This window comes from Styela clava, chromosome 8, assembly GCF_964204865.1.
Source record: "Styela clava chromosome 8, kaStyClav1.hap1.2, whole genome shotgun sequence".
Classification (NCBI taxonomy): domain Eukaryota; kingdom Metazoa; phylum Chordata; class Ascidiacea; order Stolidobranchia; family Styelidae; genus Styela; species Styela clava.
This window is the reverse complement of record NC_135257.1, coordinates 11,706,239-11,757,449: the sequence shown is the minus strand read 5'-3', so window position 1 is coordinate 11,757,449 and position 51,211 is coordinate 11,706,239. Positions and strand designations below refer to the sequence as shown.

General features: G+C 36.0%; 5 protein-coding genes across 5 annotated transcripts; 3 read left to right on the top strand and 2 right to left on the bottom strand.

Moving 5' to 3' along the window:
* Positions 1-6,827: 6,827 nt before the first annotated feature.
* LOC120346639 (trypsin beta-like) lies at positions 6,828-9,058 on the top strand. The gene is made up of 6 exons (XM_039416406.2): positions 6,828-6,944; positions 7,072-7,219; positions 7,405-7,546; positions 7,676-7,787; positions 8,430-8,575; positions 8,820-9,058. The coding sequence occupies exons 1-6, from the start codon at positions 6,908-6,910 to the stop codon at positions 8,964-8,966; spliced, it is 732 nt and encodes a 243-aa protein (XP_039272340.1). The 5' UTR covers positions 6,828-6,907; the 3' UTR covers positions 8,967-9,058.
* A 9,571-nt stretch (positions 9,059-18,629) lies between these two features.
* On the bottom strand, positions 18,630-21,068 carry LOC120345738 (trypsin beta-like). The gene is made up of 6 exons (XM_039415281.2): positions 21,032-21,068; positions 20,758-20,905; positions 20,432-20,573; positions 20,220-20,331; positions 19,017-19,162; positions 18,630-18,776 (listed from the first exon to the last, which is right to left on the bottom strand). The coding sequence occupies exons 1-6, from the start codon at positions 21,066-21,068 to the stop codon at positions 18,630-18,632; spliced, it is 732 nt and encodes a 243-aa protein (XP_039271215.2).
* Positions 21,069-32,874: 11,806 nt separating this feature from the next.
* LOC120346301 (trypsin beta-like) lies at positions 32,875-35,269 on the top strand. Its single transcript, XM_039416009.2, has 6 exons — positions 32,875-33,427; positions 33,635-33,782; positions 33,936-34,077; positions 34,504-34,615; positions 34,688-34,833; positions 35,049-35,269. Exons 1-6 carry the CDS (start codon positions 33,391-33,393, stop codon positions 35,190-35,192), a joined length of 729 nt encoding a protein of 242 aa, XP_039271943.2. The 5' UTR covers positions 32,875-33,390; the 3' UTR covers positions 35,193-35,269.
* A 2,301-nt stretch (positions 35,270-37,570) lies between these two features.
* LOC120346416 (trypsin beta-like) lies at positions 37,571-39,473 on the top strand. Its single transcript, XM_039416144.2, has 6 exons — positions 37,571-37,626; positions 37,800-37,947; positions 38,101-38,242; positions 38,665-38,776; positions 38,901-39,046; positions 39,263-39,473. The coding sequence occupies exons 1-6, from the start codon at positions 37,590-37,592 to the stop codon at positions 39,404-39,406; spliced, it is 729 nt and encodes a 242-aa protein (XP_039272078.2). The 5' UTR covers positions 37,571-37,589; the 3' UTR covers positions 39,407-39,473.
* A 3,497-nt stretch (positions 39,474-42,970) lies between these two features.
* On the bottom strand, positions 42,971-50,955 carry LOC120346696 (octopamine receptor beta-2R-like). Its single transcript, XM_039416502.2, has 8 exons — positions 50,439-50,955; positions 48,075-48,247; positions 45,746-45,893; positions 45,499-45,641; positions 45,111-45,223; positions 44,617-44,765; positions 43,940-44,045; positions 42,971-43,662 (listed from the first exon to the last, which is right to left on the bottom strand). Exons 1-8 carry the CDS (start codon positions 50,887-50,889, stop codon positions 43,545-43,547), a joined length of 1,401 nt encoding a protein of 466 aa, XP_039272436.1. The 5' UTR covers positions 50,890-50,955; the 3' UTR covers positions 42,971-43,544.
* Between the last annotated feature and the right edge of the window lie 256 nt (positions 50,956-51,211).

Below are 51,211 nucleotides of genomic sequence, written 5' to 3'. Positions count from 1 at the left end.
TACTATATGCACTAGTCCTGAAAACTAAACATTCCAAAATCGAATGTAATTCTCAGTATCTACAATGTATAATCCCCAAAATAGCTAATCAGTTTCAATTACATTATTATTTATATTTTAAAATATATATTTCATCAATATAACACGTTCTGCACACCCACCGAAATAAGACTAAGATTAATAAATATAAGGAATAAAACAACAATGCACCCAATATAAAAGCCAACCAAGGTGAATTGGACTCGGACAGTGAATATCACAAGTGCGCGTCTTCCTATACTGTAGTATAAATTCAAACAAGAGAGCTGTGCTCAAATATATGGACACGTTAACCAGAGCGAAGCAGTATTTACCTTTGACGCCACCGGTACCCACAAAAAATTCCGAGTTTCGCGTAGAAATAATTTAAAGAATCAAACCGGACAGCCAGTGTTCCCATTGATAAAATAATACAGCGAAATTGTAGACGAAATATCAGATTTCATGCGAAATTTAGAAATAAATAAAAGTAATAGCTTTCTGGCAAAAACATCAATCTTTACTCACTGAAAATTTCAAAGCAATTGGTCCAGAGCAATTGGTATTCGAAGAGAAAAGCGATATTTTGAAAATGATGGAGACAAATAATAACAATAACAACACAAGAGAGCTATGCTCAAATATATGGACACGTAGCGCCACCCAGTGGGAATAATTTTCATGACGTCATAGCAAAAAAAAGTAATAGCCTTCTGAAGAAAAATTTTATCTTCAACAACTGAAAATTTCAAATCAATTGGTCCAGTATTCGAAGAGAAACGTGTCAAAGAACAAGGACACTAAGAACAACAATAAGAACAACAACAACATAATATTGAAACGATCGCTATGTACACTACGTGTCCAATAATATTAAAACGATCGTTATGTCCACTAAACGTGTTCAATTAATACGCGCTAAGCTAGAATCCGAGATGCAAAACTCGAAAATACTTCGCCGAGGTTATTTTGCCTTTGTGGCGTCACAATAGTCCTGCGGTAACAATGATAATTCATTATGACGAAACAATTGCACAAATGTGCATGTCATACTAAATCTCCATTTTTATGGGTTTCGGAATTCTTAAAATAAAATCTGAAAAAATAAAATACCTATTTTATATAAAACTCAAAATCGTCAAAAATGACTTACGCAATTCGGTTATTAGCGTGACGATATGCCAATTGCATAAATCAGGGGGGGGGGGGGGGGGGGGGAGGGTGGGGGGAATGAATTTAATAACATACCGAAAATTGTTTTGAACCAGTTTTAGGCAGCGCCTATTATGTGTCCTAAAACAAAAAGAATACATTACCATACATGCGCAAAATACGATATACACATTAGAGTACTGATGCCACTTTTTTCCGCCGATACCAATCCGATACCAACGAAAAACGCCGATATCGATACGCCAATATTTCAAAAAGCAGATATTGCCGATACCGTTACTATGTAATTGTTACACTGGTCCACAATTTTTTACTTTTCGAATGTTGTTTAGATTTTTGCAACTGATATGGGGTATTTTGGCACTGCTGAATTCGAAAATAACATCCGTTTCTCTCCATCAGGTCAAGTTTGCGCGGTTCAAAAAAACAGCCCAATTCACAAATTTAATTACATTTTTGTGTCATTATGACGTCATTTTGTCAGCACACATGCTAAAATAAGAAAAAAATTCTTTATTCAACATTATATATTGATTACGAGATGGAAACATCGATTAATAAAAACTGAATGATGGACATTGAGAAAGAAAAGTAATGGAAAATGTAAAAAAAATTTGAAAAGAGTTTTGTATTTCCAATCGGAGAGATAAATTCAAGCCAGATGGACTCGACATCTAATACTTCAGAAAAAGTAAATTACGTCATCTTTCAAACGATATAAGAGTGGCCGTCTGGAGCGAAACGCAACGCAAAATACTCAAGATAAAAAGGGTTAATTTTTTTGGCGGGCTGTTTTGAGCGAGCGCAATCTTTGTTTGTTTATTTCTGTGCGGGTAATGATCACAAGCTTGTTTACGCGCCGAAAACGATTGTGAACTCTCTCAAATTACTTTCCTTAAGTAATAACAGATTCATTGTATATTTCTTAGCTTTCAAATACTTACAGATATAAAACTCGTGGAATTTAAAATATGCTGATGAAAAGTGACGCGCAACCGGGATCACAAACGCTCGGACAAGCATATATCATGCTTGAAAATGACGCAAAAATGTCTAATTGCTTTTGTTTTGACATACGTCCACGATCAGACGTATACATAAAGAATATTAACTCTTACTGACCAATCATATTAGAGCCATATTTATATTACACATAAGTTACATACGCTAATTTAAGGTTTAAAGCCTGGCACATGTAAGTGAAGCAGTCACCATAACGTGTCGTGTCGAGAGCCTTAGTAAACTGCTTTATCAAGCCGAGCTTAATGAGCAATGGATGGAAGGGTATTCAACCAGAGGGTTATTGAAGACGCTCCTTTCTTTGCAGTGCACCAGTTCCTTCTACCGTGATGTGGCACTCTAAGCTTGAACAAAAGCTGCACAATGTCGGATCGGCACAGTAAACCAAATCCTTTTCTTCCGAGAAAGAATGAAGGTATTCTTTATGCCTGTTGCAGAAGAAGCTGATGTAAGTACTGTCAGAAAGGAGATGTTTTTCCTTCAATCTGGAAGCCAACAGTTTGGCAGAGTCTTTTGGCAATCTGAGGTCGCGAACTAGATAATTCAACTCCTTTTGGGAAAATTGATGTGGAGCATCATCTTCGAAATTCATTTCCCCTTCTTCATATCCTTTGAAACTGAAGGTATCTTCATCGCTAATGGGCGTCTTCTAAACTAAACCAAGCCATCTCATTCACTCGCAAAAAAAATAACAGGTAAAGATATTCATCAATTAACTTACACAGAAGATAGAATAAACAAAGAAGGCAAAATTATCAATGAACACGTTGCCATGATTAAAAAACAAACAAGATTGCAAGATTCTGCACGAAACGAATTGTAAAAATAAACAAAAATAAATCAATGACTAAAGATCAAACACTTTTAAAAGTTAACCCGGTCCATAAGCAAAAATAAAAAGGTATTCCACAGAGCATTTTACCCCTACCAATTTCTTCTAAAATGCTCTAACATGCGTAAATGTGAACAAAATCGTAAAAAACGACATGTGGCCATATCTCAAAAACTTAACCCGATTGCTGAAAACTAAGGTGATTACTGCTTTCAGCACGCCATATTCACCCTAAATCAACTGAAAAAACGCAGACCGCAAATTTGTTGTTGACCAGTGTTATCACGGGAGTGCATGATAGACGGGTTAAAACAATAATCTGTGAGCATTATTCATAGTGCACATTATTTCAAATTGAAAAAGAAATATTCCAGACAATGAAAAAATTGATGTTTGTGATCCAGATGTATTAATTGATTCAGATGTATTGTGCACCGGCGCTAGTAATCGTGTTGTTCAATTAGAAAACTCATAGGGTTTGGCTACTATGCGCGGTGAAATAAATAAATGTTTACTTATCCTATTAAACTGATACATTGAGTTGCGTGCGCAGGATTTCGTACCAATATAATGTCGGTGTCCGCCATCTTGGTGCACATACTTCTGGAGTACCAAAATTTGACTGCAAAAATAGCCAAATCAGTTAAGTTAGTTTGACTGATAAATAGCGAAAAACAGTTCAGAATCCTGTTCCCGTTTCTACTCGCGGGGATGGGACGGGCATGACTTACAGTTAATGAGGCCAACATCGCGAACACGATCCCTCCAAGCAAAAAATAATTTCAACATTTATATTCTAAGTCATCCGTCCATCGCTATTTGAAGATCGCGGTCAAGAGCAGGTTGGCCATCCATGGTATGAATGAATAGCACCATACCTGAAGGTTGTGAGTCATAGTTTTAAAACCGGGTATGAATCACTTACAGTTAACCAAATAAGAATTTACCCGAATAATAATTTACAGTCGATATCTCTCTTCAAATGAATCTATACTTGCTTAGCATGTATTTTTAGCAGGGGTGTAGCCAGGAATTTTCAAAGGGGGGGGTTCTGAAATTTAGGTGTGTACGAAATGTCGCACAACCTGAAAATAGTATGGGTGCCAGGTCAGGATTCAGGTTGTGCGTCATCTTGGTGCGAATACTTTCGGAGCGCCGAAATTTGTAATTGCCAAGTTTGACAGCAACAGGTGGTCCGGCAGGAGGCCGCAAAACGCGAGTTTCTAAGAGAACTGATGTTATAAAAATTGCTATGTGTGATACAGAATGTTTCTAGAAATCGAAACTGAATGGATGTTTCCCCGAGCATCGACATCCTTGTTTACTTCGGGACATTGGCCAATCAGCAAGATGCAAAGAGTGACGTGGTTCGCATCCGCTCAGACACTTTTCTCGCTCAGACTGATTTTCAGGCGTCGTCGTAAACATTACCTCGTTTTCGCGTTTTTGAAATCTATTCGTTAATTTTTAGTTTTGTTTCGGATATTTAAATGTAAATCAAATACTTCAATGATCACTTTGTCTTCTTAGAAGTTTCAGTTTAATTGCAGTAATAAAAAATTAGTGTAGAAATAGCTGCAATAGACTAGGCTAAAATTCTTCACCGGTACTTTTACAAAACAGATTGTTGAATGCTATGAATCAGAATAATGGTTTGAAGAAAAAAATCCCATTTTACAGGCGCCAACTCGCAAAACCACTCTTTAAATACGCACCGAAAATTTTGCGATGGTGAAGTATAGGAGGAAATTTACGGGGGTCAATGGTCGGGGAAAGGTCCATAAATCACCTTATTCAGTCACAATCACATCGCTTCTACTTGACGGCATCCGGAGCCATAAAGTTTTATGCGCTTATTCGGCGCGTGGCAAGTCGCGCCTATTAGTCGTCGTTTTTAACACATTCCAAAAGGGGGGGTTCGACGCTGAATAAAAACTCTAGCGTACGCTTTTAAAATGCCAAGGATTTAGTTTCAGAGGCTTATTATGGTTCACGATTATAATATTTTTGAAAAATGACAGTACAAAATGGAATGAGTAGAAGAGGCAGAATCGGGTTGATGAATTATCAAACAACACTAAAAACACAAAACTGACCATTGTCTAACTCAGCGTTTCCCAACTTTTTTTGGTAGCAGACTATTTTCTCACCCGCGAAAACCTTTGCGGACTCAAGTTGCGTTTATTGAAACCGTACTCTGTGTGAAGGAGCAATAAAACCAAATACAACAGAATTGTGACAAATTTCAAAATCGGGAATTCGCCGCAATTACGTGTTTGTTAAAAGAACCGACTTTTTAGTGTTTAATTGGCTTTTCTGTCGCACAATATTCAAGTCAATGTCTTTCTATATTAATTTAATTGTGTTCTTGGTAACTCGCGGTTGCGTCGACTTACGTACGACAAAATGAAAGCATTTCTTCTTCAAAATGTCAATCGGCAATCTGCAAACTTAATAATATGAGAATATATATAGTTTTGTTACATATTTTTGCAATCTTGCGAAATTGTTATCGTGGTTAGAAAAATCTCACTATATGCTATAAATTTCCAGAAAGTACAACTTGATTTAGTACTATCAAAAATATATTTAAAGTATATTAAATGAAAAATGAATATTCATCACCTTGCTTTATTATTAATTTAATTGTGATCATTTTAATCTGCGCTTGTGTTGGCGAAATAAAAGCAATACTACTCAGAAATATCATGACAATCCGTAGACACAAAAATGCGTGGTAAAGGGCCAGAATATATTTTGTTTTGATTCCTATTTTTGTGAATTTGACAAATCTGAGTTGTTCGTACAACACTTACCAGTACTGTACGGCGTATCAATGTTGAGGCAGTAAAGCAAACAATTCTAAGGAAGTATATCCTGGTACGTATACTACGGTAGCACCCGAAATTTTGCGTTTTGCAATGTTTAAAAAAGCGTTTTTAATCGGTCGTGGACCATCATAAAACAAAACTTATGGTGTTCTCCGTTTTATTTTTAGTGTTTTGTATTGCCGCTTTTGAATTTAGAAAATTCGGGTGCCACCATCTATCGACGCGTGTGCCGGAAATCCGTGAGTGAGTTGTAAAATCCAATCGTTTGATTAAGCGACGCGCACAAGTGCAAGTGACCTGTCGCGTCACCTGTTACCAAATTTTCGAATATTAAATTGTTATTCTAATAGTTGAATATTCGAATATATGCCCAGCCCTACTCAGTAACCAGTAATTGTTGACTCGATTAATGTTATGTGAATAAACTTGCTTTTTATGTTTTATGTAAATTCCAACGTGAATCGTAAATTGGCTGATAGTTAAGTTCCGCAAAAACGTTTGCGGCCCGCAGTGAATTTCTGGCTCGTTGCGGACTCATTCAAACGCTCCGCGGACTCATTTGAGACCGCGGACTCGGGTTGGGAAACATTGGTCTATCTAACTCAACGACAGTATTTTGTTTTCAAAATACGTGACTCCGTGGTGCATTTGATTTGATCACATTAACCGTACGATCAAATTTCAGAATCAACACTGAACCTTGCATATTCTGTCGAACATATCTTCAACTTAGAGGAGGTAATACAGTATACTGTCCACACGTGATTAGATGCCGTCCTACACCTAAGCGAAGTAGCAACCCATACATCGTTTGTAAAATTGAAAGTCATGAGAATTCGACAGATTTTAGTTCACTTACGTCACGAACACGGTAATGGAAAGATAACTCACTGTAAATAGTCATCATAGAGACAAAAATACATCAATGTTTACTTTGCAGGCGTGTCTTTAGTAGCATTCCCAAAAGTATAAAGAGGAGCTCTTCGTAATCTAAATCATCAGTTTATTGGAATCGTCGAACGAATCAATAAGAATGAAACTTTTACTCATCGCAGTTCTCTGTCTTTGTGGTAAGTAATTTCTTGCGTAATATATACGGCAAATCTGAAAAGTTTCTATTCGCATAGTTCTAAATGAAATGTATATTAGTTAATATTTTCTGTCAAAGCCAATTTTTAGTAATTTACGTTTGTTCAGGTGTTAATGCCGACAAGATTATTGGTGGTACTGCTGCCTCTAATGGCCAGTTCCCGTCCATAGTCTTCCAGGAAAAAAGTGGCTCATTCTTCTGTGGCGGAACAATCATTTCAGCTAACCGAGTCCTCTCTGCTGCTCACTGCGAACAGTAAGAATTTTAATATACATCATTTCGTATAAAAATAAAGCTAAATGTAATGTCTCTCACATAAATACATTTCATATAAAAATGACAAATTAGAAATCGAAACATCATCGTGTCATTCATAGAGTTATGTATCCGAACATTGGTATTGGCAGCGATGACAAATTAATGATATTTACTTTTCATAGGAATCTCATTGGATTAACTGTAACTGCTGGGACTGTAACTCGTAGTAGTGGTGGAGTTACCATCTCCGTTAGCGGAAAAGTGGTTCATCCTCAATACAACTCCAACACAATCCAAAATGACATCATGATTTTGCAGCTTGCAGTGAGTTTTTGCCTACTACATGTTACGCCATAAAGATGCACTAATAATGTACCAAGTCCGCTGATGCAACAAAAATATCATTAGAATATATTCACATAAACGCGATATTAAATTGATTTTTTGTTTTAGTCATCATTCAGCTTTAGTTCGACTATTGCCTCAGCACCTTTACAATTATCTGCACCTTCCGCTGGCACTGGCATAACTGTCGCTGGATGGGGAGACACCAACTCTGGCATCAGTGAGTTTTCAATTTTCAGACATCGACTAGCATTGGTTATAAACACAAATGAAAACGTTGATTCATCATTTTAATGCGTCGTGTTGCCGTTTTATCGCAGCAAAGTCTATAGCTTTACTAAAAAGCTTCATTTTCATTATATCATATATTCACGAGTCAAATCATGCACAGGGCTGTGGATTCGAAAAATCCCATATGACTTCACTAAGCCATTCAAAATCCGATTCTGGCTTTAACCCATGAAATCGGCCGACAAAATTTTAATGTTACAAACATTATTCTAATTCTGTCGAGAATTCAATCTCCAAATTTTGACTTCTGAAATTTCCGATTCCTACTCCAGATAACCATGGGCTAAAAGGATCCCAAAGAGAATACGACTCAACTTCCAACTCCAACACTTTCAAAACATAAGACTTCACAGTTTTGATTTTAGTGTACAAACATCAGTGATACAGCATTGGGTAACATCCAATACATACAAATACTTTAAAATTAATATTTCAGGTTGAATATTTTGTTCAATTACAATGCACTTCACGCTTTCACTTTAAAGCTCGGACCTTAAATTTTCCAAAATATCAAATAATTCTATTCATCAAAATAATTCTAAAAATAATTTCAATATATATTACTTTCAAGTTCAAAATCTTCCAAACAACTTGCAATCTGTGAATGTGGAGGTCATTTCTACAAATGACTGCAATGCCAGACTTTCATACAACGGTGACATTTTAGCTGGAATGATCTGCATGGGAAATATGGCTGGTGGAGAAGACTCTTGCCAGGTATGTTTTGTTAATTATGAAATTCGGAAAGTCTATTCTTAAAAGCTGATGTTCGATTTGAGCACCACTAGGAGCGAAACAATTCCATGCACTTAGTTACTTATTTTATATTTGGCAAAACTAAATATATTTCAATATTAAATTATAATTAGAAAATATTGAAATGTCATAGTCTTTATTGAATACGCACCCGAGGGCATAAAACTAATATGAACTCTCCATCTACTTATTCTATTTTGTGCAGGGTGACTCTGGTGGACCTGCCTACATTCAAGGTTCCACAACTATTGCCGGAATCACTTCATGGGGCTATGGATGCGCTCAGGTCAATCAACCAGGTGTCTACACTGATGTAGCATACTACAGATCCTGGATCACCAGCAACATGTAATTGAGGACAGGACACGCCTGGACTGGATTATTCTTAATTGCTTGAATTTTATCAAATTTAATTCTAATAAATGGTTGAAATAAAAAATAATACTTTACTCAACTATGTTCGTCCAATAGATGTGTGCATCGCGGATATTATAGCTAATAGAGTCACAAGTGATCATTAGCGCATTATCTGTGATAGTAGGTTTATGATTCTGATAGATAGCAAAACGTCATTTAAAAAAAAAAACAATGGTTTCGCCGAAAAATGGCATTTGAATTTTGTTTACTAATGGGCACCAATACAAGTAGTAAATCATGTATTCCCGATTGCGGTGGGTCAGGTTGGTCCCCCGGTGGGTGGGTGAGTCCAGTCCTTTGGGTCCTAGCTTTCAGGGTGACGCGGTTTGAAATGACCGCGAGAGAAAAAATTCGTTTGCTTATCCTTTTAATCTTTGAAACCGCTAAAGCAGCGTTTCCCAACTCGAGTCCGCGGTCTCGAATGAGTCCGCGGAGCGTTTGAATGAGTCCGCAACTAGCCAGAAATTCACTGCGGGCGCAAACGTTTTTGCGAAACTTAACCATCAGCCGCGATTTACGTTAGAATTTACATGAAAAGCAAGTTTATTCATATGACATTAATCGAGCCAATAATTTCTGGATACTGAATGAGTAGGGCTCTGCATATATTCGAATATTCAATTGTTAGAATAGCAATTTATTATTCGAAAATTTGGTAACAGGTGACGCGACAGGTCACTTGCACTTGTGCGCGTCGCTTAATCAAACGATTGGATTTAGTCGTTGTTGCTCGAGGAATAATTTTTCTGGTAGGTGTCAATGGCAACCTAAATTTTCTAAATTGGAAAGCGGCAATGCAAAATACTGAAAATAAAACTGAAAACACCATAAGTTTTTCAAAAACGCTTTTTTAGACATGTTGCAAATGCAAAATTTCGGGTGCTACCGTAGTATTCGTAGTATTATAGTAACAAAACAGCCGTTTTTACGATTATATTTTTCACGTGACAGAATTTATTTTGCGGCACGTTTAGACTAAATTATATCATAACCGAACAAGTATATAATTTACAATTACTCGTTGAATGAGCCTGTAAATTAATTATAATTAAGCATTCAATGGCAACAAAACGCAGAAAAGTTGAACGCTAAGTGCAATTGGTTCAATATTTAAATTGTCAGTCTTCGGGCGCTGCTTAAAATTTAACTTCTGATCTGTGTGAAAAAACGTGATTCATTGGCCATACGTCCGGCTTTTAACTTTCCGAAAATATGCGCGGCCAACCAATGACTTGCAATCTTTATAGTTGGCCTGCGAGCGACAAAATGTTGCCGACTTCTGGCTTTACTGTTGTACGAACAGCTCATATTTGTCGAATCCACGAAAATACGAATCAAAACAAAATATAATCGGACACTTTACCACGCATTTTTGGGTCCACGGATTGCCATGATATTTTCTGAATAGTATTGCTTTTATTTCGTCAACACAACCGCAGATTGAGATGATCACAATTAAATTAATATTAAAGCAAGGCAATGATTATTTTTTTTTTGATTTACTAATATACTAATTGTATTTTTAATAAATACCAAATCAAGTTGTACTTTCTAGAAATTTATAACAGAAATTTAACTTCTGATCTGTGTGAAAAAATGTGATTCATTGGCCATACGCCCGGCTTTCAACTTTCTAAAAATATGCGCGGCCCACCAATGACTTGCAACCTTTAATTTTGGCCTGCGAGCGACAAAATGTTGCCGACTCCTGGCTTTACTGTTGTACGAACAGCTCATATTTGTCGAATTCACAAAAATATGAATCAAAACAAAATATATAATCGGACACTTTACCACGCATTTTTGGGTCCACGGATTGCCATGATATTTTCTGAATAGTATTGCTTTTATTTCGTCAACACAACCGCAGATTGAGATGATCACAATTAAATTAATATTAAAGCAAGGCAATGATTATTTTTTTTTGATTTACTAATATACTAATTGTATTTTTAAGTACCAAATCAAGACAACCGCAGATTAAAATGATCACAATTAAATTAATTTTTAAGCAAGGCGATGAATATTTTTTAATTTTATTTACTAATATACTAATTATATTTTTAATAAGAACTAAATCAAGTTGTACAACGGCGATAACAAATTCGCAAGATCGCAAATAATTTATATCAAAACTATATATAACCGGGCAATATATTCTCACATTATTATGTTCGCAGATTGCCGTGGCATTTAAAAGAAGTAATGCTTGCTTTGATCTTGTCATAAGTCAACGCAACCGCGACTCTGCGAGTGACCATGAACACAATTAAATTAAAATAAGAACACATTTTAAATTCTTGTCGTTGTCAAGGATTGAATATTGTGCGACAGAAAAGGCCATTTATACACTAAAGAAGTCGGCCCTTTTAACAAAGGCGTGATTGCGTAGCATTTCCGATTTTGAAATTCGGTAAAATTCTGTTGTGTTTAGTTTTATTACTTCTTCACACAGAGTACGGTTGCAATAAACTCACGTTGAGTCCGCAAAGGTTTTCGCCAGTGAGAAAGTAGTCCGCGACCAAAAAAGGTTGGGAAACGCTGCGCTAAAGAGAAGATTTGCGATTGTTTGTACTTTGGCGTCACCGGTAATTAATTGGATAGCTGATAGAGCTTGTAATCATTTGGCGTACGAAAGATTTTTGATTGTTTGTCTAATAAGGATTAGTGCAAGCGAAACGATTTAGATTGTTTTTTATCAGAAGTAATTTGTCGTCAAATTAACCGTAATTTTTTTGATGTCTGTTATGAGCAAACGAATTGCTTACTCGCCATGGAAGAAAAATTGCAAGTATTTGCGCTGCGCATTTGGGTTTTGAAGACATAACTCGACAATCAAATCAATGGACATGTTATCATTTGAGTTCGAGGTACGATTTTACATTTTTGCCTTGTAAAATAGATATATACTTTTAAAAAAGAAATAAAAAAATCGTGAGTGGGACTTCTGCATTTTATGATAGTATTTTATTAACTGATCATAAACAAATTTTTACGGTCATAACTTGCCAAATGTAAAGGATATTCAATGGTCGGCAATGAGAGAATAAAATTATTTAATCGTTCCTACCACATGATCGCTGGAAATCAATGATTTTTAGCCATTAGACATTAGGAATCGGTGTATTAGATTACTCTAATTTTTTGATAGTCAATTATGACTGTTGTTTATCTGTATGAGAATCATCGTTTATATTTCAGCTTTTTGGTGTCTATATAGAACCAATACATTACTTTTTGATATTGGGGTATGAAATTTCTTGTGATGTTCTTCCAGTGCACATGGTCGTATATTTGAGCTTTCGCATGTATTTTCGGAGAGAAAGATTACTGATTTTTAAGAAGTTGTTTATTCGGTATTTACAGAATGTTTGATAGTATGTTTATTATTGTTGCGGAATAGTGCGTCTTTATAATCGGAATGAAGGTATTTTGCCGTTTTAATTTCATCTTAATGGGTACGAGTTATATTGTCGGATTTGTTTTTTTAGGGTTAATAATCGTATGTTTACATTTTGATATATTTGCACAGAGATAATAGGAATTAGTGGATTTTTGATGTTTCTTACCGTGGTGTTTACATAGAGGTATTTTATCGTGTATGGTAAACATGTTGTTGCGTCTAATTCCAATGCGCTCAAAAATAACTTTATAAAGTTTACCTGTATGGAGGTATTTCATCGTGTATGTTTAACGTTGTTGCGTAAAGCAGTGGTAGGCAACCTTTTTCAAGTGACGGACCGGTAAAGCTTGACCAAACTTCTGGCGGACCACCTTTTACATACGAACTAAGCCTATGCAATAAATTACACGCATTAGAAAATTTATGCTGACAATATACTAAAAACGACGGTGATGCTATTTAATGCGATATCTGTATTTGTTTGATGACCAATAACTGTTCCCATATTTGAGATATGGTCGACATTGACACACGTAACGTGTTTCTTACTTTCAGCCTATTTCGATATTTCGTTTTTGTAGTTATCAATATTGAAAACCAGGCCTCACATTAAGATCCCGGGAAAGTTAACAAAGCCTGTATCGTTTTGTTGGGGAAATCTTAGTCGGACTGATGAGAGACATTCTTATACGGGCGTAGAGAAAACAATTGACCCAGCATTATTGCGACATACCGACCTGGCAATTGTTTATGAAATCAGACATGTTGCTCAATAGTGTTAAGCAGTGGTCGGCAAACTTCATGCGGGCAAAATAAAAACATTTCCGGTAGCGCGCGGGCCGCAATATTTCCGCCTTCGAACAATCGCTACCATAAATAAACTTCAAAATATGGCGCATTCGCATCGCTACCCTTCTATTGCTGTGTTGAAAGCCTGTCCCAATGAGATGTATATGTATCTGGCGTTTTTTTTTATCATGCAACAATACATTGTTTTTATGTACTTATTATCAATGTGAAAGATCATGTTTTTATGGCAACTCGTCGTCCAAATGATGATCTGACAAGCGAGTACGAAATTTAATCCAAGTGTTATGCATTTTAGTACACGTTTTGCACTGTCGCACAGATCAGCTGTGGCGCAGTCCCAGGTCTCGGGGTCGAATTTTCGACGACTCGTTTCGTAACGAGTTTAACATTGAAACCCTCAACAACTGCGATGCTGACTGGGCATATCGAGCGAACCGGTTTTGGAATGCGCAAGAAAGAAAAATATTTTTCCGTTCAAGCACTTTGGAATGCTCGACTCGCGTCGCTCCGTTTTCCAGACATTTTCAAATTTTAAAAATAATAATTGACTCGAACGACATACAACTGACGCTACTTGTTACATAAATAGCTCCGTACAGCAGCACTTGTCACCACATAAATCCGTGTAAAGACAATAATAAATTTGGGATTAATTTTGGTTTCAGTTATTAAATGTCGGGTCGTTCAAGGGCCGCAACAGATTAGCTTGCGGAACGCATTTTTTCGACCCCTGGTGTTGTGTTTGTCTGGTTTACTGTTGGGTGCTGTTTTTTAGTCGTAGGGTCTGTGGTTAGACTGTAGAAGCTTTATAAGGGCATTATCCGTTTTCGTGTCACCTCTCCGCGGACCGGCAGTAACTTTTCCGCGGACCGGCGATGGGCCGCGGCCCGGTGGTTGCCGACAACTGGCGTAAAGTATACTGCACAAGGTTTTTGATAAATTTTCTAATTTTGCAAATTTCTTTTTGCAAGCTGTGTGTTGAATTTTACATCGTTACTGGTGCGCAACCGTAGTTTTTCTGTAATTCCAATGCGCTTAAAAATACGTTTACAAAATTCACCAAGCGATTTTTTGTTACTCTGTTATAGGCAGGGTTACCCTCCACCTTGAGCCAAAAATAAGCACAGGTATGAAAAGGTTATTTTGGGGGGTACCCAACAACGGCGGGACCGCAGAATAAAAATGAGAAAGGAATCATACACCTTCTCATACCCTTCTAGTCTTTTTCCCACTAATTTTTATCCACTCGAGTTATTTTTATTGGAAGTCGCTTCGAACAAGGTTGCATGCATCCCCGTAATCACGAAAAGCACAAAATCATAGGGGCGGAGGCCTCACAGGGCACGGATCACAAGTCGAGAATACGCACCCAAACTCTAGAGCCAAAGAATTTGATAACCAAAAAAAAATGTTTCACTTCGTTTTGGTCGGGGGCACCAACGGATATTGAAAAGGGCTGATTTCCGAGTTCTGACAGCATTTTTGTCTGAGCATATGTTGCAAGAACTCCTGTGACAATTGCTGTATGCGGCTGTAGGCGGAACTCGTTGTTTAAATTATGGATTGTCCCTAAAAAGCAAGCAACCAGCAGAAACTATTGTAACCGAGTCACAGTTTGTCTGGAAATACCGCAAACCTTACCGTTAACAGAAACGGTCGGCGATGGAAGTAAGTGAGACTGCGACATTAGGTCACGGTGGAACGTGGATGAGTGATATTTCATAATAATACCACAGCAAAGCGTGGATGCACATTACGTATAATAATAAACATGGTCCCTCGTTACCACGGAAGCTTTGTACTCAAAACACCCATTTTTCTAAGACAAAATAAGCACGCAACTCAAAAATAAGCAATTTTCTTAGAAATAAGCACATTGTTACTTTATAAGACGAGGGTTAGAAAATAAGCACAAATCTTAGAAATAAGCACATTGTTACTTTATAAGACGAGGGCTAGAAAATAAGCACAAATCTTAGAAATAAGCACATTGTTACTTTATAAGACGAGGGCTAGAAAATAAGCACAAATCTTAGAAATAAGCACATTGTTACTTTATAAGACGAGGGCTAGAAAATAAGCACAAATCTTAGAAATAAGCACATTGTTACTTTATAAGACGAGGGCTAGAAAATAAGCACAAATCTTAGAAATAAGCACATTGTTACTTTATAAGACGAGGGCTAGAAAATAAGCACAAATCTTAGAAATAAGCACATTGTTACTTTATAAGACGAGGGCTAGAAAATAAGCACAAATCTTAGAAATAAGCACATTGCTACTTTATAAGACGAGGGCTAGAAAATAAGCACAAATCTTAGAAATAAGCACATTGTTACTTTATAAGACGAGGGCTAGAAAATAAACACAAATCTTAGAAATAAGCACGATATGGCAACCCTGGTTATAGGGTTGCCTGTGAAATAGCCTGTGATTAAAGTGTGTATGTTAAAAACACTAATTTTTATTTTTGTGATATAGATCATAACAAAATTTACCATTTTTTTTGATACAATAAGTAGATAGAATTATTTGTTTGTTATGTTTCATGGTGTTTATACATTGAATGATTCATCAGCATTCAGTAAAATCTGGGTTGGACTTATTTACTTGGTATGTGTTTCATCGCATCGGTACATTATTGTGAAATTTTACTAATCATTAAACATTGGGGTTAAGAGTATTCCACACTAGAGATGTACCGATACCACTTTTGTCGCCGATACCGATCCGATACCAGCCAAAAACGCCGATACCGATACCGATACGCCGATACTACAAAAAGGCCGATATTACCGATATTCCGATACCGATACTATGTAATTATTACTTAATTAGGTGTGCTGTGTAGGGCAGACGGGTTAAAACAATGGTCTTTGAGCGTTGTTCATAGTACACATTATTTCAGATCGAAAAAAAAGATATATCACATAATATGAAATTAATGTTTGGTGTTTGCTTCAACTGATTAAGATACATTATACAGTAACGCTAGTAATCTCGGTGTTCAATTAGAAAACTCATTATGCCCGGATGTCCCATTTAAACTTAATATGAATATCGCGACCTTCGAATATCGTTATTCGTGTTTAAAAGAATATCGAATATCACCCACACATTCTAGCGCCGCCGTCCTACGTTCAGATTAAAAGCATTTTACAAATATTTTATTTCGTGGCTAATCGTAATCGTCGACGCAATAAGTCAAAGCCAAAATGAAAGAATATCAATCAGCACCGACAAAAAGAAGGCCTACCTATAACCGTCGAGGATGTTTTTTTACTTTACTATTTTATAATATAAAATATTTTACAATTGCTATCATATATTTTGAATTTCGGAATTTAGTTTATCGATGTCGACGGACTAAATGACACTCGTACTTGACGACAAACAGTCAGAACTTATACCCGTGCCAAAAGTCCATGTGCCGTTGATAAGGACCCCAATTCCACTGTATGATTTGAAACTGGGCGCCTAGTTGCTTTTTGTTATGTGCTGTGTTGATATATTTCTTCATAATTACTATGTAATATTAAAAATGTCAATACTAAAATTTGACAGCGAAAATAGCAAAATTAGTTGAGCTAGTTTGGCTGATGAATAGCTAAAAACACGTGAATCCTATTCTCTCGCGGGGGTGGGGACATGTATGGCTCATAGCTCACGATCTCTCCAGACAAAAAATAAATTAAAAAGTAGTATTCCAACTTATCTTTTAAAATATTCTGGACCATATCAAAAAGATAAATATATCGGAAATTATGGCCTTGATTTAACCGATACCGATACATGGCCGATACCGAAAAAATGACCGATATTGCCGATACCGATACCCGATACCGATACATCGGTACATCTCTATAATCCACACAATGCGATTGGCGCTAACATATAAACGAAATCAGTTACGTTGTGTTGGTTTACAGCGGAAATTGGAAAGGGTAGAGTAGAACAGTAGAATAAGTTATTATAACAACGATCAACTTAAAATTTTTGCAGTGATTAATTTATGTTTTAAAATGTCCTGATGAAATTTTATAATATTTCTCTTTTACTGAGGTGGGGTGATTTTTTTTGCCCGGAAACGTTCATTCAACACGAGAATTTTGGTTAGTTGTATCCTGCAAAGATGGATGCTCATCATGGTTTTAGTATTATGTTGAAGACATTTAATTTCTTTTTAATTTGATTTAATTTGAATGTAAAAATCTTAAATTCATATTTTTACTCCCGTAAAGCAAAACTTGGTTCCTCATACAGCGTTCCCTCTTTTTGTGGTTTAATAATTGTATACCATGTTCGCCAGTGTAATAATTACATAGTATCCGAATCGGCAATATCTGCTTTTAAAAATATCGGTATCGACGTTTTTTGTTGGTATCGGACCTGTATCGGCAGCAAAAGTGGTTTCAGTACATGTCTCATGTGTATATCGTATCTTGCGCATGTACGGTATGCGCATGTACTGTATTCTTTCTGTTTTAGGGCACATAACAGACTCTGCATAAAATTGGTTCCAGGCAATTTTTCGGGTTATGTTATTAAATTCACTCAACATCGACTACTCGAGACGAGATGTGGCGATCGAACGGTCGACCGCGATCGACGTGTTGGCCATTCCTGATTCATGCAATTGGCATATTCAAACGACCTAAAATTGCTCGTGTCACGCTATATAACCTCTCCAAAGGTCATTGCTCCGCGTCGACATTGCTAAGGGTATGTGAGATTCAATAAACTAGACACTAATAGGGCCAATCGTTGGCGCATCGTGAGACACAGATTGGAAAGCTAAAAGCTTCGTTTTGCGATTTTCATAAAACAATTTTCGATTCGTCTGAGTAGCGCTAGCTTTTGTCACCGGTAGACTTCTCAATGACAAATATTATTTTCAAGTAATATGGACCATATAATCCGGGATATATTTATCTACTATCTGGGCTCATTCATATTTGAAGACATTGCTGTAAACGTAGTTAGAATTCAGAAAGAAAAAAATGTAGGTATTTTGCCGATTTTGTGGCACTGAATATTAAGACATTCCCACTGGGGCAAAAAGATTAGATTGCGTGGTATTTATCACTAGTGTATTGTATTGCTACCCATTTGTAAACAAAATTCTTATGCAATTTTTCGGCAAAAATTTTTTTTTTTTCAAAATGACGTTTCGCTATCTATCAGAATGATAAACCTACTATCACAGATAATGCGCTAATGATCACTTGTGACTCTATTAGCTATATTATCCGCGATGCACACATCTATTGGACGAACATATAGTTGAGTAAAGTATAATTTCATATTTCAACCATTTATTAGAATTAAATTTGATAAAATTCAAGCAATTAAGAATAATCCAGTCCAGGCGTGTCCTGTCCTCAATTACATGTTGCTGGTGATCCAGGATATGTAGTATGCTACATCAGTGTAGACACCTGGTTGATTGGCCTGAGCGCATCCATAGCCCCATGAAGTGATTCCGGCAATGGTTGCGGAACCTTGAATGTAGGCGGGTCCACCAGAGTCACCCTGCACAAAATAAATTAATTAGATGGAGGGTTCTTATTAGTTTTATGCCCTCGGGTGCGTATTCAATGACTATGACATTTCAATATTTTCTAATAATAATGTGATATTGAAATATATTTAGTTTTGCCAAATATAGAATAAGTAACTAAGAGCATGGAAATGTTTCGCTCCTAGTGGTGCTCATATCGAACATCACTTTTAAGAAAAGACTTTCCGAATTTCATGATTAACAAAATATACCTGGCAAGAGTCTTCTCCACCAGCCATATTTCCCATGCAGATCATTCCAGCTAAAATGTCACCGTTGTATGAAGTTCTGGCATTGCATTCACTTGTAGAAATGACCGCCACATTCACATATTGCAGGTCGTTTGGAAGATTTTGAACTTGAAAGTAATATTGAAAATATTTTTAGAATTGTTTTGATGAATAGCATTATTTGATATTTTTGAAAAGTTAAGGTCCGAGCTTTAAAGTGAAAGCGTGAAGTGCATTGTAATTGAACAAAATATTCAACCTGAAATATTAATTTTGAAGTATTTGTATGTATTGGATGTTACCCAATGCTGTATCACTGATGTTTGTACACCAAACTCAAAACTGTGAAGTCCTATGTTTTGAAAGTGTTGGAGTTGGAAGTTGAGTCGTATCCTCTTTGGAATCCTTTTAGCCCAGCGGTTCTCAACCTTTAACTGGCCGCGTACCACTTTTGTTCTTTTTACTCTGGCCGCGTACCACCGACAAAACCCTTTTTGTGGTGGAGAACAATGGCACAAGAAACGGGCTATGGTAGTATTTTATGTGGTGCTACATCCATTTCGGATCGTTGTGCAAAGTTTCAAGGTATTAACTTTATGTAGTAACAACGTATTAATTGGGTGCAAAATCACGAGAGATCTTGCGTTGACTGCCGTAAGGGCTGTCCATCGTCTCTTTCCGTTTTAGGTGGGCAGTAGCGGGCGAGTGCGATCTCAAGACAAGACCTGCTAGCGCCATAAACCCGTTGTCGCCAACTGCTCGCGTACCACTTGAAAAGCTTCCGCGTACCACTAGCAGTACGCGTACCACAGGTTGAGATCCATTGTTTTAGCCCATGGTTATCTGGAGTGGGAATCGGAAATTTCAGAAGTCGAAATTTGGAGATTGAATTCTCGACAGACGCAGAAGAATGTTTGTAACATTAAAATTTTTTTGGCCGATTTCATAGGTTAAAGCCAGAATTGGATTTTGAATGGCTCAGTGAAGTCATATGGGAAATTTGTCGAATCCACAGCCCTGTGCATGATTTGACTCGTGAATATCTGATATAATGAAAATGAAGCTTTTTATTAAAGCTATAGACTTTGCGATAAAACGGCAACACAACGCATCAAAATGATGAATCAACGTTTTCATTTGTGTTCATAACCAAGGCTAGTCGATGTCTGAATATTGAAAACTCACTGAAGCCAGAGTTGGTGTCTCCCCATCCAGCGACAGTTATGCCAGTGCCAGCGGAAGGTGTAGTGGTTTGCAAAGGTGCTGCGGCAATAGTCGAAATAAAGCTGAATGATGACTAAAACAAAAAATCAATTTAATATCGCGTTTATAGCGGACTCGGTACATGGTTAGTGCATCTTTATGGCGTGACATGTAGTAGGCAAAAACTAACTCACTGCAAGCTGCAAAATCATGATGTCATTTTGGATTGTGTTGGAGTTGTATTGAGGATGAACCACCTTTCCGTTAACGGGGATGGTAACTCCACCACTGTTACGAGTTACAGTTCCAGCAGTTACAGTTAATCCAATGAGATTTCTATAAAAGTAAACAACATTAATGTGTCACTGCTGCCAATACCAATATTCGGGTACATAACTCTACGAATAACACGGTGATATTTCGACTTCTAATTTATCATAAGTACATGAAATGTATTTATATGTGAGATATTACATTTTGCTTTATTTTTATACGAAATGGTGTATATTTAAATTCTTACTGTTCGCAGTGAGCAGCAGAGAGGACTCGGTTAGCTGAAATGATTGTTCCGCCACAGAAGAATGAGCCACTTTTTTCCTGGAAGACCATTGACGGGAACTGGCCATTAGAGGCAGCAGTACCACCAATAATCTTGTCGGCATTGACACCTGAACAAACGTAAATTACTCAAATTGGCTTTGACAGAAAAGAATAACTAATATACATTTCAGTTAGAACTATGCGTGTAGAAACTTTTCAGATTTGCCGTATATATTACGCAAGAAATTACTTACCACAAAGACAGACAACTGCGATGAGTAAAAGTTTCATTCTTATTGATTCGTTCGACGATTCCAAAGAACTGATGATTTAGATTACGAAGAGCTCCTTTTTATACTTTTGGGAATGCTACTAGAGACACGCCTGCGAAGTAAACATTGATGTATTTTTGTCTCTATGATGACTATTTACAGTGAGTTATCTTTCCATTACCGTGTTCCTGACGTAAGTGAACTAAAATCTGTCGAATTCTCATGAATTTCAATTTTACAAACGATGTATGGGTTGCTACTTCGCTTAGGTGCTACTTCGCTAAGTTGAAGATATGTTCGACAGAATATGCAAGGTTCAGTGTTGATTCTGAAATTTGATCGTACGGTTAATGTGAGCAAATCGAATGCACCACGGAATCACGTCTACTCTTCTACTCATTCCATTTTGTACGGTCATTTTTTAAAAATATTATAATCGCGAACTATAATAAGCCTCTGAAACTTAATCCTTGGCATTTCAAAAGCGTACGCTAGAGTTTTCATTCAGCGAGCTGGCGCTTTTTACATACGTGAACTAACGCCCAAAAATTCGTCAAAATAACTTTGAAATTGAGTGTTTTTCTGTCTACTAGAGCAGTGGTTCCCAAACTTTTTGTACCATCGCCCCCCTATAGTAGTTTATACAACTTCATCGCCCCCGGCACTGCAAAAAAATTGAAAGTCTGAAACGAATATATTACAGACCAAATAAGGAGACAAATCATAGTTTATGGTGTTTTTAATGAGATAGATGTGCTTGATGTTCTTCAGCGAGTTTTTTTATTATATCTAAAATTACCCCGTTTACTGATGGAAAGGCGATTTGGTTTTAATAGCAATAGCTGCACGGCTGAAAACGCCTCTTTCGCCATATCAGAGGTCGGAAATGAAAGAATTCAGGGTTCTACCTCCTCAAAAACCTCCGTGTACTCTTGCATTTAACTCCCTAAATTCACCCCATTTCACACTGAAATAATTAAAACAAAATTAACTTTCCAAAACTTATAATAATGATTTTCGTACATCTCATTCATCCCTACAGCCTGATGACCTTCACCGAAATACATGATATATAACGGTTTTCGGTAAAATTCATCCCCGATTCCTCATCCTACCAAGTTCTCCAGTCCGATCACCAGTCCATAGAATTAATTAGCCATTTGTTTGGATTCGTGGACTAGGATGGCCAGGGGGTCGGCAAATTTTACGTCGCTCGCGGGACAAAATTTAGGGTTGCTATTCGTTTACGGGTCGCATATATTTTTTGAAAGTTAAAAGCGGAACCTCGTGCGAAAACTGCGACAATTCGTGAAATCAACTCAGTCGTCTTAATAAAAAATTATTACAATGACATTCAATGTGACACTGTCTTGTTGCTGCATCACGCTTGATAGCTTTACGACGCCAAGATTGAAACATTTTCAAAATAGGCATCACTAATCCTAGTTCTTCGTAATGTTCATTTTCGAAAATAATTGTTCGCACAAATATGTACTTGTAAACACCGAAGTGAATATTTTCGCATGGTCTGTAAAATTTTGATAAAGATTTTCTTCAAAGAAGATACATTCTTTCAAAAATTAAGCGGTGATGAATCTCTTGAATAGAATATGAATTTTTTTTTTTATTGCATTGTAATACATTCGAATATTTACTGCGGTATTGAATCCCTGCACTCAGCATCAACTTTTCTGCGTGTTTCCATTTTTCTAATTATAATTAAATTGTGGGCTCGTTAAACGAGTAGCTGTTCAATATAATTTTGAGAATATAGGTAATAAAATTTAGTCTAAACGTGTCTCACGATAAATTCTGTGGACCTCCTGAAGTATGCGCACCAAGATGGCAGACAATCTGAACTCAGGTTGTGTACCAGGTTAGGGTTCAGGTTATGCGACATCTTGGGGCGCATACTTCAGGAGTACCGCCGTTTGTATGTTTCCCCTGGCATAGACGTCCATGTTTACTTCGTGACATTGGCCAATCAGCAAGATGCAAAAATAAACGTAACAATGTCCCCTTTCGTATCTATTCAGACACATTTCTCACTCAGACAGACTTTCAGGCGTGGTCGTGAACACTGAATTTTACCTCATTTTTGCGATTTAGAATTATATTCGTTAGTTTTTAGTTGTTTTTCGGAAATTTAAATAAAATAAGTCAATGATCACCTTGTCCTCCTAGGAGTTTCAGTTTAATTACAGTGACCAAAAATTAGTGTAGAAATAGCTGTGATAGACTAGGCTAAAATTCTTTACCGGTACCTACAAAAAACAGATCGTTGAATGGTATAAATAAAATGATAGTTTGAAACAAATACTTCATTTTATAGGCAACAACTCGCGAAACCACTGTTAAAATAAGCACCGAAAATTTTAGAATGGTAAAGTATGGGAATAATTTTCCGGGGTCAAAGGTCGGGGAAAAGTCCATTCAGTGAAGCGTCCCGGGCCAGATTACCCGATCACTGGGATACGCAAACTACCGTACCTTACTGCGAAGACGAGTCCAGCAATCCTTTCACGTGTGACATCGCCCACGTGATTCAAACCTACAAAAGCACGCAGAGTACAGTAATCAAGTGCACGATGAGCCGAGCAAAAACAGATTTCGCGAAATCGCCCCCCTTCGACTTTTTCGCCCCCTTCTGTATCGCTTTCGCCCCTCGGGGGGTGATATCGCCCACTTTGGGAATCACTGTACTAGAGGGTCAAAGCACTAATTATTTTAACGTTTTCTCGTGTTATTTACCAACAAAACTATACCACAATCATTATTATAGCTGAGATAGTTACCGTGAAACTCACAATTGCAGAATTTATAAGCAAGTCGTCAATTGACAATTTTAATGACGTCACACCCTAATTATTAGTGCATAAATGATTCATAATGCTACGAAAATAATCATTTTCGATGAGAATTACGTGTGAAAGTCGTAAGCAAGCCAATGTTCGACGCTACAAATAAATTCACGATTAATTTTACGTTCTATTCTTGTTGATAATTTTACCACTCAATCCGCAATGCATGGTTGGGTCAAATCACATTTTCCAAAACATAAAAGAACCAAGGATAGATTGAATCACTAAAAATACATGCTAAGCAAGTATAGAGTCATTAGAAGAAAACTATTGACTGTAAATTCTTATCCGGGTAAATTCTTATTCGGGTAAATTCTTATTCGGGTAACTGTAAGTGATTCATACCCGGTTTTGAAACTATGACTCACAACCTTCAGGTATGGTGCTATTCATACCATGGATGGCCAACCTGCTCTTGACCGCGATCTTCAAATAGCGATCGACAGGTGACTTATAATATGAATGTTGAAATTATTTTTTGCTTGGAGGGATCGTGTTCGCGATGTTGGCGTCATTAACTGTAAGCCATGCCCGTCCCCATTCCCGCGAGTACAAACGAGAACAGGATTCCGACCTCTTTTTAGCTATTTATCAGTCATACTAACTTTGCTATTTTTGTAGCCAAATTTTGATACTCCAGAAGACCAGAAGTATGTGCACCAAGATGGCGGACACCGGCATTATATTGGTACGAAATCCTGCGCACGCACAACTCACAACTCAATGAATCAGTTTAATAGGATGAGCAAACATTTATTTATTTCACCGCGCATAGTAGCCAAACCCTGAGTTTTCTAATTGAACAACACGATTACTAGCGCCAGTGCACAATACATCTGAATCAATTATTACATCTGGATTACAAACATCAATTTCTCATTGTCTGGAATATTTCTTTTTCAATCTGAAATAATGTGCACTATGAATAATGCTCACAGATTATTGTTTTAACCCGTCTACCATGCACTCCTATGATAACACTGGTCAACAACAAATTTGAGGTCTGCTTTTTTTCAGTTAATTTAGGATGAATATGACGTGCTGAATCCAGAAATCACATTATGAGCAATCAGGTCAAGTTTTTGAGATATGGCCACATGTCGTTTTTTACGATTTTGTTCACACTTACGCATGTTAGAGCATTTTAGTAGAAATTGGTTGGGGTAAAGTGCTCTGTGGAAAGTCTGAAGTCTGAAGTTTTTTTTTGCTTATGGACCGGGTTACCTTTTAAAAGTGTTTGATCTTTAGTCATTGATTTATTTTTGATTTTTTTACAATTCGTTTCGGGTAGAATCTTGCAATGTTGTTTGTTTTTTAATCATGGCAACGTGTTTATTGATAATTTTGCCTTCTTTGTTTATTCTATCTTCTGTGTAAGTTAATAGAGGGATATCTTTACTTATTATTCTTTTGCGAGTGATTGAGATGGCTTCGTTTAGAAGACCTGCCTTAGCGACAAAGGTACCTTCAGTTTCAAAGGATATGAAGAAGGAGAAATGGATTTTGAAGATGATGCTCCACATCAATTTTTCCAAAAGGAGTTGAATGATCTAGTTCGCGACCTCAGATTGCCAAAAGACTTTTCCAAACTGTTGGCTTCCAGATTGAAGGAAAGACATCTCCTTTCTGACAGTACTTATATCAGTTTCTTCTGCAACAGGCATAAAGAATACCTCCATTTTTTCTTTGGATTTGGTTTACTGTGCCGATCCGACATTGTGCAGCTTTTGCTCAAGCTTAGAGTGCCACATCACGATGGGAGGAACTGGTGCATTGCAAAGAAAGGAGCGTCCTCAATAACCCTCTGGTTGAATACCCTTCCATCCATTGCTCATTAAGCTCGGCTTGATCAAGCAGTTTACTAAGGCTCTCGACACGACACGTTATGGTGACTGCTTCACTTACATGTGCCAGGCTTTTAACCGTAAATTAGCGCATGACACTTATGTGTAACATAAATATGGCTCTAATATGATTGGTCCGTAAGAGTTTAATATTCTTTGCATGTATACGTCTTATCGTGGACGTATGTCAAAACAAAAGCAATAAGACATTTTTGCGTCGTTTCCAAGCATGATATATGCTTGTCCGAGTGTTTGTGACCCCGGTTGCGCGTCACTTTTCTTTAGCATACTTTAAATTCTACGAGTTTTATATCTGTAAGTATTTGCAATCTGAAAAATATACAATCAATCGGTTATTACTTAAGGAAAGTAATTTGAGCGAGTTCACAATCGTCTTTGGCGCGTAAACAAGCTTGTACTCATTACCCGCATAGAAATAAACAAACAAAGATTGCGCTCGCTCGAAACAGCCCGCGAAAACATTCGCTTTTCCTGGAGTATTAGATGTCGAGTCCATCTGGCTTGAATTTATCACTCTGATTTGAAATACGAAACTTTTTTCAAATTTCTTTTCACATTTTTCATTACTTTTCTTTCTCAATGCCCATCATTCAGTTTTTATTAATCAATGTTTATATCTCGTAACCAATATACATTGTTGAACAAAGAATTTCGGATCGGTATCGGCGGAAAAAAGTGGTATCAGTACTCTAATGCTAATGTGTATATCGTATTTTGCGCATGTACGGTAATGTATTCTTTTTGTTTTAGGACACATAACAGGCGCTGCATAAAACTGGTTTAAGGCAATTTTTTGTATGGTATTAAATTCATTCAACATCAGACGGGATCGACTACTCGAGACTTGGCGATTGATTCATCGCGGTCGTCGCGTTTGCCGCCCCTGATAAACCTCTGCCGTAAATCCTCAAAACGTTGGAATTAATTTTTTTCAATTTTGAAGCCAATTGAAGGCAAAATAACTTAAAAAACATTCTTTTTTCATCTAGAGTAAATGCCGGATTGTCAGTAATAAAATATAAGTATTGATTACCTTGTGCCCAAAAATCTTGCGTGGTTGGACAATAAAAAAATGAGTGAAATAGGTCTTCAATTGCATTTTCACAAAATTCACATAGCTTGAATTCACCAAGTTAAATTCACATGAAATATTATTTAGTACAATAGCCTTCAGAAAAAAATTTAGTTTGAAAAGATCTTAAATTTAGTTTCAATTGTTGAATATTAATTATTTTCGAAGTATGACAGCCAATTAAAGTCATTGGGTAAATTTAGATTTTCCATCCAAAACCTCTATTTTTTTGTCAGCAATTTTACTTTGTTTCTGATATCTTATGACAATAGCTTTGTTCAGGATATAGGGTAGTCTACAAGAACTTTGTTCGCTTAACTTCGTTTCTCATTTTATGTCCGCGGATTGCCGTGGTAATTTGGGAAGTATTTTCATTGTCGACACAACAGGTTACATTGAACACAGTTAACCCAATGAACAAGTCATTTTAAATATGCCCGCATCGGTCATGGATTGCACAATTGTAAATTGTACTTATTGAGTTTTAACGTCGACCTAGGGATTTTTGTAACTTCTCGAGTGCGGAAGAACAAAATCAAGTTCCCAAGAACCCAAAAATACGACTCCAATTTATTTATAGTTGCCAGTTTATCACATATATTATGTTATTTTAGAATAGTATTTTAGTAATCTCAGTTATTATAATTTTTTTTTTAACTCGCAATGAATGTTGCGCGGAAATTTCCGATTCCAATTTTGAACCACCTGCTTATAAATAATGTCATTTTTTAATTCCGCCTCTTTGCCATATTTCGAGGCTATGCGGTTGTCAAATTTTATTAAAGCTGTTATTGCTTCTTTGGACAGTTACAAAATTAGCCAAGTCAGTATTTTAAAAATAAACGAATAGCTCGCTATATAGCCCCTAGGTTTCTTGCACTGAGCCCTGGCGCTCCGTACGGAGCAGTTTGAGAACCTATGCTCAGGTCTGGAGCAGTGTTTCCCAAACTTTTTTCTTGGACGACTTTTTAACTAGCAAACGCCTCCCCCCTCCCCTCCTGACAAAAAGGTCAAACAACATTATTCTTCATTTAACATTAGTATAATGTGAAGGTTTGAGCATAGTGAAATACCTGGCTCCATTTCAGTCAAAAACAGTCTTTAGTCTTGTCTGGCATTGTCAAGGGAATCTCTCTTGATATGTAAAAGTACGGTTACTGCACGCTCTACCAAGAATGAGCTGTCACGGGCAATAAAAAAATTTCGACCCGATCTCACACGTGGGGATATTTCAATTTGATTCTGTGGCCAAAAAATAGAACAATAAAAGAATGAACATGGGTTTGAAAGTATAAACTCAATGGTAATGGTGCATGTTCGTTCGGGTTATTTAAAAACGGAAACCAAAAATTTCATAGCTATTTCCAAAAAAATCATTTAATTTTGAACTTGAACTTCTGTTTGCCTATAACTATACAGAAGTTTTGCAAAATTTTCAACCACTCACTTAGTTTTCTGCTGAAGCGCATCTTCTGCTGCCAGGACATGGAAATGAAAAGGTTCAAACGGTGTGAATACAGAACAATACGTGGGAAGGATTGATAGAGATGACCAGCGATGGTTCCAGCATGGCCACCCATACATCAAATCAGACGCTTGCTGTCCTGAGAGAAAAGTCAGCAATGACATTCAGTAGGCTCCTTAATTATCGGACTGAAATCTCTCAGGTTTTGATATGTAGGGTGTTCGAAAGACAATCCATAAACGATTGGGTAACTCAAGGCTGCAATTGCAGAAATAAAATAGAGAAATACCCAGAGAAGAGTGATTGACAATGTTGCAAAAAGTAGGTAATTCTTTCTTCGATGACGAGGAGAGCATTTGGAACATATTCTAGGAACAACATAAAGTTTGTTCGAAACATCCTGGATTTGAGGTACAAACATACCCAAACAGAAGTTCAAGTGTAGACAAAATTGAATAATTCGCTCCATTTTCGTAAAAGTAATTGAGAAATTGATGGTTTCGTTTTTTGGGGACCACGCTGTATAATACTGGTTTTTAATATAAATCAGTTATGATGCCTAACAAAGCAAACGAGAATATCGATCAGAGACCGAAGACTTCGAAGATGATCGAAAGTTAGGGGATCCCCAAAACAGCGCTCTTACTCCCTAGTGAAACCTTGTTTCCCATCTAATTATTTGATAACTCGCTAATTATACGACATAATTCGCCCAAAATCAATAGGATTCTGGTACGAGATATGATGAATGCACATGCAAAATCTGCAGCAGATCCAATCTCGCTTTCGTGAGATATCGCGTGCATCTAACAGACAGACAAACAGACAAATACCTATCAACATACTTACCGATTAAAATCGATTAGTAAAAAATCGATTAGGGTAATGATCAGTTATATCTGTGGTAACGACAAATGCTTAGGGAATCGGATCGATTTTATTAGAGTATATACGGTCAATTAGGGTACTTGATGAAAGGGTTACTCTAGTTGTAACAGTGATCAAAGGTATAGCTAAGTTTGAGTTTTTTTTTATATTTAACAGGTTGATATTGATGTCCCCAGCAATTAAGAAAGTTCTTTTAGTTGATATTAGATTGTCAAGAACAGTTTCAAGAGCTGCAGAAAATGCTAAGGTATAAGTTCGGGGGTGTCGATAAATAAACCCTACTATCAAGGAGTTCATTTGTTGGGAGCCCTGGGATCTATTGTTGATTTCTAGCCATAGGTTTTCGACATCAGGGATAGGCCTACTATATGCTCTATAGAGCATAAACTAGGTCGAATGTTATATGAGACATCATTTCTTATATACGCCCCAACACCACCGGCTCTTGATGTTGATGAAATATGAGTGAAATTGTATGATGGAATATATATATTAACGATGAGTGTATCACAATGCAACCATGATGCCTATAATATGGGGAGAACTTGAGCAATGGGATAAAAATTCAACCAAATTGTCTGTATATTTTTGAATGCTACGTGCATTTATATGAATAATGAATAGTTCGTCTTTATCTGGAGATAGTTGACTGAGGTTTTCAGTGCCGATAATTTTGCATGGATTATCGAGTAGATCTTCGAATAGATTGTGGAAATTGGGTGAAGTTGTTGGATTGTTAAAGTCAAAATTTGATGCATTTTGGAATGGGAGAATGGGAATAAAGTCGAAGGATAAAAACTGGTCACACATCTAAAATCCGAAATGAAATTGAAAGTTTTTGATAGGTGTAGTTATTAGCTTACTTTATTTTTTCCAAGTCTTCTTCAACCATGATTGGAAGAGTTTTGGCTTTGCCGTTTTTCTTGATAATGTTCGTCCGTTATGAGTCCAGAGATAGTTATATCCATATTTCTTTTTCAGAGTACGAGCCTTGAAAAATAAGTCAGGATTTTGATCCGACCGATTCTAAGCAATAAACAATTTTGATATGTCGGGGATAGATGTAGTGTTAGCAGCGGAAGATAGATTGGATCTATGATTTAGCATTTCATTTCTTATTCTTCGACTGAGGAATCGAACAACTATCGGAGCAAATTTTATTTTATCTGGCTTGTAAGTTTTTTGGTGTGATGCTGAAATATCTCCTTTATCTATTTCGAAATATAGGAGTTCCGACATCTCTACTACTAATTGATCGGTATCTTCTTCTTTTTTGTAGGGTATGCCATGAATTTCAAGATGTTGAAGTCTCGATCTTCTTTGCTGGTCTTCAATACGTTTAGATCGTTGGTGTCGTGACGAGGATCTTCAGGTGGAGATGGTGATTGCATTCCCCGTTTGCTATTCAAGGCAGAATGTGATGTTTGTTGCTTGGATTTGCTGGATGAAGATGTCGCGGTTTTAGGTTTATATTGTTTATATATTGTCTGTAAATCTTAATCGTCGAATAATCGGTGACAATTTTATCAATTAATGTAATGACATCAAATCAATCATGTACACCTAAAATTTCCATCACATCTACACCACTGCATGAATGAATGTTTGTGATTTTTATTACCTCAAAATCAAATTGTCTCGAAATTTCAACTATGTGATTCGTATGGTCATGGTCAAAAATCTCAACTATAGGCATTTGAAAATATAAAAGCGCAATATCTGATTTTTTTCTCTATCTAAAACACTAGTTTACTGAGGGTAAATCACGAGAGAGCAATATGAAGAATTGATTTAACGTTGATATAAGGAAGCTTTTGCAATTTAAATAACACCGAAGAATAGTTGGCGCTTTCTCTAATATTCTTGCGGGAAAGCTTGTTTTCACACAACGAAATTGCGTAAGTTCTTTACGTATACGTCTGTTCTTGTAAAATATATACTGGCAGCTGCCGCATCATGTTATGTCGCTGTTCATTCGCAATTCACTATGAATATGGCTCTGCTCAAACAACTACGCAAAAGTAAAGCGTGTTTTCTCGGAATCAGGCTTGGCAAAGGAACAACTAAAAACACATTTTTTCAGAATTATGCTCTATATAGGCAACTGCAAATTTCCTCATATAGTAGATTTTGATTCATACTATTTATTCTAAGCATTTCTAAGTAACATTTTTAAATTTTTGAATGCCTCCTTAACAATTTTATGGTATATCAATGATAACCGAGTTCAAAGAGAATGTGTGAATATAAACCACTATATTGTTTTCCTAAATAGCGAATTCTCAGATATTTCAAACTTGCAAATGAGCATCCCATACACGTAAGTAGGGTAACTGAATCTAAATCAAATTTGGAATAGACACTCCAATAATTTTAAGTAGTGCTAAACGGCGCTGAGTATTTTCAAAATTATCTCTGTTTTCAACCTTCTATTTCCGAGTTTCATATATAAAATTTGACCGCCATCGATTTGTTCGTTACCCACTTCCGGTATTTTTATGTCGTAGTATTACTATCTTTATCAGATTATTGTATTTTTTAGTGATATGTTTGCAATTTGTCCTAATGAATACATGGCATATATTTGGATGGGTTATTAAAGTATTTTGATTATGACAGAAATGTCAGTGAGGTTTGATTGGTCGTACGCACCTCGCGGAGGTTCCCTAAAAATCAGACCTATATAGCCTCTCTCATAAGAAGACTTAGGGATGAGGCCATATATATATCCATTTCCTTTCTGACTCCTTCCAACTATTTTAAAGCGTAGAATCGTATTTTTCATTGTGGTAATATTAGTATATATTACAAATAAATGAAATGCATTACTTCAGTTTTTGTTGAGTTTAGGAAGACTTACCACAGCATTTAAATTAGAAACCCGAGACCAAATGATTTTAGCAATATCAGTGATGTTCAAATGTCAATTTATATTTATATCTAATATTAAAACTATAAAAACCTGTCTGTGTTCCCGCAAGACAATTTCCCAATACCTCTGCCTCAACGTTATCATAAGTTTGTTATACTTGGATAGAATAAATAAAAATATTCCACTGTTTGCAAAGTCATGGGAATTTCACAGATTCTAGTTCACTTACGTATAAAAGAGTATATATCGAACGCAGTTAGAAGCTAACCCTAATGAATAATCATCATAGAGACAAAAATACATCGTCATTCGCGTCGCGGTTGTGTCCCTTAGTTCACCTCAAAGCAAATTTTTTTCCATTTCATTATTATTGATCCGTGGTACTTTACTTACATGACAGATACAGCATGATAGCTTTCTTGCACACAGAAAAAGATTCATTACTTACTAACTTGCTTTAAACAATACAATATTTTCCAGTGTTTGTTTGAACAGAGCTACCTCCAAAGAAAACTTGTCGATTAATATTCCACACATGTGACTATGTAGCTTACATTACTCAGACCCTGCTGATTTAAAAAAGAAAGCGTGAAACGAATATCTCGATAATCGTTTTGTACAAAGCCTTTTTGGGGTATTAACATTTTGGTGGTTTCAGTTATAAACGTTTGCAGAACATTTTAATTTCGTTAGTGATTATTTTGTACACCTATCTTGGATGAGAAAAAAATTGATTTCATTTTAGTGATTATTGTAGTATTTTGTAATGAAAGACACGTCAGTTAAGTGTAAAATGAACTACTGAAATAAGTAAATCTATCAAATTCGAACAATTTTTCATTTACGCTAGTGAGTCGTAACACATAAATATTATTACCAAAAACAGGTCCTATTTTTTCTGCCTTTTTGATTATTGAATTATAGAGGGTTGACGGTGGAAGGTTCGAAAATAATGAAAACAATTAGGAATAGGGCTATATATTTTTAAACAGAAAACAGCTTGTAGCCTGAGGAGGTGACCGACACCAACTTTTTCTAGCCTTGTCTTATTAAATTTACTGTACTCTAAAATAATAATGATATGCCACATCTCGAATGCAAAATCATGGGAATTCAACAGATGAAGGTCAATTACGTCAAACAACTCCGACAAAGCATTGATAACGACATAATTCCTGTAAATAGCTAATTAGGTGCCCAAAATACATCTCTGATGTTTACCTCCCGACGTGCCGTCTAGCCTCCTAAAAAGTATAAAAAGGGGTTGAATTGAATCATAATTATCAGTTCTTCAATATCGTCCAACGAGTCAACAAGAATGAAACTTTTCCTCATTGCCGTTCTCTGCCTTTGCGGTAAGTAATATAATGTAGGAAAAATGACGAAAACTTTGCAGTTAGCTCGGTATTTTTATTTAAGCGAATGAATATTTATCAATATTATATTTATCTACCGATGCCAACGCGTACAAACTCATCGGTGATATACTCCTGCCTCTATTTTTGTTTTTGTTCAAATCAAAAAAACGAACTGCATATTTTTAGTGCTTTACATTTGTTCAGGCACCAACGCCGACAAGATTATTGGCGGTACCGCTGGTTCAACCGGCCAGTTCCCGTCAATCGTTTTCCAAGAAAAGAGCGGTTCGTTCTTCTGCGGTGGCACACTAATTGGATATGACAAAGTCCTATCAGCTGCTCACTGCGAACAGTAAGAATAATATATCATAGCAGTAAATGTCACATATATATTAATGTTGTTTTAATTTCATATATACGAGTAAATCTTCTAAGTACAAAACATTTTCATTTTCTATTTATATCCTAGTTCGATAATGTAAATTTTTCGATGGTATTTTTTCAGAAACTTAGTTGGATTGACTGTAACTGCTGGAACCGCATATCGTAACAGTGGTGGAGTAACTAAACCCGTGGCAAGGAAAGTGGTACACACTGGTTACAACTCCAACACATTACAAAATGATATCATGCTCCTGTACACCTCAGTGAGTTATGCAATATCTTCGTCATCTAATTTAAATCATTTAGTAAATTATTGCCCCTATTCACAAGCCTGTATTTTTCCAAATTACTAATATACCGCAAACGGAGAAGCCTAGATGATTTTTATTGAAGATGCAGTTATACTACCTTCGATTTGCAATAAATTTACAGTCTAAAAATACAGTCATCATAATTTCCCACAAATATTGGTATCTGCATAATATCTTTATAAGATTTCTGGAAAATACTATTGAATAATTTGACTGAAAAGACGTACATAGGTAAAATCTGCTTTGAATGCATTTTTGCTTAGGCTGAATGACTTGCATACAGTATTGGCATGTTATAACTTAGGTAGAGTTTTGTGTACAATCATTGTTACCACAGGGTTATATTCCAATATTGTATTGATTCAAGTATTTTTTCAGACATCTTTCAGCTTGGGTACAAACATTAATACAGCATCATTAGTATTTACGGCACCCTCTGCTGGAACTGGCATTACTGTTGCTGGATGGGGAGATACCAATTCTGGCATCAGTAAGTCTTTAGCGTTATAATCTGTCATACATACCCTATCATTTGAATTAAGCTTACCGCTATTTTGTGCAGTTTCAAGTCTTCCGAATCAGCTGGAATATGTGAATGTGGCGGTCATTTCTACAAGTACTTGCAATGCCTGGAATGCATACAATGGTGCCGTTACAAGCGGAATGATTTGCATGGGAAATATGAGTGGCGGAGAAGACTCCTGTCAGGTAGTTAATAACGAATATTTCTACAGTTTAAAAGTCAGCAATCTATGGGGTGACGTCTCATATTTTGTTGCCGTTTGAACGAGTGTGCCATATTTTTGAAATACAGTATATCAATGATAGCCGAAGTGGTTGCCGAGGAAGTTCTAGCGATTAATTCAGTTCCGCTAAAACATTTATAAGGTGAAATATTTTTGAACCAATTGTGTATGCTGTAGGGTGATTCCGGTGGACCTGCCTACATTCAAGGTACAACAACCATTGCTGGAATCACCTCATGGGGCTATGGATGCGCTCAGGCCAATCAACCTGGTGTCTACACCGATGTTGCATACTACAGATCCTGGATCAACAACAACTAGAAGTCAAGTAGCTGAACCTACGTGGAATCAATAATTGCGTGAATTTTGTTGAATGTAATTTGAATCATTAAATAATGTGGTAACAAAATGACTCGAATGTACATCAGGCATGGTGGGTTAGACAGCAAAGTAATTGACTCGGATATAATTTGAGACGAGTTCGATTTCAATTTCAAACATTATTCGATTTGGTCTCTTTTAGTCAGGTATGAACGTTGCACTACGAGTCGTCAAGGTATGGCATAGGTTCTTATAGCACTAGTCATCAGTATTAAATTACGCAATCTGAAACCCTGAGGACCATGCTCGACAATACGGTCTTGGTCCTTTTCACTCTCTGACCTAGCCAATTCGGGTCCAGTATAGTTTAGTACCACATACACTTCCCGAAGGCGTGGCTCAGCCATTTTTGCATATTATGTTACTTATCTCTAATCCCCATCTGACAAAGACATCCAAAAATTACGTCACTACGACGTCAGAGTGACGTAATAAGACCCGTTAAAATATACGGCCGTTGCTCAAAACGCGCAGACGATCCCTCTAAAATTCTAAATCGAGCAAGTTATTTCTCTCGTCTTCTCGCCGTAACGATCCCGAAACGAGAGAGATAGTGAGTTCGTTATCGTCGGTAGACGCCATTTCGAGCGATCGCAGCTACACTTCGGAAAGCTCTATGACGTGTTTGTGACGTCGCAGTGTCGTAAATTTTGGATGACGTAGCCAGGCGGGGGTTAGGAATAACATATGCAAAAAATGCTCTACTACACCCACTAGAAATACTTGTGGTAGCAAACTATACTATCTCCAAAAGTGACAAATGCCTTATAGGTTCCATTATGACATCACCATAGCGATACAAAATGTGTACCAGTCGTTCTTTCATTATTATATTGTGACAACTGCAGCATTTGTCAAATTTCGTTTTCGTATTTTGATCTTTGTATGGGCTGTTTTCACAACTCCCCTTCAAACAAGCTTTAGTTAGACAATCATCCACTGATGCTCAATGTGTCATCAATATTCGAATGTACCGTAAACCTTCTATGTTGTCTTTCAATTTCAATTACTGTCTGGATGGGTGATCGACTGGTGAACATGCAGATTGGGTTTAATTTTTTTCACCTATGACGCTAACATATTTATGTTCAATACTCTGAGTTGAGCTGACCACTTTGCTATCACGGCTAGTATAAACAACATGAAGACCAGTACAACGTAGCACGGGTGTGCAATCTGTCACAGTAGATCACCGCCACAAGTGGCACAATATTGAGTTTTGATGACGTCATCGCACACAAAACACGAAACTCATAGGTCCAGAATTTTTTGAAATAAATAAAGTTACTGTAATAGTCCAGGGGGATCTGGGGTGGTCATACCCAACTATACAAAAAAATACTTTAATGCAACTTTAGAGCATTTGCAGTAGGACATAAATTCATACGCCCTTTTCAGCACCATTTTGCTCTATTCTTGAACGATTTACTGAAAACCGGACGTTTCCGGGCTTTCTATCAATAATCCTTTAAACAAACGAACCAAACGAGATAGATGAAAATGCGCGCTTATATGACCTGGATAACTTCGACAGAGAAAGACGTCTGTAGAGCGATTTTTCAAGATATTGTTATATATATATCAGTGGCTACTATTATCTGGCTTGTTCGAAGCAAAAGGCACCAGTGAGCGTCGTATTACGTCATTATACAAAAAAAATGGCCCCAAAATTTTGGGCGGGTTACACTCTCGTAATAGCCTCCTGACGAAAAATACAACCTTTGACCAATCGAAATTTGGAAGCAATTGGTCCATTATTTAATGAATAAAAAGATTTTTTTCATACGGCAACAACGAGAACAAGAAATCTACAATAAAAACGATCCGTAGGTCCATTTCGTGTCCAATAATTCTTTTTCATTTGGTCATACATTAATTATACGGCGAGGCAAATAGAACTCGATATTAAAAGACAGATTCTAAAACTCTGATGAATCGATTATAGAGGGCAAACGAAGAAAGGTTGAAAATTATGAAAACAATTTGAAATTGGTATCTACGTTTTAATATAGAAAACTGCGTTTAGCTCGAGTTTGCGACCGATATCAACTTTTTGTATCCTATATATTTAATATACAACCATGTTGAAAGAATATCATGATATGCCACATCTCGAATGCAAGCCATGAGAATTCAACAGATGAAAGTCAATTATGTCAAACAACAAAGCATTGATAACGACCTAATTTCTGTAAATAGCCAATACGGTGCCTAAAATACATCTCTAATGTTTAACTCCCGACGTGCCGTCTAGCCTCCTGAAAAGTATAAAAGGGTTTTAATTTAATCCTAATTATCAGTTCTTTAAAATCGTACAACGACAACAGGTCAATAAGAATGAAACTTTTCGTCATCGCCGTTCTCTGCCTTTGTGGTAAGTAAAATAATGCAGGAAAAATTAACAGATCTTTGCATATTTATTAATATGATATTTATCTTCATATGCTAACGCCTACAATACCATTCGTGGTATTCTTAATTCTATTTTTGTTTTTGTTTAAATCAATGAAACGCACTGCTTATTTTTAGTCCCTTTCATTCGTTTAGGCACCAACGCCGACAAGATTATTGGTGGTACTTCTGCCTCTAATGGCCAGTTTCCGTCAATTGTCTTCCAAGAAAAGAGCGGTTTATTCTTCTGTGGCGGCACATTAATTGGACCCAACAAGATCCTCTCAGCTGCTCACTGCGATCAGTAAGAATGAAATATTATACGAAAATAACGAGAGACGCCACATATTAATGTTGTTTCAAATTCATATAAATCTTTTAACAAAACCTCTTCATTTGCTATTTGTAACCTGGTTCGATAATGTAAATTTCAATTCATCGATGATTTTTTTTTCAGGAGCCTCTATGCATGGAGTGTAACTGCTGGAACCACAACCCGTGACGGTGGTGGAGTAACAAAATCGGTTACAAGCAAATTGGTACACAATGCTTACAACTCCAACACAGCCGAAAATGATATCATGCTCCTGTATACTGGAGTGAGTTATAAATTATCTTTATCACTAAATTTAAAACATTTTAGAAGAAAGAAGTTAAAAAGAAAATAGATTTCTTATTGTAAATGTAACTGCCTATCTAGCTTTTTGTTATACCACTGTTATAAATTTTCTTTGTGAGTTAAAATACAGTCATTACGGTTTTCAGACAAATGCAATATCTAGATCAAATTTCGGAACAACACTCTGTACTGTTTTTGTAAAGATACGATAAAATTACACCGAAAGACATACATCGCAACAATCCGCTTAAATTGAGCGGCATTTTTGATTTAGTCTATATCTATATGGATCGCATCATTTAGCCATGTTACAATACGAATAGAGATGTGAGATCATTCTTATAACGGTAGCTAAGTTATGTGGAAACATTGCATTGATTCAAGTAATATATTTTCTTTTAGACATCATTCACCATTAGTTCAACCATTAATACAGCATCATTAGCAATTTCTTCACCCTCTGCTGGAACTGGCATTACTGTTGCTGGATGGGGAGATACCAATTCTGGCTTCAGTGAGTTTCTAGTGTTATGATCAGTAATTAGTTTTGAGTTGTAAATCTCGCATTTTTCTCCTATAATCAATCGCTGATGCATATACCCTATCATTTGAAGAAACTTTATCGCTATTTTGTGCAGTTCAAAATCTTGCAAACAACTTACAATATGTGAATGTGGCGGTCATTTCTACAAGTGATTGCAATGCTAGTGAATCATACAATGGTGACGTTTTAACTGGAATGATCTGTATGGGAAATATGGCTGGCGGAGAAGACTCCTGTCAGGTAGCTGACGAATACTTTCACAGTTCATAAGTCAGAATTCTATAGGGTGACGTCTTATATTTCGTTGCCATTTGAACCAGTGTGCAGTATTTCTAATATCAATGATAGCTGAAGTTGTTTCCGAGGAAGTTTTAGCGACTAATTTTGTTCAGCCAAAACGTTTGTATATATATAGAGTGAATCATTTTTTAAATCAATTTTTTTTAAATGTTGCAGGGTGACTCCGGTGGACCTGCCTACATTCAAGGAACTACGACCGTTGCAGGAATTACCTCGTGGGGCTATGGATGCGCTCAGGCCAATAAACCAGGTGTCTACACTGATGTAGCATACTTCAGATCATGGATAACCAGCAACTAGAAATGATGTGATTAAACATACTCGCAATTCTTATTTGCTCTGAGTCTAATTTTAATCAATAAATATTGTGATAACAAAATTACTCGAATGTAAAGGCACAGTGTGTTAGCAGGCTAAGCAATTGACTAAAAAAGAGTGGGATATATCTTGACACGAAATTCTTGCAGCACAGTCAATACGCTTTTGTGCTCTTAGCGTCCAGAAAAAATCGATTTCAATTTGAAAAAATCCTCCTATTTAGTAGCTTTTTGGTCATGTATACGCAAAAGAGTTGCAAGATTATAACAGGGGTGACCAACTCGCAAGTCGCATGCGGCTTTTCTCCGGTTTCATGCGGCACTTTTCTCCTTGGTTATTTTGAGGAAAAAAATAACTTGCAAACTTAATATGATTCATCGTGGATTCTTTTTACGTCGAAGATACAAGAACGCCTTCATTTACTTTACCACATAATCGATCATTATTACGTCATAATCAATTTTTTTGTTATGGGACGCGTATTGCGCTACAACGGCTGTCATATTCGTATCGAAAACGAAGTTCGGCGGCAAACTCGCAGTTTACCATTTAAGGTGGTAGAGTAATTACAAACGTCACAGATTATGTCATCGACGACTCATTTAGTTATGCATGGGACACCCTGCATATTTTGAAGACTTCGTGAAATATTCTGTTTCGAATACTGCCTCTTTTGTTGTTCAAATTTTTCTAATGAAGATGAAAACATTCTTTCATAATGTTCCATCTAGAAGAGAGGGGTAATGTGACAACCCTTGTTTTATCTGTTAAATGCTGCCATGTGTTATTATTGCTATATTTTGTATTTTTAACACTGAGGGCGCAGTGACACTGTCGATCTTTCTTTTGGTGCATTTCTGTTATAATCATGTTGGTTAATGACATTTACAATAAACCAGCATTCTAGCAGAGCTGAAAAAAGTTATATATGATGTTCATGTATGTTATTGTTTATAATGTGATCAGTATTTTTTTTCACCGTCATATAAATACACTTTGCACAAACAAAATAAAAACAAACGTAAAAATGGTATTACAGGGTAAAAGGAGAACTGTGGTTAGGTCACACAATTATCAGGCAAAAATAAAAGTCAAACACTGAAAATTAAAAAAAAAGTTCGCAGCAACAACAAGAAAAAAAAACACTCATTACATACAAAAGATAGGAGGCGTACATGCAACAATTCTAGTACCGGTATAATGGCAGTGTTTTCAGTGCTAGGGTCACTAGAAAAAAATCAGACGAGAGAAACCGATAGAAGCAATCCCTTGTGTTAAAATCGAAGAAATCACCAATAATGGGTACGGAAAACATTTCAATCTGTAAACTTAAACTCTTCACGGTAATGAAGTAAGAAATGCAGCTCTTGGTCTCTGACTGGTTGGGGGGGGGTTCTGAAATTTTTATTTGCCAAGTTAGATCGAAACAGCTAGCGGGTCCGATCGAACGCTGGAATACGCGTTTTTTTATTAGTCTTGTGGGTCTAAAAAGGATTTTAAGCTACGGAAAATAGCTATCTATGATACAGAAAATAGATTTTATTTTTTTTTACATTTTAAAGGGGTGGGGTCGACCCGCAATACCCACTGCAGACATGTCTCGCTTAGTCAGGAATATTTTCGGGATTTTGCTTTAGGATAGCGCTTTACTTTTGTAGGGAGTGGCGCTCGTTTCTGTATAAATAAGTTGAAATTGGTTTAGCGGTCTTAGGATTGTATTGTTGCGCGCTAGGTACGATTAAATAATGTTGATTAGGGTTGTTCCGTACAAGCCTACTTTAAGGATATTTTTATGAGAATAAGTCTGCCTTTGTAATTGTTTTAACAGTGATAGTTTATTATTTTATTTTGATTGGATTTCATTAAAGAATGATTTCATGTTCCACTTGTGATATTTCAAGCCTCGAATAGCAGACAAATTCGGCGTGCTATAACTTGTAACCCTCTCTGATTTGAAGGCTGCAAGTTATTTAATATTAATATTGTTCGGCTATACTGATTAGATACCACTACACATAGATTGTTTGTTGATTGGTCTGGTTTGCGGAATATAACCCCAGCGTTGACTGACAACAATCTAGTACCAAGTTTGTCAACAATACAAAATGATACATAATAATAAAAGAACCAAAAAAAAAACATGACGTCGCCTCATTCGTACCCGGAGTTTTGCAAAAATTTTCAAGCTATTTCGATTGGTTTGCAAAATTCGCTTTTGGAAAATCTACTCATAGGGATGGATAATTTAGTATTTTTTCGAATTTAAATCAGAAAGTATAGATTTAACATCATGTTTTGTCTGTCTGGTATTATCCTATATTGATCCAACTTGCAAAAATAAGGCCTTGAATATGCGAAGAGGAATGGAAAGTTTAATATTGCTTGGCGTCTACAAATTATATCACGTTTTCCTAGTTATCTAATCGCTTTGTGTTGTTTGGATGAACCTATATATTTTTGCTTTAAATAATGAGAAAGCGATCGAAAACGCTAATCTGCAGAAAATTGTTGTCAATATGGAATACTTAGCATTATCTATTCACTAACTTTAGTATGCTGTAAATTCGTCGGGACTTAGATTTATGTTCCTACATGAAATTCGAACATGCATTTCATAGAATATTTATCCATTGTCATATTGAACAGAGTTTGCTCATTAGATTATCCCGAATCGATTCAGGGGAAGTGGTACCAATATCCACGAATACGGCCATACTCACTGATCACTGCACCGAAATATTTTCGATGGTACTACCTAATTTGTATCTCAACTTCTATTAATTGAACAATCAGGAAATGGTCCAATGACCGTATTGTGACAGCAGTTAGTCGTTCATTTAAACAGAATAGACTAATGCAGTGGTCGGCAACCACCGTCCGCGGCCCATTGCCGGTCCGCCGAAAGATTACTACCGGTCCGCAGTGAGGTGATACAAAAACGGACTAGAGCTAAATAACACCTATACAATCTAACCACTAACCCTACGACTAAAAAACATCACCCAACAGCAAACCAGACAAACACAACATCAAGCAATACCCATGTATAGATACAGTAGCTGTACAGGCATCGTTACTTTCACAACATCGTTTTTTTAGACCGGGTTTTTTGAATATTGACAACTACAAAAACAAAATATCGAAGTAGGCTGGATGTAAGGAACGCGTTACGTGTATCACTGTCGATCATGTCTCCAAATTGGAAACTGTTATTGGCCAACGAACAAATGGAGATCTCGCATAGCATCACCTTTTTTCTAATAAGTTTGAGCTGGATAAGCCAATTGGATTAAATTAATATGCTTAAGTCAAAAGTAACTTTAGTGATATTTATCCCTTCTCAATAACCGAATGAATTATTGTATAGTAATGTGATAAAAGATTTGTTGCTGCTTGTCATTTTAGGATCAGAATAAAATTAGAATCGCATTTCAGGTTCCGCTTTATATGTTATATAATCTATTTGCTATAGCAACAATATACCAGCTCGAAGGTAAAAACAACACCCCATATCAAGAACGAATTTATATCTCGTACACACCAAGCATCAAGTCACGACGAAGACCTCATTTAAATTTTTTATTTGCTTATTTTATGTTGAAACTACCTCGATAATATATGTAGCATATCGCAGTTACAAATGACCAATGTTCAAGGTACTGTTCAAATCCATTTTACACGTTTCTAACATACTGTCGTTTATTTTCTTTTGATGGCTAATAAATTACTTTTTTTTAATACAGTATCGTAATGATTTAGAAAGTTGAGAAAATATCCCCATACCATTGAGATTATCATTTGTACATACATAAAGAAAAGGATCTTCAAATAAATACAGTGCTATTTTGATTAAATTAGACAAAATAAGATTTACTTAAATTTCACACACGACAAAAATGCAAATAAATTTTAGTTTGGAATATATTTATATATTAGTGGAATAAGCATATACAATTTGGAAACTGTTCAGAGTTGTTGGGGTTATAACAAACTTCAATCACCAACAATTGAAAAGACTGATTTCTTGTTACCATAAGAATCGTTCCAAGTATAATCCAATACGAAATGCCGTTGAACTTTGCTTGATAAAATGCAAAATACTTTGCAAAAATGTTTTTTGTCATTTGGAACCATAAGATGAATTATGATAACTGGACATATTTTTATGGCGGAAAGTTGACGCCACAGCGGAGCGAAATCTGTCGTCTCGGACACTGTAGATTACCACGTTGGCGACACTGAAACAACAACAGAGAACGAACGTTCATCCAACGTACGCTGAGAGTAATATTAGTGAAAAGAAATATTCTGTTATATATCTCTAGTTACAAAAGCCTATTCACGTAGTTGTTGAATACTTATTTCACATTTAATATGTATTGTAAAACTAACAGTTACTGTTCAATAATTTTGTCAAATTTAAACTCCGCATAAATCGATGTAGGGCCAATCATGTCATCTGTATATAGGATCTACGTTTGCTGCTTTGATTACATTTACATCAACAATATTTACCTGTTCGACAAACCGGAGTAAAATGAAACCATATATACAACAGAAGTTGCTCTCTCGTTTTTGGGTTCGTTGTTATATGAAATGAAGAAGATAACAAAAAATAAACCTGAAAAATAATCGTTGTAAACAATCCATGTTAAGCTACATGCTATAAATGATAGTCATTAACCCTTGCTAGACCTTATTAAACATGAGACCGACATTTTACAAAATGTGTTCACACAAATCAGATACATATTGTTGAATTCCAAGTAATCGATTTAAATACCAGGGTAAATTCCAGATGTATCCAGCCAAAGTGTGTTGAAAATTAGATACAAAACATGCGAAAGAATAACAGATTTTTTATATACTTGGAAGCTACACCGTTTCTGTCTTTTTATATTACTCAGAAACATGAATTTGATAACGAAACAATTTCACAAAACTTACTATTTTTTTTAATAAATCGCATTTATTTAGTCGAAAAATCTTGAAATATTTATGTGAATTAGATTATTCGTTTTTAAGAAAGAATGATAACTGACCTTTTCAAAACATCCGGATATTTAACAACGACTTTCTGCCCAAATAATATTTGCAAATATTTTCGCAAAATTGGCGATCCGTAATATACGGTGGTCTTTCCAGACATTTCAATTTTTAAGTGGTCTATTTAATTTCACATATATACTTACTCCACGCTAAAGCAAAAGCCACAACCATTATAATAATTGTTTGCACAACTGCAAACTCTGGTTTCTTTGTGTCTCCAGTTATGCGGATTGTGTCTTGTCTCATCAAACCTTTTTTAGGTCGTATAAATCCTGCTGCATATTTTACGTGTCTGGAAATGGATGTTGGTAATTTTTTTTCACAAATAAAAAAATGGATTTTAATTAATCCATTCTCTAAAGTAAACTATATATATTCCAATTTAGGATAATTTTCATGATTACAAACCCATGAAATATAACTACTTCCACTGGGATACTAGGTATTAAATTGAAATAAAGCATTTTGATAAACGAAACTCTTTCAATGAAACAAATTAAACACCATTGCTTGGAATAAACGCCCGAAACAACTTTGAAATTACATCTTCATTAAACCAGAATCTCTTTTGAAAAAAATGTATTACGATTTTATGAAAATTTTTACTGCTTTTAGTATGGTTTTCTTTTTTACTCACGGCAATTCCGTACGACCATTTTCTGATATAGATGGTCTTTGTGACTCGTTCATGGTCGAAAATGACTTTAAACCCCTGAAAGCTGCAGCACCAGTAAGCATTGTTAAAATGATCTGTAATGAATTTGAAAGTTAATAAACAATCATGTGGTCAGATCAAAACGGATAATGAGCTGGTACAAACATCAAATATGAACAGAAACAGAGGAATGATATATGAGACGAGGAACGGCGCTCTGGGTGATAGTTGACGAAAAATATGAAAAGGTATGAAACAAAAGTGGGTTAATACAGTAGAAAAATTGATTGGTTCTAGCTATACGCTGAATGTCTCATCGAATGTATATAATTGGATGCCTCCTGATCCAGAAATATGTAATACAACTCACCGTGACAACGTATGGCAAGAAAAGTGCTAATCCAAAATGCAAAAGTCCATGAGCCCGTGATTCCACATTTGAACCCGCATATCCCAATGTGAACATAAATACTTGGGGATTGTACATGTAGTTGAAATATTGTGGTATTGCTCCTGAAATATGAATATTTCTTCACAAATAAAATGAAATGATACTTTAACGAAATATATCTACCATTGACATAATAATAAACACAGACGGACATGTATTGACTTACCTGTGATTGCGGACCCAAGAATAGTGACAAGCCATATACCCAGCAACGTCCATAATACCGTTGATGTTTGACGGTGCCGATGCCACATTGGCCACCTGATTGCAACAAATCTATCAGCACTGAGAAACATTAGATGTAGCAATGAACCCTGTACAGAATATATTAAAAAAAAAGTCGAGTGCTCATAGAGGAGGAATAAATGCAGAAAAGCAGGGAACGTTACATATATATTAAAAAAGACAGTGAAATACAAATTAAGGGTCGAGTATGGTATCAGTAGAGTTCGTTCATTGGTAAAGATGGCAGAAATTTTGAGTTTTCTCATTTCCGCCCAAGACTTATCTTATCTGTGGTGAAGGTTACTTTAACTATTTTGTTTTGTATCAACTTACTATGAGTTTGAAAACTTCATGAAACATTGATTTTCCTACTACCCTAAAATTTCGAACAGCCTTCCACCCCTTATTTTTGAGCTGTCATTCCTTTAACAATTCACCAACTAAATGTAATTGTATTTGCAAATCAAGAGAATTTCAGTCTTGTACGCCAATTAGTGCGGATGTATATAACGATGATGAAACACTTGCGAACAATCCCATAAAATATTGTTCATATGGTAATACATAATGGTCTCTGTGACCTCTAAATATAAAAGGATTTGCGTAATAAATGAGACTTGTCTAAGTTGCAATTTGGGTTTGCTAATTTAAGCACAAAGTACGACTAATGTTCTTCTTATATTGTCTGGGTGGTGATAAAAAAACATTTAATCCTAAAAGTGTCAGGTAACAGGTTCCCTATTTATTTGACAAGTCAGGCGCAGATCGTAGTATGTTTGACTATAGACCTGTGTTTCGTAACTATAATTATTCAATATTTATATCATACTCGTCAGACATGGCCTCGTTATTAAGTGAACCTACTAAACGGACATTCAGCGTTTTTGGACACTTCAGTGGACATAACGACCGTTTCAATATTATGTTGTTGGTATTTTTCTTCGTCACCATCATTATTAAAAAAAAAAAACGCTATTCTCTTCGAATACTGGACCAATTGCTTCGAAAGTTTCAGTGGTTAAAAGTTGATTTTTTTTCCAGAAGGCTATTACTTTTATTTATTCCTAAATTTTCTATGAATCCTATGAGATCTTATATTTCAGTCTAAATTTCGCTGTTCTAACATTTACTCATGGGAATACTGTTTTAAACTTATTTCAAGCGGTTGTGTGATCGTGCCTACAGGTACGGTACTGCTCAGTTACTGTACCACAGTGAAATTGACTTATTCCTTTCGCGATCTTACTATTGCGGTAATGTCAAATGTAGGTTTTCTAGCAAATCTAGCCTACCGTATATGTTAATTTTGATAAAAGCAAATTGTATTGAGTTTTTATATGCCATAGAAGAACCGTTCCACGATCGAATAGCAGGCTGACAGTACAGCAACAGGTACTGGTAAGGTACTGTACGGTACCTCTGTGAGTTACGCTCTCATCTTCATGTCACAGTTCTGATGTAAACAACATAAATCCTTACCACAGGACATGGAAAAGCTATGACAGTTCCTGTACCGTTATTTGTACCCAAGTACCAGTAAGTCAATTACCAAAGCCATGTAGGTGTTTCACTGTTCAGATTCGTGCAGGATACCGTACCGAAGGCGTAGGGTACCCCTATGATTTTCGGTGAAGTGATGATAATATATTTCGTTTTATTCTAAGTGTCCATATATTTGAGCATAGCTGTCTTGTTACTTTTAATCGGTAAGTATGTTGATAGGTAGGCTATTTGTCTGTCTGTCTGTCTGTCTGTCTGTCTGTTTGTTTGTTTGTCTGTTAGATGCACGCGATATCTCACGTAAGCGAGATTGAATCTGCTCCAGATAGCCTATTGATTTTGGGCAAATTATGTCGTATAATTAGCGAGTTATCAATTAATTAGTGATGGGACACAAGGTGACACTATGGAGTAAGAGCGCTGTTTTGGGGGATCCCCTAACTTTCAATCGATAAGTCTTCGGTCTCTGACCGATATTCTCGTTTTTTTATCATTTGAAATGATTGGTTTGATATTCGCCAGAAGAGGAATTATATGATGGTTTTCGACTTGTGTAATTGATAAAGTCGTCGCTTTGTACACCAAAAAGCGAGACGTACTTGAATTGTGTTTTCCAAATACTGTGCCAGTTTTATCATTTGGCCAGTGTTGGATACACACAAATTTATAAAATCCACAATGACTTTTACTTTCTACTTGAAAGATTAGCGGCTCGGTTGGCCGATATATCGGTCGAGCTCTAATATATATATACATATAATAAAATAGACCTGCAATGAGATGATTAACGAAGATCCAGCAACAATTGCAGTTGGTGAGTTGAAAGTATGGAGCATTTCTTGAACAACTTCGTTTTCGGAAGAATTCCGAAACCATACGACATTTGGTAGAACGGAAAAGAGCAAAATGAAACCGACTATCATGTCGTTGACAGCCAGAGAAACTAAAAATAAATTATAACACATAGTTAAATTTCGTAAGGTTAGTAATTGATGATTTGTTTCGGGTTGCTCTAAATTGATGCAAAAGAAAAGGAATTTAATCATTACGGAGGTATTGCACTATACGATGAAGTATGTTTAGTACAGTTTCTTCAAAAAGTTACAGATTTGTCTACTTAACGGGGGTGATTATATTCCCATTCTTAATCGTTGAACACGCAAACTTACCTACCCAAGTGAGTCATTTTGAAACCAACAAATACCCACCGATATTTATAGCTAGGTTTTGTAATCCCGGCGCCTCAATACTTGGAAACAAATGCTCTGGACGATGATAGTAAACTACCCGGAATAAATGTGAAAATGCACCCAAAGTAATAGCTAACTTTTAGTGCTTATACTTTGACACATTTTAAGTATTTTATTCCACCATGCGTAAACTTTAACTTAAATTTGAGCCATTCTGTTTGAGTTGGATATTTATGAAGCATGTAATGATTACCTTTCTGATACCCTCATAGTTTTTTTGTTTTTACATTATGCGTTAAAAGTTATGGTCAGGCCAACTCTCATAATTATTACGCAGTTTACCAAAGTCTCAAAGAATCATTTTGAAAACAATTATAACCTTTGGTAAAGCTGGTCTTTGTTGAGAATCAGAGGAATCTTAATAATGCTCCACTAAATACGTGGTGGCATGCTAAGAAATATTTTTGTACATGAAAAAAATATATAGTAGTGAAATTAGGTAATGATACTGAATGCTGAAAATTAATTTAGAGTACTAAATTAGTGGAAAGACTTGAAGTCCAAAAATATATCATTAATGTCGCCAACAATTTTGCAGCGATTTTTTATTGGCGCCATACCTACTTTTTTGGACACGTTTAGTGGCCATAACGATCGTTTCAAAATTTTGTTGTTATTGTTATTTGTCTCCGTCTCCATTTTTATTTTTATAATGCAATGCAGTTATATAAATTTTGAACTTTATTGCATTGGCCAATAAGAGAAACTTGTTCCTGATTTACGAAGATGTCCATCTGCATGTGAGAACAGAGGTCTAGTAAAATTGTGGAATATTGAATAAACAGAAATGAACAAAATGGATTTTCCAGGCGCGTATAACGCAAAACCCGTGTAAGCTCAATGCCTTCCATTGTGAAGTAAGCATTTAGCGATAAATAAGGTAAGGCATTTAGCGACTAAATATGTCTTTTGGCAATTAAGTAAGGCAGTTGCAATGAGGTAAGTTAATGCATTTGACGATTAAATAAGCTTTTTGGCATTTAAATAAAGGTTGAGGCATTTAGTGATGGATTATGCTTTGGCGATTAGTTAAACCTTTTTACGCATATAGAGATGGTGCGGAAACCCATGACCTATGGTAGACTAGACTTGGATCGGTATTGATGATTACATTTTTGTTTTATTTTGACTTTTTCCAAAGTGTAACGGGATTGAAAGCTCTTACTTTTTTTCGTTTTTGGAGGCTCAGAAATATTTTTGGCAGAATGTCAAAACTCATGTGCTTCATTTAAGTCGCAGTCATATTGCTATGAACATGTCAACATCATATTACAAAGTGCTTCATTTCGGCTGTGAAATCTTTAAGTAAATTTAATATTTAAGTAATTAATAATAATGAAGTTATAGAACGTATTCGTTCGGTAGAAACGTGAAATTCAATGTAACTTCAAATATATATCATAAATTTCTAGTCGTATAACTGAACGAGACTTTTTGGTACAAGAAATCTTTATTTATTTTTGTCATGCGTTCTGATATTGATAATTGTGACTGTCTGTTGTTTACTTATGTCGGGAAATTTCGGGTTTCACGTCTGGTTATTTCGTGATTCATACTGTTTTTTCGCATATAGGCCATAATAATTTACTAGCGTAAAGATAAATTGCAATATTTACCAATAGCGCAATAAATATAAATTTAAATATATATATTAGAATATAAAATCAAATAAAATGAAATATATTGAAAAAAAAAAAATAATGATGAAAAGATCATAAAATATTAGTACAATTTGGAAATTATGGTAAAAGCCTATATATATGAGCGCCTTGCTTAATATAAAACGATCTTATAGTTTCTGAATCTAGGATGAGAAACTCCATTTGATAATATTACGTGAAGAAAAAACACGATAAATACGACTCGATAAGTTGGAAAATTCACCTTTTATATAATTATGTTTCGTGCGCATATCCCTGTATTGCCAAAGAACGAACGGAAGAAGACAGTTTCCAAAAATCGCAGAGAGTCCCAGGATGGCTACAAAAGTTCCAAACAAAACGACTGTCCCTGGTTTTTCGCATTGATGGAAATGATCCTCGAAATAATCCAGAGTCCTGCATTTATCGGAATTATAATTTGCTGGATAACCTGGAATCCTTATTAAAGGTGCGGATGATGTCGGTATAAAAAAATCATTTTTTGCAATAGCCGCTAGTCCGCCGAATTCGGGCATTGTTGTCGGTAACGTTTGAGTGGTTTTGAGACCATCAAACTGCTGTAGAATAACTTCCCATATTTCAGATGAAATCTTCTCAAATAGTTTATCCGCAATTTGGCGGCCGTCAGAGTTCGAGATATTTTTTATTGAATTTAGTCCAGCTGTTGTATTCATAGTTGTTGTCGACGTTAATTGCAAATTTATTTGTCATTATCTACACTATAACATGAATATAATGAATAAATGTTTTTACATAAGACAGGTACACTGTATAATGCAAATCATATTTAAGAAATTGTTTAATATTTATTTAAAAAAAATTTCCAATCGTGAGCTGCTGGGGAAGAAGACATTATTAAATTCAATATTACATGTAACTTTCATTTGGAGAAGAATAAAAACTTCATTACACCGATTTACACTGGCCTTGTCAAAAGCAGAAAATTCACTTTGTTGATTTGTTCTATCAAATTTGCAATAAGTGTATCTAAATTAA

Bases quoted from the DNA above. Each gene is read 5' to 3' on its own strand.
- LOC120346416 (XM_039416144.2), top strand. From the start codon at position 37,590: ATGAAACTTTTCGTCATCGCCGTTCTCTGCCTTTGTG. The intron at 37,627-37,799 runs GTAAGTAAAATA...TCATTCGTTTAG, and splicing joins CGCCGTTCTCTGCCTTTGTG to GCACCAACGCCGACAAGATT. The intron at 37,948-38,100 runs GTAAGAATGAAA...TTTTTTTTTCAG, and splicing joins TCAGCTGCTCACTGCGATCA to GAGCCTCTATGCATGGAGTG.
- LOC120346639 (XM_039416406.2), top strand. From the start codon at position 6,908: ATGAAACTTTTACTCATCGCAGTTCTCTGTCTTTGTG. The intron at 7,547-7,675 runs GTGAGTTTTTGC...TTTTTGTTTTAG, and splicing joins TCATGATTTTGCAGCTTGCA to TCATCATTCAGCTTTAGTTC. The intron at 7,788-8,429 runs GTGAGTTTTCAA...ATTACTTTCAAG, and splicing joins AGACACCAACTCTGGCATCA to TTCAAAATCTTCCAAACAAC.
- LOC120346696 (XM_039416502.2), bottom strand. From the start codon at position 50,889: ATGAATACAACAGCTGGACTAAATTCAATAAAAAATATCTCGAACTCT. The intron at 45,894-48,074 runs GTCTATTTTATT...TATTCTGTACAG, and splicing joins CGTTAATCATCTCATTGCAG to GGTTCATTGCTACATCTAAT. The intron at 45,642-45,745 runs GTAAGTCAATAC...TTCATATTTCAG, and splicing joins TCTTGGGTCCGCAATCACAG to GAGCAATACCACAATATTTC.
- LOC120345738 (XM_039415281.2), bottom strand. From the start codon at position 21,068: ATGAAACTTTTACTCATCGCAGTTGTCTGTCTTTGTG. The intron at 20,574-20,757 runs GTAAGAATTTAA...TTACTTTTATAG, and splicing joins TCTGCTGCTCACTGCGAACA to AAATCTCATTGGATTAACTG. The intron at 19,163-20,219 runs GTGAGTTTTCAA...ATTACTTTCAAG, and splicing joins AGACACCAACTCTGGCTTCA to TTCAAAATCTTCCAAACGAC.
- LOC120346301 (XM_039416009.2), top strand. From the start codon at position 33,391: ATGAAACTTTTCCTCATTGCCGTTCTCTGCCTTTGCG. The intron at 33,428-33,634 runs GTAAGTAATATA...ACATTTGTTCAG, and splicing joins TGCCGTTCTCTGCCTTTGCG to GCACCAACGCCGACAAGATT. The intron at 34,078-34,503 runs GTGAGTTATGCA...GTATTTTTTCAG, and splicing joins TCATGCTCCTGTACACCTCA to ACATCTTTCAGCTTGGGTAC.